The 59,192-nt window shown below is 34.8% G+C and overlaps 5 protein-coding genes, 1 long non-coding RNA gene and 1 other non-coding gene across 7 annotated transcripts; 3 read left to right on the top strand and 4 right to left on the bottom strand.

The window, feature by feature from the left end:
• Positions 1-5,671: 5,671 nt before the first annotated feature.
• LOC138127169 (uncharacterized) lies at positions 5,672-6,153 on the bottom strand. Its single transcript, XR_011158133.1, has 2 exons — positions 5,853-6,153; positions 5,672-5,800 (listed from the first exon to the last, which is right to left on the bottom strand). It is a non-coding gene; the product is annotated as an uncharacterized lncRNA (long non-coding RNA).
• Positions 6,154-14,620: 8,467 nt separating this feature from the next.
• LOC138125494 (pancreatic triacylglycerol lipase-like) lies at positions 14,621-26,132 on the top strand. Its single transcript, XM_069040837.1, has 9 exons — positions 14,621-14,953; positions 15,390-15,658; positions 24,129-24,369; positions 24,419-24,531; positions 24,830-24,950; positions 25,203-25,496; positions 25,549-25,663; positions 25,716-25,913; positions 25,992-26,132. Exons 1-9 carry the CDS (start codon positions 14,767-14,769, stop codon positions 26,083-26,085), a joined length of 1,632 nt encoding a protein of 543 aa, XP_068896938.1. The 5' UTR covers positions 14,621-14,766; the 3' UTR covers positions 26,086-26,132.
• TRNAD-GUC (transfer RNA aspartic acid (anticodon GUC)) lies at positions 25,026-25,097 on the bottom strand. Its single transcript has one exon. It is a non-coding gene; the product is annotated as a tRNA-Asp (tRNA).
• Positions 26,133-26,153: 21 nt separating the features above from the next.
• Positions 26,154-27,382, top strand: LOC138125496 (serine/threonine-protein kinase Nek8-like). The gene is made up of 5 exons (XM_069040840.1): positions 26,154-26,288; positions 26,337-26,595; positions 26,674-26,834; positions 26,885-27,035; positions 27,088-27,382. The coding sequence occupies exons 1-5, from the start codon at positions 26,242-26,244 to the stop codon at positions 27,316-27,318; spliced, it is 849 nt and encodes a 282-aa protein (XP_068896941.1). The 5' UTR covers positions 26,154-26,241; the 3' UTR covers positions 27,319-27,382.
• A 68-nt stretch (positions 27,383-27,450) lies between these two features.
• Positions 27,451-28,650, bottom strand: U2A (small nuclear ribonucleoprotein polypeptide A'-like U2A). Its single transcript, XM_069040841.1, has 5 exons — positions 28,454-28,650; positions 28,258-28,405; positions 27,844-28,196; positions 27,666-27,791; positions 27,451-27,617 (listed from the first exon to the last, which is right to left on the bottom strand). The coding sequence occupies exons 1-5, from the start codon at positions 28,533-28,535 to the stop codon at positions 27,583-27,585; spliced, it is 744 nt and encodes a 247-aa protein (XP_068896942.1). The 5' UTR covers positions 28,536-28,650; the 3' UTR covers positions 27,451-27,582.
• Positions 28,651-45,192: 16,542 nt separating this feature from the next.
• LOC138126257 (uncharacterized) lies at positions 45,193-47,553 on the top strand. Its single transcript, XM_069041976.1, has 2 exons — positions 45,193-45,420; positions 45,661-47,553. Exon 2 carries the CDS (start codon positions 45,669-45,671, stop codon positions 47,496-47,498), a length of 1,830 nt encoding a protein of 609 aa, XP_068898077.1. The 5' UTR covers positions 45,193-45,420; positions 45,661-45,668; the 3' UTR covers positions 47,499-47,553.
• A 4,733-nt stretch (positions 47,554-52,286) lies between these two features.
• Positions 52,287-53,111, bottom strand: LOC138126580 (uncharacterized). The gene has a single exon (XM_069042372.1). The coding sequence runs from the start codon at positions 53,109-53,111 to the stop codon at positions 52,287-52,289; it is 825 nt and encodes a 274-aa protein (XP_068898473.1).
• Between the last annotated feature and the right edge of the window lie 6,081 nt (positions 53,112-59,192).

Raw genomic sequence — 59,192 nt, 5'->3', positions numbered from 1 at the left:
ACACAATTGCTGCAGGGTACTTTTTCCATTCAACATTAACAATGGCACAATTTTCACAGATTATGGTTTCATTGTTCTTTAGCTTGTTACTGACAATCATGCATCAAATATAGCTTAATTTAAAAAAAATTGCAGCGAAACGTTAAAAAATCATATTGACCTTTTTTTCCACTATTTCTAAGTTTTGATTAGGTACCTACTAGGTGCGTTCGGATACTACCTCGGAGATGCAAGCACAAATTTAATATACAGGGTTATTCTAAATGATTGTAGTCGAAGTAGGCCATGCCCATGTTATTACATTTTTGCCGCTTTCATGTGAACTGTCAGTTTTGTCGCTGTCACTGTCATTTTTTAGGTGAAAAGTCCGGTGATGAGATTTTTATTTATTTTTGTTAAATTAACGATTGAATCCAGAAATATTGAGTTGTTTTGCACCCAATTTAACTCCCGTGTGCACTCACTTATTCACATCATTTTGATGTTTTTTTATGTGGAGCGGCAACCATAAATTTTACATTGAGTTTTCACGCCTACTTCGACTACAATCATTTAGAATAACCCTGTACTTGAACAGCTGATTGGGGATCAATCTGAAATAAACGAACGAAAATAGGGTAGATAATTGTTCACTTTAGCTCCCGGTCGAATTTTCGCGTTTTTTCTGGCCAGATACCTTTAGGGCGTCCTCCTACATCGTTTCCCACCACTCAAACCTTGTGCAAATGCCCTTGTTTTTCTCTCTTGTTCCACATACCACATAAACATAACCTGATAATAACCCTACTATTGTGACAGGCGCCAAAATCTCAACATCCTCGGTCGAAATACTCCTAGCAAATCGAGCTTCCTCTAATGACTCTGACGTCTAATATCCGTAAATTAGCATAAAAATGATATAAACGAACGCAGCTACTGTCAATACTGTCATTGTGACGAATTTCGTTTTCAAATCAGTTCCTAATGTTAATTTAGGGGGCGTCACTGTACGTACGCTCCAGGGCCTACTCGACGGGAACACTTTTTCAAACGAAGTGGGACGGCCGTAATAAGCGCCTAGCGTTTTGATACAGTTGGCCATGCTGGGCACAAAGCGTTACAGCCATCTCTTATCCTGGTGACGGTGCAAAATCATAGCCTACTGGATGCGTTTACCTTTCCTTTGATTTTTTATCATTGCAAATTTTCACAACAAATTAAAACGCCAACAATAGGTACTTTCGATATTTTATTTTCAACTGTCTTTGATACAGTTCTGCTTTATTTTTATAAATATTATTCCTAAATGCTATCGTTCTCGTATCCTAACATTTAAAATTAAATTTTACCCCTTAATGTAAATGTGGTTAAATGAATTACTTTATCAATAATTTCATCTTCAATTTTATTTTTAAGTGAATGAAAATTAACATTAGGTACTGTTACATTATATATTTTTTATCCTGCCCAATGGCCGAATAAAATAACGATTAAGGCGTGATTAAGTTGTTAGCGTCGTGACCAGGAATTTGTCCGAAGACGGCACCGCTGGAACGCAAACAGAAGGAGAGGGTGAATGATACCAATCTTACCCCAGACCTCGCTATAATGACATTAAAATTTTTAAAGTTTACAAAAATAAAAATTATTAACAATAAAAAAATATTGACTTACAAACTAAAATGTAATCAAATCTTGAACAAACATTAAACAAAAATGTCGAAAGGCGGTAAAAGAACTTCGACTGATCGGTCTTATCGCGGGCCGAGACAAGACCGAGGAAAAAAATGGTTGGTTCTCTGTTGGCGAATGCTGTCCTTCTGGAGGCGGCGAGGACGACAGGACGGGGTTGCTCTAGAGTACGTCCTTTCGACTGAGAAACCTCCCTCGTACGGGTTCTGCTCTGACGATGAGGGAGGGCTTGAAACGGCAAGAGGACTACGTAGTTGGTTAATCGAGAGACTTCTGGCGACCTGGGGCCCGTTGCACAATATTTAAGAATTTACAAGTTACAAAATACAAGTTACAAGTTATTAGTTATTAGTACTAATAGATTGTGTTGCACAATTATTTTAGTTACAGTTGTAAATTCTGCTAAATTTTATTAGGAAAAAAAATGAAATTACTAGTGTAGTCGGCTTTGATTTATTTTTACTTGTCGCAATCTAATGTTGCGCCTGTCACGCTAAATTTTTGTAATTTAATTTGTTATTTCCAAAAATCACAAACCAAAATTCTAAATAGGTATGGGTAAACGCGATGAACAACGCAAGTTGTTATTATGCATTAAAAAAAAAATTCATCAGTTCTCGGGACAATTCCCCAATCACCCGATTTGGAAGACATTTTTTATATTTAGAAATAAAACTATATTATGTATAAATAAAATAATCTCGACAACCCCACATAGTGAAGAAAATTAGCAATTCAATAAAAATAAAAATTAAATTCAATAAAATAGAAAGCTCTCATAAAAATTTCTAATTTCCCCTTCAATATTTTCTGCCGCTGACACAACACATTAAATAAAGTTCTAGTCACTACATTTTAACAACATAATTTTTTTATAACACGACATAGGTACTGTTATTTTTTGATCCCATGCATATCAGAAATAGTGTGATATTGGCTACCATTCCAAACCAGTAGAGAGCTAAATATATGTAGGTACTACATAATTATTGTTTAGCAGTAGTAGCTAATAGCCCCACTTCTTCAGCTATTATGTAGAATCCTGTAACCTATTTGTTCTAACAATTTCATTTTTTCTGCGGGCAATCTAAACCGCTCCAAAAACTCTATTCTTGATTCAAATGAAAAATTAATTGGAGGACGAAAAATGTTACCCCTATGCTACCTTATTCGATTTGGAAATACTTCGTCTTCACTGCTTGATTCATAGAATAAGTCATGTAACATTTTGAAGAAAATTATTTCAACTTGTAAATTCAGATATCAATATTTATTAGCGACGTTTTGCTTGTAAAAATTTGACATTAAAAACTACAAAACTAATATATTAGTTGATTTGTGTCTGCCATTGTGCAACAGCTATTAGTAAAATCAATATAAAATACACTAATATTTTTCATTTTACAACTTGTAACTTGAAATTACTAGAGATGAGATTGTGCAACATAATTTTACTAGTTACAAGTTACAAGACTAATATTATTACTAATAAAATGATTGTGCAACGCGGCCCTGGTGGAGATTCGTCGTGGGGGTGGAGCTGCCACCGATCGTTTTCCATCGACCTGTACGCGTACACGTGTGTTTTAATCTGAGGTACCGCTTGCATCCGAAAGGGAAGAGAATGTTGAGCCAAATTTCTCACCAGGCCGAAAGGGGAGAGTGATTTCTATCCGCAGCGAGCGATTTGTCCCACAAGGGAACCTCCTGGCGGCGCGGTTTCTTAAATCCGTCCGTGACGAGCGGGGTGGTTCCTACCCGTGGAGGGAGAAAAGACTGGAGATGGCATTTCCTATGCTTCCCATGTTAAAAATCCGAACCCTCTAAAAGCACGTGCAACAACCTTTTATGACCCAGTCCACAATGCGCTAGATAAAGAAGCACAATGCGCCTGGAAGGAAGGCCAAGGAAGCTATTGGCCTAGCGTCTACGAGTATAGGCGATCGAAATTAAGGTCACTTAGATCAACACACTACGTGTTATCAGTTTCAGGGAATTTTGTTTGGCAGAATAACAGCAGTCTTTTAACGTCAAAAAAGTTAGGTTATGCGATATGCTGACATTTTTTAAATTAATTAGACATCTTCATAAGATGTATCGAAATATAGGAACGATTGTTAATGGACCTTTACAAATAAGGATGATCTTTGTCGCACAGTGACGTCACTGCGTAAAGTAATTCTGCGTCCTGTGAGAAAACAAACATGTTGACCGTTAGGTAAAGTAACTTCGACGAGTTAAACCAATGGAAATAAGTGTAGCGGTCAACTGTTCTCTCACAATGCGCAGATCTCACGCGCACATTTTCCATCTCTTATAAATGTAAAGGTCCATTGCCTGAACCCAAAAAGAAAACTACAATATTATAGGTACTGTAGTGCCCAGATTCAAAATTCCACTTCACGGCTACCAAGTAGGCCTTGGTTTGTTTACCAAAGATGGAATCCAGTAGGCCATGGTCAAGAAGTGACTTAAGGAATGGTGGGAGGAGAAAGCTTCTTATTTCCACCCTCGCCGGAGGCAAGACGTGTTTGGTGCGTGCAGAGTGTTTTGTTTAAAAATCTCGTGTTTTTTTTGCTAATTCCCACTGCCATCCGCTGTTGAATTAAACGTTTTTCATTCGCGAATTAACAGACGGAGTGTTTTCCCGTGAGATTTGGTGCAAATCAGTGATATTGACGCTGTCCCATTTTGGCGCCACTTTTTCCCTTTGTCTCACGTGTTACACTAATCTTTGTTCGAGCCAGGACTGTGTTTTGTTGTTATAGGTATGTTTTGCAGGTAGAACAGCATTGTAAATATTAAATTCTGACATGCTAAATTCACAAATTTGTTAAAATCATAATTTGTTCGTATCGGAAGAAAAGTTTGTGTCATGTAATTGGGAGAGCAGTTTAGAGCGACATCAGCGTTCGTTTCGTCACGGGCTGTAATAAATGTCCCGCACTTCGATAGGCATTGATTTGATGATTGGGACTATATAGATCACTGCACGTAGTAGTTTCGTTCGCTCAGCGTAATTTCCTTTCCTTTTGTCCTCGTCCCCTCCGAACCTACGCGTGAGATTCACGTACACACATGGAAGTTGTGTGCCTCTTCCCCTCCGAACATACGCGTGAGATTCACGTACACACATGGAAGTTGTGTGCCTCGTCCCCTCCGAACCTACGCGTGAGATTCACGTCCACACATGGAAGTTGTGTGTCCCGTCATCTCCCTTCCGACCGGCATGCGGATGTAGAAATAGGGCGCGGGGGTGTCGCATGCGTTAGAGGTTGTAGTAATGTTCACACATGTACTCTGTAGTTGTTGTATCTCCATTTAAACGGCTCGTGACGAAATCGCGCGTCCCCGTAGCTCAACTGTACCGAAATGAAATATTTTATTGTAATTCGTGTTTAAGCAAAATTTGTTATGGAGTTTGAAAAGATTCCGCCTTTGGGATACCGTTTACGGGGGTTTTATCGGTCCCGTTTTGCAATAACCGCGTTTTATAATTTGTTTATTTTTGTGTTTTGTCGGGCAAATTCGTTCATTCACCTTAATTCAAAAATCTACTTTGTCGGTTCGTTTGGCGTATGCGAGTGCAACGTGAGATTTGGCATTGTGTCTAATTTCTTGTTTGTCTTTATTTCTTTAAAAATTCATCGTTTGCTATTTCGATTTTGGTAAATTATGTATTTTGTGTTGCATCGTTTAATGCTGTTTATTTGTGTACACCTTATATTTTGTTTTGTTGCCATCTTGCGTTGCTCGCTTCAAAAATTCATTGCGGATCAAATAATTAAATGAAATAAAAGTTGGCGTCCCTCACATGTGTGTTTTATTTGCGGCACTCTTCCAACTGGAACCCTCATCGTTTGCATTCCGAACCTTTTCCGCCAAAAGAAAATCACAACGTAGGGCTCCTCCGATTCGATGACGATCACGACCACATTTGTTACCGTTTGCGCAGGTTCAAATATTTGGCGGAAAAAGTAATGTCTTCAAATCATTACAGTACCAGTTGAAATATCTTTATTTTTGAAGAGTTGCCTGTTAGAATTGCAAGCTTGATCAGCACTTCTTGAGCGTAGTTACACCATTCAAAATAATAGCCACTGTTGTCTTCGCATAATATTCTTTGTCCCTAAAACCCAAACGTCAATCACGTTAAGACCATAAAAAATAAAATAACTTACCATTCGGAACATTAAACAATTTCGATCCACGGTTTGTTGAACTTGAACAACCCATAATACAACACTTATTACTGACCATAGTAATTTATTTAAAGAAACGTAATTGATTCCAAACGAAAAATACAACGAGAACAGAGAAAAACCAATTGAAACCATTTTTAAAACAAAGAGAATAGATGTTTAACGAGATAACTAGTGAATTGGGCCTTGAAAAGCAAGATACAATTATTGACAGTTAGTGACACTTCAAAGTTTTCAAACGTGACTCTGTTTTGTTTATCCCCAGATAGAGTTTATTGTGCGACAACGATAGATATATAAAATCACTAATGGCGCTACCTTAACACGTAGTGTGTTGATTTAGTGACCTTAATCGAAATGTTCTAAAGTGACCTCTGGCGGAACCTGGTTGAATTACTTGGTGAAGTATACCTCGTGGTTGTTACATGTGTATTTAAGCTTAGATTATAGTGACCGGAACGCTTCCGTATCCCGAACCGTGCCCTTCCCCGCAATCGCAACGTCCCCGCAAAAATGCGTTGCTATAGCTAGTGCGTTATCTCTTGACACGCGAGGTGCGCGGTGGGAGGAGTTTAGCAGGGAGAAGGAGAACAATCGGCAAAGATCGGTTCAGCAGCAATTCAACAACGGCGATTTTTTAGAACAGGTGGGAGCCATTCGGGACTAGTCCCCTGAATTTGGTCTTCTGCGCAACTTTTACTCGCGTGTCAAGAGATAACGCACCAGCTCTAGTTAGAGTGACCCGTAACGTTGCCGTACCCCTACCTAAGGTATTGACAGATTTCATGTTAAATATTGTAGGTTATGCTATTCCAATTCGTATTTTGTTGAGAAGCCAGAGAGATCCCAGAAGACATAAAGTAATATTAATAATAATTTATGTAATACCTATTTAATACCAGTAAATATTTGACAGATTTAGCAAAGCAAATAAAAATGTTGGGAAGTGAAAAACTTCCAGGAACGGATATAGAATTGCCGTATGTCATTGTTGCTGATGAGGCGTTCCCACTAAAATGTTATATTCAGTAGATAGGGTCCTTCCTATTTCGTCCCATGCCTGTTCTCGCATAAAGTCCATTCAAAAAACATTTGGACTGTCAAAATCAAAATTGCAGTTGTTAGGTTGGTTAAATCACTAGTTATTTTCATATTGCCCGGTTGATATCTATTATTTTTTTGATTTTTCAAACTATTCATTTGTTTAAATAGACATTGTCAATTGCAAAATTATTTAAGTGCATTTTGTAAAAAGTTTAAAATGGAAAGTTCAAACGAACTGTGGTGGTTCTATTGGCGCGAGAGAAAAGGGCCATAACAAATTATTATATTATAAAGCCATCCCTTCAACAAAAAACGTTTCTGATTTTAACCCAACTGTGGAGAAACAACATCTTTTCATTGTGGAAATGAAAACCTAATTAAAGCTGATTGGATCCCTAAATCCTAGGGAGTAATCCATTTTTGACACGAGAGTATGACAAATTCTAAATTAGGTACAAAATATAGTTTAGTTTAGTGATATAAGTGTTAAAAGTAAGATTTTATTTTGAGAGAAGGCAAGATTTCGGAACGAGCGCAACTAGATTAATCAATGTGCCCAGGTTTGGTTGTTCTATAAAAGTTAAAAAAAAACGTAAATAATATAAGATAATAGATTCTAACAATATTGCCACAATTTTACCACGACTCATGTTAAATTAAAGTAACCTGCTTTTTTAGTTATTTGTTATAGCCACAAATATACCTCGTGGCAATAAAATTATTTTTTGGTTCAACACTGTCAGAATTTGAGAATTTTCTCCTTTGTGAATGCATTTTGATAAATGTCACAACTTGTCAAAACGAAACGTCAAGCTAATTTTAAAGATTTTAAGCGATTTGGAGCTTTTAAGAGGCTCGTCGAACCAAAAAACGTTGTATTCAACTCGTTCGTGTGTAAATTGGGCCTTTTTTGGCACTCGTGGGCCTTTAAAACGCTCGTTACACTCGCGTTTTAAAATGGTCCACTCGTGCCAAAAAAGGCCCAATTTACGCGCAAACTCATTAAATAAACTACTAATTTTTGTTCGACACTCTCAGAATTTGAGAATTTTCTCCTGTGTGAACGGATTTTGATAAATTTGACAACTTGTCAAAACGAAACGTCAAGCTAATTTTAAAGATTTTTAGCGATATGGAACCTTTAAGGGGCTCGTCGAACAAAAAAACGTTGCATTAAACTCGTTCTTGTGTAATTTTGGCTTTTTATGGCACTCGTGGACCTTTAAAACTCTCGTTTCACTCGAGTTTTAAACTGGTCCACTCATGCCAAAAAAAGCCAAAATTACACACGAACTCGTTAAATAAATAACTAATAGGTTACTGGTTACTAGGTTAGAAATTTTGACGGGAATTTCCGATGTCAAACAGTTTACCCTTTGTTTCTTTAACAACTGTCGGGCTGTGGGCTGTGCTGTCGGCACCATAGGACAGATTACTCATTATATGCCATAGGCACTGCCACTCCACTCTCACATTCTGCATTCTGATTGGCTATTTGTTACAGCTCAAGGCCATTTTCGTAGGTACCCGTCCCATATAAGATAAATGTTGGCGAACTTTCATACGGTAACAATACGATGCGGCACGGTCTGCGGCCACTATAATAGCTTTCATTGCCTGGCACAGAGTTTAACTTTACGGTACGGAAAGCGGATGCGGCTACGGTTCTGTTGCGTTCAAAAAGTTGGCGAAATTTCGTACGGTAACAATACGATGCGGCACGGTCTGCGGTCACTATAATAGCTTTCATTGCCTGGCACAGAGTTTAACTTTACGGTACGGAAAGCGGATCCGGCTACGGTTCTGTTATGTTCACTATAATCCAGGCTTTACTATTTACTAAAGTTAATTCAAGTTGCAAAAAACCACTTTGCCTTTGCAACAGCACTTTTATGGCATTAGTAATTTGAAATTACTTTAAAACTGTACTTATATGGAAAATATTCAATCCAAACTATGATTTTCTGGTCCCTTTGTGCCTTTATTTGGTTCAAAATAGTTACTTATTCTTATCTGACCCAAAACACATTTGCCCGCAAAAACTTATTGAAATAAAACTATAAGTACTGGGTGTTTACCTTTCTTTGTCACGTAGTATGTGACAGGACCTGACTGCAATCTAACAAAAAAATATCTTGGCCTGCTACGTATTTAAAACAATCGTCAACGGCTAATTACTAACAAGTAAATCTATAACCTCAAAAGTTCATTCAATATGAATGTTTAATCTTCCTTAGTTTTTCATTAAATTGGTACCTACATTTTAACAGATTTGGATTAAAAGAAAAAGTTGATAGACATAAAGCATGGATGCTTAAGTTTTCAGGCACAGAGCAAATAAAACCACCCTGGTTACACTTTTTAAGACTCTCTGCCCTTTCCCAACACACTGAGATGAGGGTACTGTCTCCAAATAAGAAAAAACATCCTCAAAACTAAGGTACACCATCGTACACAATAACAAAAACAGAAACGAAATAACGTAATGTACTTCTTACGACGGCCATATTTGTCACGATTGCAGCGCCACCATCGGTCATTTGTTTCGCCTATATTCAGAAACCTTTTATGACTCTGTAGTTTTCTCGGGCCGGTACACTTATTTGAATTAGTGCCATCTCCAGTCTTTTCTCCCTCCACGTTCCTACCTGACTGGAACTGCTCCGGAAACGACACCCCTATTTGACCGCACCAACCTTCACCCTCTTTACTCACGGCTGGCTAGACGAAACCTCTTTAATCCGGCAAAAAAATTTCCTTTTCGAACGCGCGAGCGCTTTCCGCAAAGAGTTGTCGGGGGAAATGCTTGGGTTTGCGCGGACTATTCAATTTGGTGTGATCAGGAATTTTTTAAAACGTAACAGTACTTATGTTTGAATTACTGTTGAAATTTTGCTTTTAATATTATCGGCTGAAGTTATGTTACTCAATATGATCGTATCCCACCTCCAACCGGCGGCACGGCAATTTTGCCGGAGTACATACACTATTACGGATATTACTATCAAGTAATAGTGCAGTGCTTATCAACATAATTACCGGCGTCTCGCCTCCGCATTTTGACTTTGTTGTGTATTATGTTCTGTGTCAATGTTAAGGAACTTCCTCACGATGTGACATGAGTATAATAATATACCTACCAATGTGTTATCTAAATCCAGAATTTTTAAATTTTTAAAAAGAGATTGCGGTACTATTTCCGTTGCTGAAATTACAAGTGGTAAAATCGAAATTTTTTCTAAACACCAAAAATTTCTCATAGCAACGGACAACTCTAAATATTTATTAATTTTTGTGTTATATGTCTGTGTTATATTATGTGAATTTGGAACAGCTATATCTAAAAGATATGCTTGCTTTTGTTGTTTATTTAAAATTATAATGTCTGGTCTGTTATGCTTAATATGAATGTTATGCTTAATATGAATTGTTCTATCAAAATATAACTTGTAACTGTCATTTTCCAAACAACTTTCTGGTGTATAACTATAATGTGGTTGTGTATTCTTTAATAAATTGAATTTAACAGCTAAATTCATGTGTATAATTTTAGCGAATATATCGTGACGTTTTTTATATTCGCTTTGAGCCAAAACGGTGCAAGAAGAAATGATGTGTTCAATTGTTTCCCCTTCAGTTCCGCAAATCCTACATTTATCAATTATCGATTGTAAACCGCATATGTGTTTTTTATAATTTCTTGTATTTATAACACGATCTTGTATTGCAAATATAAAACCCTCCGTCTCAGGGTGAATATTTGATTTCTTAAGCCATGCATGAGAGGCCTGAATATTAATTTCTGGTTGTTCCAGTTCTTTAAAGTATCTCCCATGTAAAGACTTCTGTTTTATATTTGCTATTGTGTCAGGTATATTTGGCTTAACAATGTCTGAAATTATATTATCACTTAAATTTAAAGGTGTGTAGCCTTTATCGGCTGAAACCAAAGCATTGAAAAAGGTGTTATCACGAGCTCTATTGAGGAAATAAAAAAAATTTGTTACACAGTCTAGGACTGGTTTACAAATCTATGAAGGGCATGATGACCAACTCAATAGACCGGGACCAATGGCTTAACGTGACTTCCGAATCACGAGACAGAATATAGCCTTTTTTTTAATTTTTTTTTTAAATTTCGCTCTGGGTCGGAATCGAACCCGCGACCCTCGCGTCCCTGAGCCGAAACGGACAGACATTTATCGAATGCGACAGGCCGGATAAGAGACGAGTCTCTTATTAATCTAGGAGGCCGTGATACAAACGTAAGAAATTTGGCATGTCCCAGTTTTTTTTGCCCACCAACCGTACAAAAAAGAACAGTCAAATGATTGTCAAAAATGCCAGGAGTGTCCAGATTTCATAGTAAATAAAGGTACATATCAAGTTATAACTGGATAACGTATTACTGGCTGCATTTAAATTTCATTAGGGTTGGAAGGTCATGTGAAGTAGTCTGTATAAATTTACTGTAAAATACTAAATACAGATTCCATCTGTACTGAATACTGTATTAATAATTATCAAAAACAGGTTACACTTTATCGAACAACCTGCAAAATGACTGTTAAGATGTTTGTTTACCTCAGCTCCTGCAATTCCCGGAGGATCTCAACAAACCGTAATCGGTCCCTCTCCCTTTCTTCTACGTTTTCATTTATAAATTCGATGGTCCACTGTTGGAGTGGGTTTCGAAGGTAGATAGATATAATAATGCTACTGTCGGGACCATCTCTATCAAATGTCTCAATGCACCTTAAGTGCACGTACCGTTTCCGTACCAATTCTCATGGCAGAGTTTTATACTAGTTGCGCAAATGATATAATGTTCTGTATTTACATTAGCCATCACTTCGACAATATCTGTATCGTCAATTTGGATTGTAAGCTTGTTAAAAGTGTTCATATTGACTATCTTTTTTTTGATAATTTTTTACGGCATAACTGTTGGAATTGTTGAAAGTCGCTTATAATTTTTTGAATGTCCATTTTACCTATCCTTAATTGAAAAACCAGTCTCACGAAAAACAGAGAGAGAAAAGTGTTAAACAATTTTTTGGTTTTTACACAGGCAAATATGAAAAATCACAGTAAAAACGTTCCGAATCTGAATTTCGTCTTCGAACTTGCTCATTTCGGATTAAAAAGGAGCAACAATTACAAAAATCGATGTTTTAAGTCGCCAACTTTCTAACGAAATCCCAATATTTTTGAAACTCAGGATGCTATGGAATGGCCCACTAAGAAATTTGGCAACACAGCCAGTGTCCTGGCCTGTTAAAATAGAGACCGCCTTGATTATATGTCACCATAAGAGAAAGTAGGCTCGATCCTGGTTCCTAGGGGAGTTTTTGAGAGTTAAATTTGAGTTGGCAGCCTGGTTGCCACAGATTTTGTGAAGTAAATGCAAGCAAAGGAGAACGCACACTTTATATGTAATTCTAAAGACCACTCAAATGGGGATATTTTGATATCAATCGACGCGTCTTGAAATGACAAATATTTGATACCATTGCGCCAAAACGCTAACTCTATAAATAAAGCCGCAATCTATAATTGAAAATCAAAAACTTCCATTTACTTTGTATGAGTGTGAAAGAGAGCGGTAGATACCCTTTTCGGGTTAGTTTTGGGGACTCCATAAATAAAGATAGTTATTTACGGGGGCAATTGACTTCTTAAGAGGGTTCACAGTAGGATGTAGAGTGCCAACACTTTAAGGAGAACACACCAATAAAGTTGCGCGGCAGACGCAACTACGTTGGTCGAGTCCATTTTTCGATTTCTAGGGTGGGAAGAACCGGCCATGCGGCGTCAGAGGCGTGATCTGCTTTGCCAGTGTTCGTTTCGTTGTTTCGTGATTTTAGGGTTGTTTTCTATTGCATTAAAATCAGTTCTTTTCAATACTTAATAATTTTTATTTCGTTATTTGACCGAGGTTATTACTGATAAAAGCGGTATCACAATCATTCAAATAAAAACGTATGCCCCCATTTCTGAACGCAAGTGATACGCCACTGGACAAAACTTCACGGACAGATTTGGATGACTCCAACGTGTTCTCCTTAAAGTGTGCGGGCTCTATAATTGCAAAGATGCCACTGAACCAGTACAATGCCTTTAAAAGGGAATAGCCGAATCCGTAATCCTCCATAAACTACAAATGACAGTTTTATGAAGTGTTCTGACAGAAATCAGTTGGAAAATATTTCAAGTTTTATCGATTTTGTCGCTTTATTAATCGAGTTACACATTTGGCGCAATGATATCAAATATTCGTCATTTCAAGACTCGTCGATTGATATCAAAATATCCCCATTTGAGTGGTCTTTAGAATTACATATAAAGTGTGCGTTCTCCTTTAAATAGTTTGTAATGTAAACCCCAGTATCGCTAGTTCCGTGCAAATTCAAATATTTGAAAAATGAAATAAAACCCGCGAAAATGGCAAAGTCGTGATCGTCATAAAAACGGTAAAAACCCTAGGAAACTCCTACGTTGTGTGTTTTATATGTACAAAGAAGACTAGCTTCTCAAATGGCTAGAGTCGGCAGTGCCACCTTTACTTTAGTTTAGTAAAGTAAAGGTGGCACTGCTAGAGTGCTAGACCTTCCTAATATGTAAGTATGTACTTACTTACTACAAAATAACGAATAAATAAATCATTCAGTGGAGCAATATTCCGTTTATTAAACCCCAACATATTCTAAATATTCTCTGTTTATTTCATCATATTATTTTATGGCACCCACATATACTTACTTTCCTAAAATATACATACATACCACCGTTCACACACATTGTTTTATTTTTCACACTACTTTCGCAATCGCCACGTGCGGATTTTGTAAATTTCAGACAATAACAGAACAAACAGAAAATATAAAATATTATGCAGCAATAAACCACATTTTTCCTGAGAAACGAAAGTTGGTATATTTTCAGTAGCTAATTAAATTTAGCAATTAACTGTGTTAACACTTCCTGCAGGAACTGTCTGGTTAATGGATTCAGGAGCGCTTTCATCTTCACTAAGTTAATTTGAATTTAATGAAATTAAATGTCAACAAGGCTTTCAGTGTTAAAGAACACAACAAAAACATTACCGGATTGAAATGTAAACAAAAAAGAGGTGTCAGGATAGCACTGAAGTAAATGAAAGCTGACTGGTTGTATTCAAAGATACCTACGACTAAAATACAGAATTTACATCGATAAATAAATCATAGCGATATGAATCTCAGTTAAATTAAATTTGCATAATATGTGTAAACTGGAGTAAAACTAATAGTAAGAATTGCCGCAGTGGCGCAAATGTTATACATAAACATTTTTTCTAAGGTTAAGGTTAATTTATTTCAGCGTAACTTATATTCATTAAACTTGGATGGTTTCGGAAGGATATGTATGTAGCAACGTGGTCAATTAAAGTCACTGTAGCGGAACTAAAAAAGAAAAAGTACTTGTAGCATCTAAAGAACATTATATTTTCACTGTTGAATATATTAAATAATTTAAATGGTTTTTTCCTGACAATCTAGAAGGATGGCGACACATTTATGGTCTAGATGTGAACCATGAGGGTGAGGGAACTACGAAATATTTTTTACGAATTTCACTTTTAGAAATCCACCTGCATAAAACACTCGATGATTGATACTTGCAGAATAACAAGATTAAACCAGTCCTCAATATTGCTTTCCAAGTGAAAGTGGAAGGAGTAATTTTTAAACCGGCGTCAACATTAAATCGTTTCAAGCGTTTCAGTTGATCTTCGTGGTTGCTGCGAGTTATCCAAAGTCGAGAAATTGAAATATGTGCGTTTCGTGAATGATAAAGAATAAAAACGATGTTTGTGTCGAAGTATTTAGTGTTAATAACAATAGCTGTAAGTCATTTCTGTTGCAATGGACAACAATTCCTGCAGAGGACAAGATTCCGAAGACTCAATAAACCATCCGGATTTAAATTGAAGCAGCGCTTGCAGGAAAAGCTCAATCAGTACAAACAGAGAACAATGCAGACCATTTGTTACGGTGAGATTTGTTTGGAAAAATCTGTATTTTTTCGTTTAAACTGTTGTCACGTTAGAGTCAAGATTACAACACGTGCTAAAATTTCAACACAACGCAAACAACAAATGAATATGAGGAAACGACAAAGGTCAGCTTTGGTGTTTTTCAGGCTGTAACATTTTCGCGACAAGATACACAAGTCGTGACGCAACGTTTTTGTCTTTTGTTAAACTTCCTATTTGTTTGTTTTGAACTAGACCGTAGAGAAATGTTTCCTGTTTCGGTTCGTCTCACGAAGTATATTGAACCGGAATCATCTCGTACATAATTATGTAAGCGAAGAGCGAATTCGTGTTGTTGTTATAGGAACCGCTCATCACTGTAAAAACCTCCGCAATTTTCCATTTATAAATATTACATTTCCGGAAAAGGCACGTTGTGAAAGTGATTTTTACAGATATCGTTGGCTGCTTTGAGCTGCCTCATAAAAGGTCACCGTTACAGAAAGTACCCGAAAATCCGGATGTGCTGGGTACCAAGTTTTATTTGTTCAAGAGAAGTACAAATTTGTCACATCCGGAGATTCTCAATTACGACGACGAAGGGAAATCGCTTGCCAATTCGTCATTTAATTATACGCTGCCGATGAAGATGATTATCCACGGGTATATGGGGAAATGGAACGATATTGGAAATCTGATCGGAGCTAACACTTATCTGAAAATCGTGAGTATTTAATAATTATTATTGATTTGATTTCATTTCAAAATGAGAAATATTGGTGCCTTAATTTATAAAGGCAAGACATTCGGATTGTCTAGAAATTGCACATTTAAGATATGTATTCAGGTGCTTATTTTTTTGTGCGTAGTGCCTGTTAAGAACTGAATAAATTACGAACTGACTTGAAAACGTTAACATTTATCATTAACATAATTTACAAACATTATTTGTAAAATGACACTAATCTTTACTTCATAAAAACAACAATGATCCTACTTCTTTTGTGTTGCCGATCGGCGATCACTTTCTTTTAACGCCCTCGATGATTCGTAACCATTTAACCAAAGATGAAATACCAAATCATTTACCGCTAATTTGTCTACTTGAATGGACAAATGTCGTTCGTTATGTAACAAGAATTTTACTGATTAAATGCCTGTTACATCATTTTCATGGATTTCATTATGTTTTTCAATGGAATTTTACTTAAATGAATGATTCTTTTATCATCGAGAAAGCGAAACTAAACATTTTTTTTAAAGGTCATGTAGAAACAACATTTAATAAAGGTGTACTCTTCTTCTGGTTCAGGAACGTATTTAGAAGTGAATACAGAAATCGATAAGTACTTACATAATTTTCGTTTAATGCTTTAAACCGTAAACAAGATTGGTTTATCGAAAAGTAGCAGCTAAAAAAATCATTTTCATATTTATTTTTAAAGCAAAATGTCATTCGATTTTAAACTTATAGTTATTTACATAATTAATGGGATAAAAGCAATATTACAGTACTCGAGTGTGAAGAGTTCATCTGTACTCATACGAGTTTCCTGTAATATGCTTTAGCCCACGTGTTATGTACAATATTTTATCTAAGCTCGCGTAGAATTAAAAAAAGGTAAATCTTATTGATTTTCGCCAGTGGGATAATAGTTATTTACACAATTAGTGGGATAAAAGCAATATTACAGGATTCGAGTGTGAAGATTGCAGATGACGAGGGCGTTAGCCCGAGTTCATCTGTAATCACACGAGTTTTATCTAAGACCGCCCCGAATTAAAAAAAAAAGGTAAATCTTATTTATTTCCGCCAGTTTCATTACCCCACTCAGTGGAATAATAACTTACTTATCCCACTGAGTGGGGTAATGAAGCTCACTTATTCCACTGAGTGGAGTAATGAAAGACGTCCAGTAATGAAGTTCCTTATTCCACTCAAATGAGTGGGATAAGTGTCATTTATCCCACGGGATTAGATAAATGAGTTTAATTACCGCACTCATAGCCGATTGCACCGTCGTAGTTTAAAATTAAGAAGAGCTTAAAACCTTGGTTACAATTATTAAAAACGTAGCAACAATTGTTTTTAACCTTGGTTTAAAAATAAAGAACGTCGATACAACCGGGCATTAGTGGGATAAGAAATTACTTATCCCACTGAGTGAGGTAATGAGACTCATTTATCCCTCTGAGTGCGGTAATGAAACTCATTTATCCCACTGAGTGAGATAATGAAATGCGTGCGGTAATGAAGTTCTTATCCCACTAAAAATTAGTGGGATAAGTAATGGAAGTGAATAATGCATCTACATTTTAAAAATTAAAATTATTTAGGTTTATTAACATTAAGTGCGCGTAAATATTAAATGAAAATGCCATTTAAAAAAATATTCAGGTAGTATCTAATATGTAATATCAAGGTTTTACCGAAATTTTTTGCAAAATAATAATAGTAACATCCACCGAATTAAATAGACTAGAAACAATTGCTTGTTGTTTTGTCAATTGATGGTTACAGTGTGGTTGGAGTAATTGTTATCGTCAATTTTCTACAAACAGATGTTACATAGTACAATTACATTTATCATAGAAATTTTGAATCTATTAGTACTTTATTCAAAGTTTTTTCACAGAGAAACAACGCGTCGAACGGCACTTCAGTTTGTTTTTGCCAACTAAACACCAATACAATACATTTAAGTTTGAAAAGATTTCACTTACCGATAGATAAGTGAAAAAATTTAGTTCTTGTTTTTATTAAAGAAAACAGAAATTGCTCTTCGAAGAATAATAAAAGGTGATAACCGAATCACCTATGAAATTATGAGAAGTACCTTGGTCATTGAAATGGGTGCTTTTATGGTATAACGAGAATGGAAAATGATATCGTGCAAGTGAGAATCTTGACGCACGAGGCTCCAGCCGAGCAAACGATAGACACTTTCCAGCGAATATTGTACACTATTTTTCCTACGACACTGAAAAAAGTCATTTATTGCAAAAATATTTATTTTTTAGAATCAATAAAATTAATGGTCAGATTATTACATAATTTGACAGTTACTGAAAATGGGGTTTCTTAAAGAATTAGACTTGAGAGTATGTGTCAGTGTATGATGTCGATACTGAATCTTAGAATGTGAAGGCAAGGAATCGATTATTTCCGGTTCTGTTCTGTTGCATTTTATTGGTAACTGATTCATCAATATATACTTCGACAACAGCAGTAGATTTCCATCCATCGTGACGTTTTTAAGAGTTTAAGTTTAAGTGTCTCCACCTGCATCAACAAGAATGGTAGCCGAGGACCGGCGAAAACAATATCCTGTGTATAGTTCTGGATTTTTAAGGTTTAAATAAATGGCTATTTGTTTAGGGATGCTGCCAAGTTTGTTCACATCTACCGGTTGTCTAGCACATTTTTGGTTTTGATAATTTAAAAAGAAACGATGCTCATTTGTACACTTCTGTTCACGGAAAAAGCATACAAGTTTGAGAGAGATTTTTGCAATTTTTTGGCTGTGTAAGTTTACTTGATATTTGTTTCCATGTTTACCCATTTTAAGTTATCAGGTAAGAATTTACAAACAAATTTTCATTATACCAGACTTAAAAAAATCCACAATAAACCATGAAAATAAAAAATACATATAATGTTGATAACAATAACATTAGACAATAGAACACATTTTTTGATAACAGTAACATTAGACAACAGAACAAAATTCTACAAAATTTTACAATAAATAATTAAATATAAAAACAAGTTGTTAGTAATTAATTAGGGCTCCATTCTTTTCAATCAGTTTTTCTAATCTACTTGGCATTGAGTGAATTAAATTCCGACAAATGTTATCATTTAAATCAAGATCTTCCCATGCTGTTTCAATGGCTTCCCATAACTCTTCTTGATTTTTGGGACGAAAATTCCTTTTGTAATTTTTTTTTACCAACCACCCCCATACATTTTCAATGGGATTCATATCAGGACTAGGTATTCGCCGGCCATGGTAAACTCTAATATTGTTCCGTTCAAACCATTGTTGAATTGTGCGGGCGGTGTGGACAGAACAATTGTTCTGTTGGTAAATAAAATTGTTTTCGTCATAAATTTGATTTACCGATGGTAACATTATCAGAGTTAAACCTCGCACCAATTCTCCAACAAACGCCAGGCCACTAACATATTGCTCTTCAACTCTTGAATTTGGTGGTCTGTAAACAGGAATACGCCCGTCACTGCACTATTTGGATGTTTTTTCATCTGTGAATACAATTCGTTCCCAAAAATTCGGATCTCGATACACATACATAATTAAGCGCAAACACAACTCTCGACTGCTTACACTCATTTGAAAGCAATGCTTTCCTGGCACTTGCACAATTTTTTAAATCTGAAGTTTTAATTCCCCTACATGCCGTGGGACGAGATTCCGGACCCAACCTTTCGGCGCAAGGTCCCATCTGGTTCCCATCGTTTTTTCACTCTTGCTACAGTACTCGCATTAAGATCTAGATTCTAGATGAATCGCCAATCTTCTGATCGACCAGCCCTCTTCCAGTTTGGCAATAATGGCAACTTTTTGGATTTCAGTTAATTGGTTTGTCATTGTACTGTCGCGAGCAAAAAATTCTGGTCGTCAATGTCATTTCAAAATTTGGTTAGATTATCACAAATAATAGCTATTAACATACCTAGCGATGTTATGACTATCATAACTACCGCAGATGTCGGTTTGAAATCCGAGCTCGTAGAGCGAGGATTTTAAGACATCTAAGGTTGTTATGATTCATAACATCCGCGGTTTGTTCAATAGTTTACCGGTTTCAGAATAAGCCGAAGAGAATTTAAAACAATTAAATCCAAACACACAAATAGATTGAGTTGATCGCGTTTGCATGATATGTTCGAGTGTCATAGTTACATTTGCTTGTTTATACAAACAGACATTTCGCAAAATGAGTTTGAATGATAGTGTTTTACCGAAAAACGTCTTAAATGAAGAAGAACAAGCTTTAAATAGCTTAATACCGGAAAAATCGAAAGGCAGGAGGTACTTATCTGAAATCATAGAGACACTCAAACAAGGGCAGGATCTAAATAAGGTTACAAGTGTAAATGACAGTGATGTTGGCGTATTTTCATGAACTGGTAAGTGCTCATAGTGTTAGTTTCGTAGCGTATTTATCTTTTTGTTTATAGAGTCGAAAAACTATAGCCCCTCTGCCCCTCATCATTATGGACGTAGGTACTACCCGATGCCCCATGCTATGAAGTGCAGTTCACTTTTACTATGGCAGAGTTCCGTCTATTTAAGTAATTATTGTTGTTTTTAGTTCCGATTGTTTGAATTAATAATGAATAAAGTTAGATATTGTCTTCATTTGTTGATTGTTGTTGACATGTCACTATTGTCACTATGGCAATATTACCCTACAGCATAACTGTACTAGTACAGTTATGACTCACCTACCATCCAACTTTTGTGAATGTAAACCAACCCTTAACTATACTGAAACCGGTAAAGAAATTTTCCTGCCTGATTATGCCCACGTCAACAAAGTGTCAAAAAATTAATTAATCAATGTCAATTAATGTCGTACAACATGATGATTGGTTGTGATATTTAAGACGGTTTTACAATAGAGCATTTTCCATTGCGTCAAAGCATGATTTTGACGACCAGTTTTTTTTTACTCACGACAGTACATACACTTTTACTTCGACTGAAGTCGAATTCTTTGAATTATTTGCCACTGACAGTGACAGTGACATCAGGTGTTCGTAAATCTTGATTTACACAGCCAAAATCTAAGTGTATGCTTTTCAGTGATCAGAAATGTATTGTACTATGGCGGACAAAAAATTTTGAACGACTTGTTATTCCTTTGACATCTAAATGTAAAACTGGCTTTATGGTTAACTAACCTCATTTTTTATTTTTGCCTTTCTTGTCATGTCACCAGTGACAGAACAGAATAGTCAATCATAGGTTAACACAAAAATTTTGGTGTGCCTGTGTCAGCTCACGAATGGTGAACGTGGATGAATCTTAATCGTTTCGTCTTTGCCATCGAAATTGCGAAAGTCTCTGCAGCCCCTAGGCTATCGAGTAGTGTAGAATGGAGATACGTAAATACCTATCTAGTTCTTAGAGGTTTAGCATCAACACAAAATCAGGAATGTCTTCATCATAGATGAAACCAAATTTAGTTCTATTTACGTCAAGACAGAACGACCCAACAGGTTGTATTTTGGTACGCAAATATCAAAAAATTCAAAGTAGAGATCAATCCACAATACTAACAAATTATAACATTTATTTATTAAACTTAAAATTAAAAGTGTAAAATAAAAAAAACTTTACAAATAAAACTGAAGAAGTCAATATTTGATCATTGCTCCATTTTGTTGTACAACCAAGAGCAATCTATTCCTCATGGAGAGGCACAGATTTCGGTGATAGTTCGGGGGTGCCTCGTTCTGTTCCCGGAAGATACCCGGCTTCTTCCAGAACCTGGACGCCGAACCACCGTCCCAGTGTCTTCCCACTTCCGCATAATGGCATGGATAGTGCCCTTCGATAACCCTAAATTCGTCGAAATTTGCCCATACGACATACTTCTCTGGTGAAGGGTTACTATTTTGGCTTTAGTAAATTCAGATACGGCTGGCATTGTATCACTAAATTATTATTATAAACTTGATAGACGTTTACTTCAAACCGTCAATTTTTCAATTTATAATCGTCATAATAACAGTAAAGGGCAGCTTACAATGACATTTTTTGATATGCCAAAATTTGATCGTTCAAAATTTTTTGTCCGCCATAGTATATGGTAGTCTAAGCGCCGCATATTTTTTAAAAATTTTATAAAATTCACCGGTAATTGTGAAGGAACGTGGGTTCTTTCTTTCAGTGTCAAGTATTTTAACCAGAGCACTCAGAACAGCAGATCTTAGATCTTCAATTTCATTAATCTTCAGCTGGCTTAATTCTTGTTTGCGGCATGCGCCAGTTATACCAACAATCAATGCCACTTTGGTAAAAAAGTACTATTCCGGACACGGGATCTTGGCCACAACTGACATTTAACTGTGTGAATTGGCCTTCGTTGAATATAACCCAACTTTTGACTTGATATAGATATTTATGCATTAAGGGAGATATGAACATGATTTTTCCCTGAGGTTGACGTGGTTACACACCGAGGGCCTTTGGCCCGAGGATTATAAGTCAACCGCGAGGAAAAACATGAGTATCTCCCGTGGTGCATACAGTATTTTATTTTTTAGTGTTTGTATTTTTAAAAAACTTTTAACTTTCTTAAAAATATTTTGCAGGGAAGATTGCGTGAATACAGTATTAGTCAATTGTGGGGTATTTCTGAAATGGTCTTTGATGCAACCAAAAATACTAATTCCAGCATTCACTAGATCTGTAATTTAAAAAAAATTAAAACATTAATCCATGATTGCATTGCTTTGAGAATTGTCAACTTTGTCTTGACAGTTTTGCGGTAAGTGGAATTAGTATTTTGGGTTGCATCCAAAAAAAATTCAGAAATACCCCACAATTGATTCATACTGTATATGGTTGCTATATACGTTATCATATCCCAAAACTTGACTACAAAACTGGGTTGAATATTTTCATAAGGGCAAAAGTTAACAGGGGGTTGAAAAATTAGCATGTAAAACCCTATGTTCAGTGTTAAAAAAACTCATTGTATAAATAAATGTATTTCTTTCTTTAGTTGGGAACAGTTCTCAAAAATTACTTTGTGATAAACCCAGACGAAGGCGTGGGGGTGAAGCGGCGAAAGTGAGGGGATCTCCAACTCGAAAAAAACTTTTTTATTAATTCATTAATTAGTTCCTAGTAATGCAAGCTTTTCAGACATCTTTTGTGTTCGTACTTCGCAGCATCAAGTAATATGTCCATAATGATGAGGGGTTATGTTTCTTTGACTGCATAAACAAAAAGATAACTAACACTACGAACCAGTTACAGTCGTAACCTTATTTAGATTCTGTCATTGTTTGAATGCCTCGTATGATTTCAGATAGGTACCTGCCTTTTGATTTTTCCAGTATTAAGCTATTTAATACCTTGTTTTGCTTCATTTAAAACGTTTTGCGGTAAAATACTATCAGTCAAACTAACTTTTCAAAATGTTCATTTGTACGGGGTCATTATAAATGATTGTAAGTACCATCGTAGGTCACTTTGATTTTGCTTTCTTCGTATAACTGCCTTACGGCCTTTATTAGGTTGACTGATATTCGTTTTTTCTAGTGCTTCCCAAAGTTTTATTTGTGGGATAATACCATAGGCTTTCTTCAGGTCGATGTAAACCATATGCAGTTCTTGTTCATATGCTGTCTTCTTCTCAATTAGTTGTGTCACACTGAATAAGTGATCAATCGTAGATCTGCCTGCTCGAAAACCTGCCAGTTTTAGTGCTTCCATATTTGCATACTCTTTTTCTATTCTATTCTTGATTACTTTTCCGTTGTTACCGCTTGTTTTATTATAATTTTACTTAAAATATACTTTCACCCAATTGTCCTCGAATAGAGGTACTGAATTATTTATACAACTATATCATTTTCAACACTCAGCAAACAAGTATGGCTTTTACAAAGTAGAAATAGTAATAGGGTTATTTCCATATAGGTATTTTACCAATATTCGCATTTCGTAATGTATATCCAATTGAGTCCAAAATACTTACAGCGAAGGTTAACAACTTACTAGATACTAGCAAAAATCAACCTTTCGCTCACAAAACGTGCTACCAGAGATGATTTTTATACAATTAAGCAAAATCTAAATACTATTCCTTTTTACCGTATTTTATAGTAAGGATTGCGAAACACTCGAGAATAAAAATCGTGACTTTTTCCAGTATAGGTACCTACTGTTGAGCAATTATAAAATTTTCGCAACTGTGGTGACGATGTTCTATTGTAATCCGTACATTATTATGTATTTGTAAAGAAAGTTGGTAATAAAATTGCCCGCGTCCTTGAAATACAATCCATTCAGCACACAGAACCTAGGTCAGGCATGTTACCTAATTGATTCGTTTCAAACTGGCATCTAACCTGTTATTAATCGATTAATTATCAAAAATACTTCCACTTATATAAGCTTGTCAATTTACACATTTTCACCTTATTACAGTACGATTGCAACGTGATTTTGATGGATTGGAGTCTAGGCGCCAGGGGTCCTCAATACGCTATGGCGGCGGCTAACACGGAAGTAGTCGGCCGTCAATTAGGAATATTGCTACTAAAAATGATCGAAAACGGTCTGAAACCGGAAAATATACATTTACTTGGATTCTCGTTAGGCGCGCACGTTGCAGGAAGTTCTTCGGAAGTTCTGAAGAAAAAAGGACATTTAATTGAACGAATTACAGGTTTTATGCGAGATTCACAATGAACAATTAAAGAACATGATTCTTTTAGGACTGGATGCCGCAAGTCCTTTGTTTAGAACGAACCACCTGAAGGAAAAACACAAGAAGTTGGACAGGGAGGACGCGCGTCTTGTTGATGTCATTCACACAGACGCAAGCCCGGTACTCTTTTTTCCCTTGTCCAAGGGCGTAGCAATGATTTTTTGCTGGGGTGGGTCAGATTTTAAACCACAGACAAATGATAGATAGATATTGCAGATGTATCTTGTTTTTAATGTGTTTTACTTTTATTCTGGGGTGGGCCGGGCCCACCTGCCCCCCCCCCCTTTGCTACGCCCTTGCCCTTGTCCCTAAAACAAGAAAGATTGTCTTCGTAAACGTTTACAATCGTCGACAAAATTTTCTTGACAGAGCTTAGTACCTATCTCAAAATCTTTACTGACCGTTATCATTTTTTCAGACTGTGACTGATGGCTTTGGTTTGTGGGAACCTATTGGACATGTTGACTTTTTCCCAAATGGTGGGCAAGAACAACCTGGTTGTACCGACACCAAACAATCTGTGGTGGTAACTCATTTCGGTAAGTTATAAAAATTAAAATAATGTACTAATAATAAAATAAATGTACTTGTAATATAGAAAAATAAAAAAAAGTCTCCCCGGCGGGGAATCGAACCCCGGTCTCCCGCGTGACAGGCGGGGATACTGACCACTATACTACCGAGGACTACGTTTTGTAGAGCTCATTTATTCGTATTTATAGTTATAAATCATATTTTTGGAGTAAAATTTTTGTACTTTTAAATACATAATATAATTATTGACTTTTTAGATAAAACTTTATCCAGAGAGGTAGCGTGTAGCCATATAAGAGCTTGGCGCCTCTTCCAAGAAACCCTTCTCAATAAAGCTGCCGGTGGCCAAAACCGTTGCGACTTCACAGCGTTCAGCTGTCCTGGAGGATTAAAATCCTTCGAGAGAGGATTCTGTTTTCCCGACTTGCCGAAACCGAACACTTCCCTAGCTCTGGATTCAAGTTACAGAAATGACATAGGACGCTTCGGTGAGGACGTCAAAGGAGAAGGAGTCATGTTTTTCGCTACTAGAGCAACACCCCCCTATTGCGGTATTCTAAATTATATTTAATTAGCACAAATAATAATTAATGATCATCGTAGGAACACAAATTCAGGCCTCGATTCATATTTCTCCGAAAACTGGAGTCATTAAAGGAATTATCTTATTAAATTTACAATATCCTCATCACAGCGTCTCGTTTCACATCAATTGCGAGTACGCTAAAATACACTAAGGCATAACAGATAATTTAAAAAATTAATTGCAGTGCTGATGACCTCATTTTGACTGGAACTGTGATGAGTGGCTTGGCGGTCTCTGATTACGGCACGTTAAATGATAACGTTAAAAATATCACTGCCACATTAAATTTCGTTGATTTGGATCTTGAAGAAGAAAACAACAACACGTACATCCCTACTATCTACATAGATAAAGTGGTGATAAGGGACATGTACGGCAACAGGTACACAACTGATTCATTGAAATTAAACCACCACGGTTATTGCATACAAGTTTATAAAACCCTACTCAATTTTTTTAGATGGCAGTTTTGTCAAAAGGACACGGTTCTGAAGGACACCACTGGTTTGAATCATAACTTTTCCATAACACTGACGAAGAATGGCTGCCTTTAATCCATTAAAAAATAAATCGAATAGTAAAGAAAAATGTGATAGTACTTTTATGTTGTTTTTTTAATAAAAAAATTTGAAAAAAACACACGTTTTTCTTTTACCTGGGTTTGATTGCCACAAGCACAAAATATTTAGTGGGTGTCGCTGGTTTTTAAAATGGATCTATACAACGTTTTGAATTTGTTAGGACGAGGCACTTTTGGGTATGATTTTTTATCGAGTAAATTTTAAAAATTATGACACTGTTTCAGGACTGTTCATTTGTGCGAAAGAAAACACAATCAACAAAAAATTGTAATCAAACGCATCAATATCGATTTGAACGGAGAATGTGCTGAAACGGCGAAAAATGAAGTTGCCGTTCTAAAGTCCCTCAACAACCCTAATATAATACAATACTACGATAGCTTCGTCAAAGCTGGTACTTTGTACATAGTAATGGAATATGCAAACAAGGGAACATTATTTGAATTTATTGCCAAATCCAGACCTAAACGATTTTCACCACAAGTAATCACAAAACAACCGAAACCAAAAATATTAATAACATTTCTATGACGTTCCTGAGATTCATAATTTTATTTCCAGGTGGTTATGAACTTATTTTGCCAAATCCTGATGGGTCTAAATCATATACACTCCAAAAATGTCATCCACAGAGATCTGAAGTGCGAAAATATTTTCCTAACGGGTTTACAGAGTGATGTTATCAAAATTGGAGATTTCGGCATATCCAAAATATTGATGAAGTTGTAAATATCTGACGACAAAATATGTTGTTACAATTATTTAATTTCAGTAACAAAAATGCCAACACTCTCATCGGTACCTGCAACTATGTGGCTCCAGAGTTATGCGACGGTAAGCCGTACAACATCAAATCAGATATTTGGTCCCTTGGTTGCATTTTGTTTGAACTATGTGCAATGGAAAAAATGTTTGAGGGAACGGTAAGATTCAGGACAGTTTTTAGCAGTAGTAAAATATTGTATCCACTTTTAGCTTTCAAATGTGGTGTTATCGATAGCGGCTGGACGGAGAAAAATGATCGATACGCATTTCTACGGGTTTCAGATGCAAAAAATGATCGAATTGATGCTTCAGATCGACCCAAACGATCGTCCAGATACATTAAAATTGATGTGTCTCACCGACGTTTTCCCAAGTTTGCACGTTTTAGGCACAAATCTAGGATGTATCCCTCACACACACAAATTTACCTTTGATGAATAATTTTTATTTTTATTTAATGGATGTTTTGGTATTGGATTTTAAATAAATAAATTGTGATAATTGATGTAATTTTATTAAGAAAAATAATTATTAAAGGAAAATTTCCGCTTCTCAACCTTGACAGTATTGCTGTACATTTCACAAATCTTTATTAACTGGTGTAGTACAATGTTCTTATCAACCATTTATAAATAAACAATAATACACTTAAAATTGAAACTAAATATAAATTGAAATATTTTTAGAAAATTACCTTTGAAAAGCTCATTCATAATCCATACCTTGTCCATTTTGGTAACCTAAAACTCATAATGAACATGCAGCAAAAATAAAAATCAACAACTTACCATTCATGCTCTCTTGACCAGGAATCTGACCAGACTGTAAAATTTTTTGAAGCCTTTCAACTTCATCCAAAGAACTTGCCTTATTGATGGCATCTCTAATTTTAGCAATTTCATCATCTGTAAGGCCTGAAAATGTGTCTCATTGTTAACTGCAACTTCCTTTAACTACTCTCTCTACCTTTGCTTTTGGCGATATTGTTGGTAGCACCTCCAGGTACAAATGTTTTAGCTCTTTTTCCAATTTCTTTGCGGATCTCCTTGCCCTTTTTGCTCTTGAACAAAGTTTTAGCTTCTTCACGTTCTTTCATAGATACTTTACGAAAATCAAGTAGTCTTAGTTGTGGTAATTTGTAAATTAAATACAATCTGTAATGCTGTTTGGAAGTTATAGGGTTATGTAAGAGACTAAGACATGTAAGCTTCTCTAATGTGTTCAATGGTTCAATATCGCCCAACTCTTCCAGATGATTCCCAGTTAAAACAAGACTTTCTAAATTGGGTATGTATTCTTCCAAGTGTTCGCCAATGCGTCTGTAACATGGAATACGCCATCATTTCCCACTTGCATGATTTGTTACAATCAAAAACTTACACTATACGATTATTGTTAAAAAGTAGGCATTTTAGCCGTTTTAGGTATGGGAATCCATCCAGTTTTCGTACATCATTATCTGAAAAATCTATAGTATCAAACTGATCACCGGTTGCGCCTAAATTTTCAACTTCGGGAATTCGATAACCTAAAAAACATACAACATAACCTCATTTATTGCATTACTTAATTTTACCTCGAAGATCCAGTTCACGGTCTTTGACTGGATTTATGTATTGCATAGAATTCTGAATTATTTCAGCTGTTAGTTTCACCATGATTCAATATTTTCACCGCCAAATAACAAGAAAAGTTATTTTGCCATACAAACGTAAAACGTTCTTCGTTATTTTGTGCTGTGATTTGTGTGTTTTGTGTTGTGTTCACTGTGTCGGTATTGCAGATGTCTAGAACTCATTTAGGTAACATTTCCATAGAGGACACCAACATCACTTTTTAATTTGTTTTGAATCTTTGCTTTTAGATAAAAATCTATTTATTTAAAATTTTAAGTAAAATACCTAAAATACACTATTTGCGGACGAATCGTTGCTGTTTCCGGACGAGGCGATACCCGAGTCTATAGCAGATGCGTCCGCAAAAACTTTTTAGGTACGTGTTACAAACAACATTTTTTTGTTAAAGCTCCCAAAAACACATTCAAACCTCTTATTATGTATAATTATGATTAATGACAATGTGATCAGAGCAAATATTTCTCGAAAAGAGTGAACTTTTAATTACCATGCCAACTTTTAATTTTAGTTAGGTACTATGCCACCACAGTAACCAGATTGTTGTATTGAACCATTATGTTTTATTTACCTAAATAATCCGGAAAAGTTGTTTTGGCAACTTTTTGGGATTGAATCCGAAAAAGACTCATTTTAGGGACTCAAATGAGTAGGTACGTAAAAAAGCAATTTTTGGGAGCGTATACAAAAAACAATTTTTCTATTCTAATTTCAAATTTGATTGATGTTTTAAGATGTAAAAAAATGTAAAAAGTCACTGGGAAAACAAAACCAGTGCCCTATTTGTACCTATGCGAATAGAGGTTTACTGGACATTACTTAGTTGTTTTAAACAGTGCAACAACAAAAGAGTAAATAAAAATTTCCATCCTTGCTTGTTACTTTGGATATTCCAGATTCGTCATGTTCAATCTTGTGAGTGTCTAATTTAAAAATTAAACATACAAAAGAAGATTATCTGTTTTGTTTCCTGAAGAAATATGCAAAAAATGTATTGACGTCAGCACTTCGTTTCTTGTTGTCTTCTTTCCTGTTCAACTCAAACCGGTACAAAATAATCAAAATTTTCCACTACAGGCAGTTTCCAATCAAATAGCCGCATCACTTAGGCCCGGTTTATTCACCTTCAAGTAAATTTATCTGGCCAGTAAGTAGTTGCTATGATTTAGAATCTGCTATTGGTAGATCCATGGTAATTACCGTTCGAATAAAGTTACTTGAAGGTGAATAAACAGGGCCTTATATGATGTTTTTGTACTTAATGACAGCGAAAGTATGACCACCTATTTCACAGATTTTTATTGTTGTTTACATCCACACGTCATTATTAAGATTCATTACTTTATTACCTCATTAATCAATAAAAAAGTAATAAAACCAAACAACTGCAAAAAAGTGTTTTGTGGTACTTGGTAAAGACAAACTTTTGGTGTAATTTCCGTAATTAATGTCAAGTTGCCACAATTCAACAAGTTGTTAAATGAAATCGCTGATCAGCAACGTTTGTCTGCCATTGTCTGATGAAAACTGCACATAATTATATAATACCACCCACATATAAGAATGCAACAATTGTTGTTTGTTGTGGTTACCTTGTTTACTTATGCAAATCCAACTATAAGTGCGAGTAGTATATTCACAGAATAGAACAGTACTGTAAATTGCCTAATTTAGCTCTGCTCATTTAATCAGATCACCTTGTGCATATACAGTGTTGTTTAATTTTTACAATGCACACCACCTTTCGTCGCATAAAATGTCACTTTCGAAAACCGGAAATAATGTATGCGTATCACTTTTGCTCTATTAGAATCGGCACATTCTAATTATTATTATTAGACAGTACCTAATCGGTTTAGCACATCATTGTAAATGAAACAAGATCTCATGAAATGTGGTGGAATTCGTACGTTTGATTTCTACCATTGTGTGTTGGAGTTGTCCAAAACTCAGAATTTAAGGTCAAGTTTAAAACATAAATTGACTGCAAGATTAATTATGCTAATTGTGTAATATCACTAACATATCTAGAATCAAGTCCTACGGATCTGTTACAGAAAGTGTTTAAGAAGGCTGCAATGTCGATTTCCGGTCTGACATATCCTTACCCAAGCAAGGACTTCCTTTGAGTTAAATTCCATGTTTATAGAAAGGTGAATCATAATTAGGTAGTGTCTACACTATTGCGACGTCGTCAACTTTCAAATTAACCTGAACGGTAATTTTTTGAATGCTGCCAGCGGTAATGCATAAGGTCAATTAAGATAAATCAAATATTAAAATAATAATTTGACAAAGTGGGTTCTAAAAATGTTTTCTTCATCTTCACTCGACCTAAATTTAAATAGGTGGATAAGTAATATGTGTGCAATAAAGCTATTGCAGAATGTACACTCCAGAGATGAGGAAACATGAGACTTTACTTCTTATTTTTCAATTATTATTACTCTAAGTCTGACTTCATTTGTATCCACCAGGCAGCTACACGCCCCACCTGATGAATGAACAAAACTACAAACATTCCAGTTTGTTTTGAAGAAGACTATGATTTAACATGCCACAGTAGTGGCAAAAAATATTCTGATTCAATAAATTCGTTTTTTTGGAACCAGAGCGGTTTCACGGAAACATTATCCAGTGTCAGTGTCTCACACTTACCGTCCTTCATTTACTTTCCTGTTTTATTTTTTTTAGTTTATCGATTTTTATCCAGATCCGTGTCTACAGTCTATCGGTGAATTGTCGCGTCTGCTACGCACAAACTATTTTTTTTAATCGTCAGCGTTCCACAACTTACCAATCATGTCACTAATTACAATTAATGTTTAATTAATGACTAAGTCAACTGAACGATTTTCTTGATAATTATTTAACATTTAGCACGTGATAATTTGTAGCTATTTTCAAATATTCCTATCTCAAATGGGCAAATGGGAAGATTTTGTTACACCAGCTCCACTTACATAATTAGGCACATATTTAAAATTTTCCAACAATTAAAACACAGGTAATTACATCCCTAATTACATTTACCTAATAGTGATGTCCGCAGTTCAGTGATATTGTGTAAATTTTCCACATTTTTTGGTGTCGTAATACACAAAAACTAATTTAGTTTTATTTCCTCAATAATTAATACATTTTTGATCACTTTGAAGTTCCGTCGAAAGGTCAAGCACCACAAGAGAGCCTTGACGATACAAAAATGTCCACCAACTTTGCATTAATAAGGGTCTAAATCCTCACTGATCCTTCAAAACAATAAATTATCCCAGAAACGCTTTTTTAATTTTCTTATGAACGTCATCCTTTTAATCGAATGAAGTCAAGATATATTGATCTGATAAATACAGTTTTAACAGGACACAACGGTGACAACGACCTCAACATCTGTTTAGAACATTTGTGTGAACCCTTGGACTTAGTTTCTAGTAACGCTTTCTTGAGGAAAATTTTCCTTACTTCAGGGAGTTCAGGGTAATAAATCAATGCAAAATAATGGTATGCACTGTGTACTAAATATCTGCCACAACATAATTAATAAATACTGCGAGAGAAGGCTGTCTCCGACAGTCCATTGGCCTGTTAAGGTTATCAAAGGATTTCAGATACGAAGAACATTTCCGAAATTTACGAATAACTTAGACAAGGCTTCGAACGCAACAATAAATAAAGGAAGTTAGATTAAATTAACGGACCTGTTTTCCATCGAATTGAGAACAAGCAATTAACCTAAAGGCTATCTTCGACAAAATCTATAACTCTTTTTGGATTGTGTTAAATTAAAAAAAAGCTATTTTAGCACAATACAAATTATACGTTGGTACCAAAAGAATTCCTTTATTTTTTACGGCCTGGTAATTGTAGTTGACGTCAAACTGATTTAAGAATAATCAACAAGAAAATCTTATTGTTTATATTTGAATGATGTGAGCACTTTACGTCAACAAACTTTTGTGCTGAGGTTCTTTAGCGATTATCTAATTCTTCAATCAGTTTTCGGGTCAGAAGTTTAATAAGTCTTGCGTAAGAGACGCAATTATTATCCTTGTAGGTAATAAATTAGAATAATTTATTAAGTGGCCTAAAATGGTAGCTCGAAGCTATGTGTCGTGTGCAGAATGCAATTTTTCTTTTCACATTTTGCAACATATTCAAGTTCGAAAAAGTCTACAGTACTTTGAAGATGCCCCTTGAATATTCATAAATCTTCATGGAAAATTGTTTCATTGTGGACAGTTTATAAACCCATAATAAAATAAACCACAAAATTGCGTCACGAAAAAATCAGCTCGGAAAATTATATTCGCAGAAATCCTGTAGGAAAAGTTACAGCTCTCAGATGGATTAATTAGAGAAGAAGTTGTTGAAGACGAGAAAGATTCTTTTTTTGTTACTTGTTGGCTTTAAATAAGATTGAGTAAGATTGTTAAGTAATCATTGAAAGGAGATATTTATAAGTAAGAATATTTGCTGCTAATTAATTATGGGCTTGTCCAATAGTCAGTGTGTTTACTCATTGTCAAAGGCGAAGCTTCTTCCGTTTTCGTTTCTGAAGTTATCTTCGAGAACTCGTTCTCGGTTTGATGGAACCCCATTAAATCTACATTGACAATGGAAATATTTGACCACCAATGATTGACCAATGCGACACAGTGGCCTCTAATGATTTCATAATTTCGTAATTTTAAATGGCTAATTATTGCTAAATTCGATAAGGTCAGTGGCTAGAGTTTATAACATAAATTTGTGACCGTGATCTTGAACTGAAATTCATAATGTTAAGGAAGTTACGGGGCCACGTAACTATCCGATTTCCGATTGTTACATAATGAACTCACAACTTCCACTCTACATTAATTTCCAATTAAGATGGTTGTGTTGTCAACAGAAAAAATATTTCAGGTCATTTGTAGCAAATCAAATCAAGGGAGTCCAGTTCTTGCCCAACAGCAAATCGCCAGTGGAGGTAACGAAATTACCGTCAAAAATTCTTAATATGTTACAAATACCTCATGAGAAAATCTCGAGGTTAATTGTGACACCTGCACGCACGTTTATCGTCAAAATCAGATGGAGACAGCCAGTTCTGAGAATTTGGCGACAATCATTCATTGTAACCATCAATGACAAAATATTTAGATGACTCATTTATAAATTTCGGAAGTTTTGTTAATACTGGTCCAGAATGGCCTCGAACAATGTTTTGCGTTGATCAAGGAGATTTTATTTCCGAGATTGTAGTTAGTTGTAAATTTACCATCAGTTTAAGAGGTTTCTGTACTTTAAGAGAAGTAAGAATTGTCTGACCATTAATTATCTCGTTTCGAAAGTGTTGAGATTCCGTTAGGTGACAGAGCGTGTAAGTATAGCAATTTTTTAAAATTCTTGTAATTAAACTGAATCTTTTTTTTTAAATTTGTTTGTGAAGGAAAATCCCGAAGACATATTGTTATAACAGACATTGTTTGTTCTTATACGTACGCAACGTTGTTGCAAATGAAATATGTAAAGAAAAATAAAAAACAATAAATTGACTTGTTTTAAGTGACTGAGGATGTCTACGCATATTAATTTACTTCTTTTGAAGAGCGATTCGAACTGGTAAAGCAAGTATCCAATCTCTTTCTTTTTGAATTATCTGACAAGTTGATCACAAGTTTGGAAAAATTTCCTGCAAGTGGCATAAAATCTTAACAGAAGTCGTTGACCAAAAAATAAAAATAACATAATTATATACAAGTTACGATAAGCTTCTCTACCTGAAGGGTTTAGAATGTGTTTTTCTTTGTTATTGATGATTCAGATATCATTTTTCTGAAATTTCCTGAAATTTGTAATCGAGATGACATAAATTTTGTGATGATTCTAGTGCTAAATATGTACCACAGACGAACATAATTACAAAATTCAAATGTAATTTTAATGAGAAGATGTAACGAAAATGGTAAGGGGCTTACTCTTAGTTTGATTTTTCCTTTCTTACGGTGCCTGGCAAATTAAACATTTTATTTATAATATTGATATTTTCTGGTTTCACATGAAATTTTCAAATATTGTTGGGTGAATACATTTTTACCATTTTAAATACTTAAAATTGGATACTATATTTATGTAAGTAATCTAATTTTAAGTAATTGTATTTAGAATGGGTATGAGTTGTACCTACTGTTGTAATTGGACCTGTTTAAAAAGAACTGATACCAGTGCTACATATGATGACTTGAGATAATTGAACGCAGTGTATGCCAAAAAGTCATTTTTGCGTGATTGTACTCTATTAGCTTGTTTACCATGTCTGTTGTCAAGACGGTAAGTTGTGTTTACTCGTTGCTAACGATAAACTCGACAGTAAGTAATTTTTGATGTTCTAGAACGGTAAGTGAGTTTATCCAAAATTAATCAATTATTGTAACAATTTTTATGTAGACAGAAGTTGAAGACAAGATGTTAGCACTTTCTGGAAACTCACACGGCTCTTGTACTCGATCTTCGTTGCCGCTGCAATGAAATAATATTAGCGAACTTGCCGCGACATTAGCATTTTCAAAATTTTCATATCCCGAATTTTCCTTGTCTTCTTGATTACACATTGAGGTCATCGGTTTCGAAAATTCTTTATTTGTGACGCCATGAGGAATTTTTCTTGCAAATTGAATCTTGTTTTCGACACAATCTTCGATGTAGCCTTCAGCTGTACTTGAAGACTTCCATCCTCCATGTCTTTTCAGTCTAAGAAGGTCCTCACCTTTATTACCTAACAATGTAGCTGAACTTCGAGGAAACGAGTGACTCCTAGTCCTAGCGTTCTCTGGATTTCTCAGAAATCAGGGCTGAACGCACCCCACATTACAAGTTTCTTCTACAACATCCACTTCATTTGCTTAATCACTAAGACCACTCATTTTACTGCTTCTTTTTCAGCACGACTGACGATATTTGCACACAAAAACTGACAGTAACTGTTTGGAGATTGCCTTAGTAACGCGATACAAAAATCGACATTATGGCAACACGATGTCAAGGGTAACATGTATCACATTGCGTCTATTCTAGATATGAATGTTTTGTAATAAATATTCAGTCGCGCAAAAAATCACATAAGCATCACGAACGTTAAGGACAATGTACAAATCTCAGACAATATTTGGAGTCGTCGCTGCGCTCCTCCTCCAAACAATTGTCTTCGATTGGTACTTTGTCCTTACCGTTCTTTATACTTAATATATCTACTGGTAAGACGCTAAATATATTTAAAAAAAACATGCAGTTTATACCAATTTTAAAAACAATATAGGTGATCAACATCAAGCTAATTGGGAAAGTTACGAGTGCAGAATTCAGGTAGTAAATTTATTAAAATTTGAATATAATTATTACCTTGGAAAAATTGATATGTGTTGAAGTAACCGCAAAAGAACATGGTAGACACTTATACAGTAAAAGGATAAAAGCAATGAAGTAAAAATGTATCAACGAGATATGGAATGTCATAATTTTAATAAATTTTTTGTTGTCAGTATAAATGAAACTGTCCAAAGTACCTATCAATAACCAGATAAATTAAAAATTAATACAATGATCCCGATACCAAAAATGCCAAATACTGAGTTAGCTCATGAGCTTAGGCCTATAAATACGTCACCAATATTACAGTGTGGAATAAAATGATTTACATCTAGTTACCTTTGCATTACCCTTGTAAAAATACGAAATGCCGCTCTACAAAAAAAAAAAGAAAGCCTAACCTCAAAATATTCCAAAATTCCAAATGTGATTTATTGCGAAGGGATGATAGCAAAGTAGAGATTGAAATTAAAAAGGAGCTAACAAAAGCAAGTCACAGCTAGTGTTGAAAGTGGCCACCAACGTTTGTTAATTCAATTTAGTAAATTGTAACAATTGTCAATTCGATTGATGACATTTATTGACAGAACTAATAGTTCGGCACTTCAAAAAAGAAAGTAGAGCGGTACAGTAAAATTTACATGTGCAAAAATTCAAAAGGTAACTAGATGTAAATCATTTTATTCCACACTGTAGAAGAAGTGATTGAATCTGTAGTACGAGTATATCAACTATTGTTATTTTAATAGAAACAGTTTAATCTTTGCAAATTACTCGGGATTTCAGGGAAGACATTCACGTTGAGGTTAGTAACCAACAAATGTAAAAAATTTGTCGATAATGGCAAGTTTATAGTATTTTCCTTGATTTGAAGAGTGTAGTCAAAACCACAGATAGAAATATACTTATTAAACAGTTAAAACGCTATGAAATGGATTGTAAACTATAAATTGGTTTGTTAGTTACTTAGAGTAGAAAATGGGGGACAAACTGCACGAGTACACGACGAGTACATAATTGTACTTCGAAACACTTCAAATTGAGACTCAATATGGCGTGTTCCAAGATAGTAGTAGTAGTATGTATATTAGTAGCATAAATGCAGCGGTTAAAAATTAATTTTTGGATGATACATTATCAATATGCACTGACATGAATTTAAATGAATCTATTAGGAAAAATGAATAATATTTTAATAAAACTTATCGAGTTCCTACAGATAATAATAATAATAATAGTTCTTTATGCAAAATTAAAATAAATAAAATTTTATAAAATGCAAAATTGAGAAAAAAAAATGTTTTCTAGAATTGGGTGTTCAATCTGCTATAGATATAATACATTAATTCCTGCCAAATCTAAAAAGCGTTACGAGATAGTGTACAAATATTTTGAAGAATGGATGGAAGTCAAGAAAATTCGTGAAGTGTCTGAAAAAGTAGTCCTTGCCTATTTTGCGGAACAATCAGAGAAGCTAAAACCTAATGGTGCCGTCTGAAGTTAATGAGGCCTATTCTGTAAGTAATATGTTAATTTTAAACATGATGTTATAAAATAACCGCCATTAAAATCGCAAATCGTATTCTGTAAAACGATGTTATGTTAAAAAATTGACAGACCCTGTTAATATGTCCTGTTATTGTTAAAATGTTAACGACTTCTCCTTATGTGCCTTTAAAATTTAACATCATGCTATAAATTATTATCTCCTCGAATAAAAGGAAGATTTAGATGTCTTCTGAAAGCCAGAACTTTACATTACTTTTTACATTACATTAAGCAGCCAAAATCATTTACAGTTGCAACATCTGTCAACATTTTCGAATTCCTTGGCTTGATCCTGACATAAATGAAGAAGAAAATGGTGGAATCTATAACTTCGCAAACCATTATGGTAAATAATGCTCAAATATATTTTTCCTTCAAGAACAAAGGAAAAGAGATGCGTTTATAGATACATAGTTTAATTGGAAAGAAGAAAAAAACAAATACACATTATTAATAGGTCCAGGTCCACGAAGAAAAATCAGTTAACATTGATTTACAATTTGTCGGCGGCATATTTTATAGCTTCGACCAAGTCACTGATGTTTTCAGCTAAACTTTTCGTAAATAAAGCCAATGTTTCTTGGCTTTTTATAAGATCAATTGGATTAAAATTGTCTTGCAGCGATACTTGAGGCAATTTTCGTTTTCTTTGTCTCTCTGGTACCTGTTGTGTCATATTAGGTGCATCCATTGTTACTGGCTTTGGTTCTGTTATTTAGATAATTTAATAATACGTTTGAACATCTTCATTATCACTTCTTTCTGCTTCTATGTCTCCCACAAGGTTTATTATGTTAAGTCCAGGTTCAGAAACGTTTGGTGCATCGTCAATTACAACAATACTATGTAGGTATGTACCTAGTAGGTATGTTTAAAATTGGTTCTTCCTTGACTGACTCACCACCATTTCTTCTTCTGCTTTTAGATCCCCAAAGACCTTAAAAGCATATTTTCTTCAAAACAAATAAGTAGTGAAATACACGTTTCCACTCTTCTACTGAGCGCTTTGAACCTTCAAGGTTATTATTTAATATTGCTTTTAAATTTATTCATTTACTTTCTACTATCCCAGCTTAATTTTGTAACAGCTTTCTGTTTTCCGCCATATTCTCCTTATTGTTCTCCAAGAAGGCAACAAGAGCTTCTAGTTGCCGTGTTGTAATGCGTAGTCTTGAACGCACGCTCATTTTCTGAATATTTTAATGATGAAAATGAAAAATATGATGACAGACGTCACAATTAAATATCAGAACAAGGAGAGATACTATGATATGATATGAGATAGTAAAGGAGAAACGTATTTGTACGATATGACAACATTGTCAGTGTTAACATGCGTGTTAAAAAAATTAACTATAACAGTTGCTTTAAAAATTACCTTACAGAATACACATCCATGTTAAAATTTCAACATTTCTGTTATAATTAAACTTTTAACATCCCTGTCAATTTTAACATAAAAGTTACAGAATAGGCCTCAATATTGAAAATGTAGAAACTGTGTAATTTATAGAAATAGTGTGTAGATGAACAGAACAATTTATAAAAAATCGTTTTTTTCTTTCACGATGTTTGGCAATCAGTAGATAGTGTGCGTTCAGATTGTAGATTTTGACGTTGATAAAATAAACTCACTGCAAAATAGGAATGAGAATAATATTAAATAAAGGTGTTTTTTTTAAATTTTAAAAGCGTAAGATTTAAACAGCTGATCCGCGATCCGTAACCTGTATAGTGCATTCACAATCGACAGTTCAACGCCTACTTCGACGCCAAATTTAAAAAATCACCCGTTACATTTCAATTAAAGTAATGCTAGATGGTTTAAAATGGTCATCTGTGCCCCAGAGATTATATGTAATGACTGATTATAATGTTGCATAAAATAACAAATTTTCATCATATTTCTAACTGTAATGAATCTGTATTAATCTTAGAGCCCGATTTCAAGTCAGGGTGACAAATAGGTAGTGCAGCGCAAATGTGTAGCTATCTTTGTCCTACACATTAATTACTAATATGCGTCATCTTTCTCAAACTTGCAATTTTGTGCAGTTACCATGACAATACAAGTTGCAACTCAACTTGAAATCGGCCTCTAAGAGATGTTTGTTGTCATCAGACTATATACTCTGGTTATTACGGTGTAAAAAGAAAAAATGAAAAGAGAAATATGAATTGCTTATTTGTAAAGAATTAGTGAAATATAAAAAAGTACCCAAGGCAATAAGAATATTGTTCCTCCATTACAATATTCAAAATCTTTAATACTATAATGCCAATAGGTGTCCGTTTCGTGTCACAATATGGCAGTACCCACGAAACTGTGTTGCTATGACACGTCCTTTTTGACAGTAAAACCTGTCATTTTATAAGAAAAATATTACAATAATGGATAATTTAGACGAACTTGAGCGACAAAGAGTAGAAAATAGAGAACGACAAAGACGTAGGCGGGAACACAGAAGCCAAGAAGAAAGCGATATCGAAAATGAACGTAGAATTTTAATATTTTATTGATTTTAGTGCGTAAGCACGGGCCGTTCCACTGGTTATATTAATATATAGAATGTGTACTATGGCGGCCAAAAAATTTTGGCCGTCACTTTCTAGACATTCAAGTAAAGTGTAAATAAACCTTTAGGAATCGTAACCCCACTTTGGATTCTTGTCATTTTGACAATCAATTTAAACTGTTTGAAGCTCAGATATTCCAAAAATCCGACATGAATAAACAAAATTAGAGCAATCGTACATAGATAACCTGAGGTAAACGTTCTGTGTAGTAGAAATGACAAAATAATTTTGAGTTTTGAAATTGACCACCCAAAAAATAACGTTCATAATCAAGACGGTAATCATGATGACAATTAAGTACGGATTACAATTGACAGACAATGACGGCCAAAATTTTTTGGCCGGCATAGTACCTATACTGTAGTTTCAATTTGGTTGTAGGTCGTAAAATTTTATTGGATATTATGAGCGATTAACGAGCACAATGGTTGGGTTTAAAAAGGTTGGAAAGCGGCGCGTGCCGTTTGCTGTACAATGCAAATATACCAAATGTACAATACAACCCTGCTTAAAATATTACCTGCTAGTGGTAAACTAGGATTTATAAGCCCCGCAAGATCTTTAACTTAAAGGACCATAAAATTTTACGACCTACAACCAAATTGAAACTACAATACTTGGGCCAACCAACAGATATAGTAATAAAACCGCCCCCTAGTGCCCGCGTATTTTAAATAGCAGCTTCCAATTGGCTTATTCAAAACGTGCGCAGATTTTCGAAAGCCTGATGTACATCCACAAAAATTACTTGACGACATCCGGCATCTCATTCGTTTTAACCTCGCTTCGGGAGTTTGACCACGTGTTTATTTTTGTTTGTTTTTCTTGGCATTTTTCGATTTGTATTACAAAATAGTTTTTTTTCAAGACTTATAAGAATGACAAATGGCAAAGAGCCTGCTTCATTGTTAAACAGGCTTCGGCGTATATCGTTCTACGCAACTAGGCCACATCCCTTCTACCTACTTCTACCTTCTTCTTTTCAATAACTGTAGCAGTACGTTTTAGCGGCTGGCCTGTGGTTTTTCTTCGGTAAACGTCTCCAGTTTCACGAAACAACTTTACACACCTGCTCAGGTTGTCTTCGAAGATTTTCCGGTCAACAATAACATTGAGAAATTCGGCGATAAACTCTTCTAAGCAGTTTTGTAAGGAGTAGATCCATGAACCATTCACTTTCAAATCATTACGAAAATAATTTTCAATCAAAAACGTTTTCTGCTTTAACGTGAACACCAGCAAACAATAAACCTCTCTGAACGCAAATGTCAAAATTGAAAATATGGCAGTTCTACTCTAATTTTACTAACCGGAAGTTCAAACGACGACATGCCTTAACAAAAACAAAATATTTTCATAGGTAATGCTACCAAAATATTAAATGAACACCCGATATGTTACTACTATAAATTGAAAAATATTCCTCTGTATAAAACTTTTGTATTTCAAAGTAAAAATTATTTTTGTCAAATCCGAAAGTTACAATAATTTTCCAAGATTGTCAGAATAAGTCAGCTCGCATTTGTATCGAGTGATCAAATTAATTTGTAATCGAGTATAGATTTGAGTCCGCATGTCTTTTGCGATTGATATGCTTAATTGTGGGATCTAAAGTTATGTAATTTTGTTGTTAATCTTAATTTTTCGTGAGATCCTAATCCTGGGTAGGTATACTGGTATAATTAAATTCGTTATTAGTTATAACTTTAACCACCGTTACAATAGTTTACGCGAAACTATGAAAACCTAATCCGTGTTTTGCGCTGTGTTTCTTGATGAGTTCAAGTAACGACATACGTTTTCGGATTCACTGATAACACCATTGATCGGGTGATCATTTAAATTTATCATCAAAGTAAGCGTTGAAGAGTCGACTGTGATTGCACTGCGAGTTACAGATCACGGATCGACTGTTTAAATGTAACATCACTTTTTGCGTTGTTTGTGTTTTTACTCTGCAGACTGACGAGTGGTGCGTTCACAATTGAGTCTTCAACGCCAACTTTGACGATAAATTTAAATAAACACGCGATATAATTTAAGTTTATTCAGCATACAGCAAGGCAGCGACAAGAAGCAAATATATAATATTTTTACTGTGACAGAGAGTAAAATTCTTCATTTTTGCTTCAGTTTCATTTTGAATTCTGCTTTCCCAATTCCTTCTTTCTTTTTAATATTCACGTTACTTTCCTTTCCATCGCTTACACTATCACTTTTTTACCTCATTGTTCTCTTTCTTAACATCTATGTCTTTTTATGCTAATACTATGACACTTGACCTACATTTTGACTTTTCACAACTACGAACTACACAACTAAACAACTACATTAATTCAAAAAGTACATTATTAAATTTCTTTTTCTTTGTTCCTCTACTCACAGTGAATATTCTAAATGAAAATATTCTTCAATTCCAACAAATATTATCAGAGGCATTCATATATCTTGTTTTTTTTTTTATATAAATATTGATCAGATAGAGGACGATAAGAAAATAAGATAAAAAGTAAAACACACGTTTTACCTGTTTATTTATCTACGAGTAGGTATAGTATAACTTGTCAAATATTAAATATTAATAAATTAATAATGTTGTTTTACCCTTCCCTAAAAGAGGACTTAAATATTCGTCATCAAACATAAATTTTGAAAAGAATAATTAAAAATGTTTAAATGGTCAACAAATAGAAAAAAATCTTTTTATTTTTTTTAACGAATAAAACGATTCGTCGAATTAGGGTCACAGCACTATGCACTATGATGTAACAAAGGCGATATGGAAGGTTCCCATAATGATTGACTCGAAATCACCTAAGTGTGGCGCCCGCTTAATCAAAATGATTAAGTAGTCTGTCAGCTAAGAACATGGAAATTTTGCAGTTAACATCAACAAAATGCGTTTTAAAAATATTTGAATTTTATCAATTTTTGATACCATAAAACATAATTCCAAATACACATTAACACTTTTTCGTCTCTGTCGAACTATTTTTGTTGGTGGTATATCTAACACTTATTGAAGTCAAAGGTAATCTAACGCTATTGCTATAATTTATTGTGCAATAAATAGTTAATTAACGTTGGGTTTAAACAATGCATAGTGGTAATATTGCCTTGTTGAAGCAATCAGCGTTAATGCAATGTAATTGTACAATAGAAAAATTTATAAAAAGGAAGATTAGTGGTGTTACTTTCCAACAGAAGGTTTCCAGATTTGATTTATCACGATCCTGAACCTGTTTCTATTGATAATTTCTTTGACGCATTTCCATCTTTTCTAGCAGGTAGGTACAAACAGTTTTTTCAACAAGATTGCGTCATTTGCCGGATAAAATAAGATAATGAAATTATTTACTTCAATAGGCATTATATAAGTCGGAAGAGTTTAACAACTATTTAAACTTTGAATTTGAATTTTTTCGTAGCGAGCAAGGAAAGTACCCTGTTGTTAATGGTACTAAATGGTTTAACCACAAACTAGTAAGGTTCCAAAAATATCCGTGGTCTTAGTACCATAACGTACAACCCATTTAGGGTCACGTTATATAAACAAATTAAGGTGGGAAAAACTGATGCTATTTACCATTTAAAATTTAGAATTTATATAATACACAAATAAGTTACATTTGACCATTCATTAACTTAAATGAAGCCTAGAATAAATAATAAAAAAATACTCTTCGTCAATTGTTTAAGAGTAAAAACCAATTTATTCGTTGTGTCAAAATATATGCGAATTAAATAAAAAGACCTCACACGATGCTTAATACAGGCCACTGCATTTTAAACTACCAAGGCTGAAGATTTTTTAAACAATTGCAGACTATAGTCTAGCACAAAAACTGTCTGAAGGATGCGATGCAAAGTAAAAGTTGAATTTTTCGTGAAAAATTTCATCCCAGCAAATTAATCAGCTGCCAAGGACTCTTATGGAGCACAAAGAAACAAGACAAGTGTACCAAAAACGACGTAAACTTACCATTTTTGTAGTTATTAATTAAAGTGTTGTTTGGCATTCATACGGAATGCAATAAAATTGAGGTTTGATGCGACAACGTTTCACTGCAATTATAATACTCGTAATATAATTAATTACATATTCCAATATTTAAAAAAAATTAGAAAAAACAATAAAGTGAAATATCGAGCAATTACAGAATACGAAAGAAGTTTCATACATTTTTGAATACTTGATCGAATCCCACACAAGTATGTTGCCATATTAAGTGGTTTATTCGTCCTCGAAGGCGGTTAAGACACTTTTATTCATTCCAACCAAGCGATTACTGCATTGTACGTGTCTTTACATTGACAATGCAGGTTTTTTTAACTTATTATTCAGTTAAATATCCAAATATCCCAGAAATCATTTAATATACATACATACAGGTGTTCATTTTTAGGGTATTCACCGTGAGAATGCCAGAAGAAGCCTTGATAAATTTAAATAAATAAACTAATCTCGTGTAAAGATCAACACGCCTTTCACATGTCAAATGAAAACTTCGTAAAAAATCCGCATTTTTAAATTTTTGTACACCTAAAATGCATTCACGTTATTTTGGCATAATGGGAGGCTGTGGAAATTTTGCGTTTAATTTAGTAGTAAAGCTGTCTGTTGAATTAGGTTATGTTTTTCTAAGTTTGAGGTTATAAATAGCGTCAATGTCTAGTGCATTGTTGTCAGTTTTACTAGTTTGTAATATGTAGAAGAAATAGGGAAATTCAGCAACATGTATGTTCATTTTGATACGTCCGCACCTTAGTGGTGGAAATCAAACAGTCCAACGTTTAAAAAATAAATCATGGCCTTCCATTATGCCAAAACAACATAAACGGTGTTTACAATAAAACAACAAGTTCAAAATAATATTAATAATAATATACTTAATAAAAAGGTGGATCATGTGATATGTTTGAAAGTGTCGACATTGAAAGATATATAGGAATAATTTTTTAAATTACTTAAATGGATCTGCATATATATATGTAATCGTTTTTAAGTTCACACTGTAGCCCAAATAGAAACGAAAGTGAAACCACTTGATAGTAAAACCGAAATTATCTTTGTAAATTGTCATTTGTTACACACATTTTCAATAGAAATAGAATGGGATTCTAAAATGTTTATAATTCTTCAGCATCATTAGACAATTATTTTAGACCATAATTTAATTTATTTAGTACAATTAATTTCAAAATTATAGAGTAGGGGAGAGAGGGGTAAAATGATCCTATCAGGTGAAATGATCCCTCTCAATGACGACAGAATGGTTAGCGCAATCTAGCGGAAATTGATTACAACATCACTTACAGATGCAGTTGCAGTCAGGGCACCCAGTATTGTTCCAAAGCTAGCACGCATAGCGTCAGCAGAGTGAAGTATTTATTTTTTGTGACATTGATATAAGGCCAACCGGCTTTTGTTACCATTGTAAGTACACTTACTGCGACGTAGTTGTAAAATTGCATTCATTTGTGATTAGAGCATTTTGTAAACTTTCGATATACTGCAATATCATCACATTTTTTCGCAAATTTAACCTAAAAAAAAATAAGTAAATGTGAGACATGCGGTGTGGGGTAAAATGATCCTGCATAGTAGGGTGTAAAATGATCCCGGGGATCATTTTACCCTCCTCAACGATTTCTAAGTAAATAAGTTTTGTTTCAGTCTACACAATGCCTCGTACGTATATACGAAAGACCACAAGGCAAAATTGGTCAGAGCGGAGCATGGAAAGTGCAATTAACGCAGTCAAGAACCAAGGAATGCCAATAAAAACCGCTAGCAGAAATTTTGGAGTTCCTGTAATGTCCTTAAAACGTCGAGTGAGGAGTAGGAATGTTATTACTAACACTCACAAAAAAATATTGGGCAGCAGAAAGACAGTCTTCTCTGCTGAACAGGAAGAAGAATTGGTAAATTACATTTTGGACATGGAAGTGAGAATGTATGGTTTAACTACCCATGATGTTCGAAGTTTAGCATATCAACTTGCTGAACGAAATGGTATTGCTAATCACCCATTTTCACTTGAAAATAAAATTGCTGGTCGAGACTGGTTATTTGGTTTCCAAAAGAGACATCCTGGATTATCACTGCGTGTCCCAGAAGCAACATCGGTTGCTCGAGCAAAAGCTTTTAATAAACCGGTTGTTTCAAAATTCTTTGATTTATTAAAAGCTGAATACCAAAAGCACAACTATCCAGCTCATAGAATATACAATGTGGACGAAACTTCATTGTCCACCGTTCCCGGACGCAATTCGAAAACTTTTGCAAAAAAAGGTCGCAAGCAAGTTGGCCGTGTTACTTCCGCAGAACGTGGACAATCATCAACTGCAGTGATATGTATGTCAGCTGGTGGCATGTTTCTTCCACCAATGATTATTTTTAGTAGAAAGAGAATGAAACCTGAATTAAAAGATGGAGCTCCTCCAGGTACCATCTTTGCATGCAATGAATCTGGCTGGATGAAAGAAGAAGTGTTTTCCTTATGGTTTGAACATTTTTTGTCTTTTGCAAAACCTTCGCCAGAAGATCCAGTTCTTCTAATTTTAGATGGGCATCTGTCCCATACAAAAAATTTAAATGTCATCGTTAAAGCAAAGGACAATTTTGTTTCTATCTTATGTTTACCTCCACACTGTACGCACAAGCTCCAGCCACTAGATGTAGGAATTATGTTTCCACTTAGTACAGCTGTAGATCATGCACTTGAAAGATGGCTAAACAACAACCCTGGCAGGACTATAACAACCTTTCAAATAAGTAAAATTTTTTGTGAGGGATATCTAAAGGCTTGCACTCCAGCCAATGCGATTAATGCATTTAAAAAAACAGGGATTGTGCCTTACAACAGTGGTATTTTTAATGATTTAGATTTTATAGCGGCTGAAACCACGGATGAAAAAGAAACAACTGAGATTGAGTTATCTGAAAATGTTGAAGCAAATGCCACTGATTTAGGTGAAGCCAGTACAAGTAACACTAGTCCAAATAAGACTGAGGATGTTGAAATTGATAAGACTCACGATACGTCGTTTACCAAAGCCGGTCCTATCACACTTAGGCCCTTACCTAAAATAAGTGGACCCCGAGCACAGAGGAAAAGGAAATCTGTAGGTACCGTATTGTTAACCAGTACGCCTTACAAAGATAATTTAACAGAAGAAAAAAAACAAAAAGCTGCTAAGGAAGAAACAAGAAAAAACAAGAAAGGAAAATGCAACCCAAAAAAATCAAAAAAAGGGCCTCCCAAAAAGCTTGCAGAAAGTAGCAGCGAAGAATCAGAACAGGAAAATGGTGCACTCTGTATTTATTGTTCTGAACCCTATGGAAATTCTATCGAAGGCGAAGGGTGGATACAATGCTCACGGTGTCGTCAATGGGCTCATGACGCTTGTGCAGGAATAGATGAAAACGCCTGGGATGACTTCATCTGCGACCTTTGTCTAACAAATTCATCTCATAATGCTAATTCATCCAAACGCCTATTAAAATTTTGAAGATTTGGTATTTTTTTAACTTTTGTTCATCCAATATAACTTTTTTGTGCATTTATTAGTGTGGGATCATTTTACCCAAACCTGTGTACAAAATGATCCTTTTGCAACTACCCAATTATTTATACATATATATAAATTCAGAAGCTTGAAGGCGCCAATAAAAATATTTTTGAGTAGCTAAATGATGGATAAAAGCGATGTATATAGTTACGCACAAATTCACTCAACACGTTAAGAAAAATCAATTTTTCTTTCTTAGAGGGATTATTTTACCCCTCTCTCCCCTACACTTCAAAAATCAAGGAGTCGGTTTATTACAGTTTTTTCCACATGTAAAGATGCCTTTTTAAAATTGTACGTCATATTTTTTATATAGGTTAGGTAAGTTTGACAAAAAAAACGTCGCTGATATTTTAGAGCACTATAACATTATCTGTTTTATCCTCTGCACGGTGCTCTTCTCGATTTTATAATACTGGGCTCCCTCCGGATCTCCCACCCTTCCTCTAATTTGGAAAGAGTGAACACTTTTGTGTTTTCGGTTAGATTAGGCATTTTGTTTTGCCAAAATTGACATACAGTAGAAAATTAGGTGTACTCTATAATTTTGAAATTAACTGTACTTATAGTCTTTGCCAAAACCAAATACTCGTAACCACCAACACTGCATTCTACCTAGAAAATCAACCGACAACGTTGGGTACTTAGATTTGATTGGTCTAGCACTCTAGTATCCTAGTAATATTATTATTATTATTATTATTATTATTATTCAAAGAACCCAACAGAAGAATTCCAATTATAGGGTTCTGTTAAAATTTAATGACATCAAGAGAATAGAAAAGTATCTGTATTGCCTGATCAAAATATCAAAATTGTCATTATACACTTAGGGCCAGTTTACAGAAGCGAAATTAAGTTAATCGTAATCCAATGCGAGATTAACTGAACACGTGACCAGATGAACCAATCAAAGTTGCAGATTCATGGGTTAATCGCGTACATATTAAAATTTTAAATATTTAATTCTCTTTCTATAAACTGCGGTCAGCGATCAGAAGCCCAATAATCCGACACCTGAATTGCGGTCAAAGAATTTTAACTTACCTGGTCGTCTCTAATCTTATCTTAAACTGCGGTCAAGAAAATTTATTAGGCAATCAATTGGGACCGAGTTGGCAGTATTTCGGTGATAACTAAAAGGTATGTAACCTGTTGGCTTCCCCCACCATGCCATGAATTGCAATTAAACTTTATTATATTTAATTCAAAACTTTGGAAACAAACATTTATTTTCAAAACAGTATTATAAAACTTGTGAGACACGCATTTAACATAATCATACTAATGTTTTGGTATTAAGGTGTTCAATCTTAGAGTTAAAATAAGATTCTGTTTTCGCGATAGTCAAATGTTCCATCAACAAAGAATATTTGTTGATTACACATAAATTGCCTGTTACTTTCAGAAGAAAATATTATGTGAGATTCTGTGCTGTTAACTGATAAAAAAATTTCACCTCTCCAGGTCTTGACTGCAGTTCGAGAGGAGATTAGTAAGAAGGATTATGACCCTTTTTACCTGTCCGTACTTGGACCGCAGTTCGAGTGCGCCCAAACTGGCCCTTAGTGTAATTTTGTTTTCACCAACTTAATTCAACAGGTGGTGGTTATTTGGGTTTGGCACGGCCTATATTTACCATTACAGATACAAAATAATTTCATTATATTTTTTAGCTAGAAGTGTCTTTAAAAACAGTAACCATTGATTTTAAATCGCAATATCATTGTAGAAAAAACATTTTTAATGAATACCTCATAAGTCATAACAAACCGGTTTGACCTTTGAATAATTATTTTTTAAATAGAAAACTTAACAACTAGAACATCAATTTATGTTTTTTTTTTAAGTTTATCAGGTTTTTTTCCTTAAACAAAGTGGGGAATGGAGCAAATATATACAATTATTTATTTCCAATGGTTCAGGAGTTATAAATTTTTTAATGAAGCCCTGCAACCTAGCTTTTATATGACATAAGTCAAAAACGATTACAGAAAGAACGTTTAAACTCAAAATTTAACGTAAAATTCAAATTTGGAATCAAATGGGGCCTCTCCATTAAAAAAAACAAAGATGGCGTCGATTTCCGGTGTTTCCGGAAGTGCAGCCATTTTTAAAATATTTTATTTGAACTTGGAGCAGTCGATTACAGTCGACTACCAATTTTCATATTAATGCGACTTTGGGAAATCAGAAAGTTTCTAACGAACGGGCTATAAATACGTGAATCAGCCTGTATATCCTGCTCACATATGGGTAAAAATCACCAAGGTGGCAAATTACAAGTTTGGTTTTATGATGAAAAAACTTGGAAGCTATGATTATGAAAATTAGCTTAAATCGTTACTAAACTTGTGTATAAATAATATTTAAATTGGGCAAGCACAAAACACATTAATTTTTTTCTAATTTGTTTTTCAAAAAAGCCATCGCTAAAAATCGTCATTTCGAGAACTTTCTTTTTCTAGCATTAGCTTTTTTTCTTCGGCGCAAATTAGCGCAAATAAGACGAACTATCTTTTTTTAGTAACTTTTTCGGCCTTTTTTTGGTATTTTCAGCCTCGTGGTGACGTTTTCAACTGAACGCTGTTTTTTTTTTGACGGCAGCCATTTTCGACGCGGTCTGACATGGTTAATGTAAAATATATATTTGAGGATATTGTTTTAATGTTGTAATCTAAAAGGTATTTTTTCAATATTCCAAACTTATAAACGCATTCCCGGAATGATGACCTATTGATGTACGCTCTGTAAATAGTGAATTGAAAGGTACTTATCACTAAATTATAATTAATTTGGCGAAAAACACTTATGACAGCCGGTTATAATATCATCTCCTATATTTTTATACCACAAATTGCGGCTAGCACCTAAAGGCTGTGTTCATTATAAATTCTTTTCAGCTAGTTACAACTGCGTTCACTGAAATGATGCATACTTTGTCGGACAAAATATTTAAGCATATTTCTATTTAAATTAATTAGATTTTTTGAATAATAGTTAAAAAAATTAGGTGGTAAATAAAATTGGCCGCTGATAAGTAGTGGAAACTGTTAAATATGGTTTATTTTATGGGAATTCCCGGTGTATGTTTCTAAGGATCGATCCTTGGGACGCGTTCCCGAAATGATTTTCCATACATATATCTTCAAATAATATTAAATATTATTTACTTTTGAAGTATATTATATGATGTACAGGTAAAACAAATTAATTATAGTATTTACTAATGTTCACTTGTGCAATAAAATGGTAATTTTTGTAATTTATTTGCTGGCGAAGCAAATTTGCCACCTTGGTGATTTTGAGCCATATCCGAATTCTGCCAACACTGGAATCTACATCGAAAATACACGTGGCAAGGTTGTTGAATTTTGATCCGGGGAAAATGAAAAGTTACGATAAATTTTTTAAATCTTCCGCACACCGTGTTTAGGTAGTTTTTAATTTTTTGTTAAGCAAATTTCCTTCTTTTCACGACATTATATTGAAAGTAAATTTTTCTGAAGCATATGCATCAATATGACCGTCGAATGAGGATCTTCTAAATCTAAATCAATGATTTGACAAAATTAAACTATCGTTCTAGTTGTAGAAACTTGTGTCACCTTCAGTTATTATATTGGATATTCTTGGGATATTTATTGTTTAATCAACATAAATCAACAGGTAATGCATTTTTGATAAGTATATGAACGGGTTATAGGGATCAAATTAAAATTACATTTTTATATTATACTAGGTGATTATAAAAAATTGACGTTATTTTTGTTTGGTTCATAATACTTCCGAAATATTGCGTCAGCAAAGATGATGAAGATACTGGTGTACACAATAGTAGATTGTATCATTAAGAGTAGAAGTCAGTATTTTTCTGCTAAGCCCAGAGATTGAAGACCGAGACGAAGTCGACGTCGGTAACTGGGCGAAGCACAAAAAGACGCTCTACTCTGAATAATATACCGGGTGTATTATGAAAAACCGGGCATGGGTCACTTGCGCGCCGCTGTCAGAAGAATCTACGGGTGGGCTTAATCCTACAGGACAGTTGCGCGCCAAGTAGTAATAGGCTTTTGGTCAGTAGCGCGCGGCGGTCAGTTTACCTGCGAATCGCACCTAGGTAACAGATTTATATAAAACACTGAAATGTTAGGGGAAATATTTATATTATTTCTTGCTATATTGGTAACAAACACTTTTTACAAAATCACATCGGTAGATAGCATTATTCTTACATGTAGAACTTAATTAAATTGGTTACATATTTGTAACGCTTCCTATACATATTTCGAATTTTATTTATTGTTGTTCTCTTGTGTCGAAGGACCAAAATTGATAGTCGTGTATTGGGTAACTAACAATCTATTGAATAATATACAGTACAAAGAAATAAGTGTAGAGACGAGTCTTGTCTCGAGAGTTAAGTCGATCTTTAGTCGTTCTTGAGTCGTTCTTGAGTCTTCTGGACGTCCCCACCCCTTCGACAGAGGGGGTGTTGCAAAAGTGGTTGGACGAATTTCCAACATCCTCCGCCCCTGAAAATGAGTTAATCTTCCAAGTTGGGCTCCAGTGGCGCCGTCAGGGGGGCCCCGATCAGAAAATGACCGGGTGTGAGTGCCTCCAGATCATGTGGGTCGTTACTCATAGGGGTAATTGGTCGGGAATTCAAACAGGATTCGATGAGCGTTAACAGTGTGTACAGCTCCTCGTATCGTAATAAAGCGTTTCCTACGATGCGTTTAAAATGATGTTTACAGGATTTGACCCCAGCCTCCCAGATTCCTCCCATTCCCCCTTTGTTTGCGTATCGAATTTAGACGCGATTAAGTATATGATCATTGCGTCCCACTTTTCTACTTCTAAATTCTGCGATTTGAGCGATTCCAAATGTGCGTTCAATTTGTCTGTTAAATCGCGTAACGAACTCGGAGAAGGTTTTGTTATTTGGGGTAGATTGAAAAGCCCGTGAATGTGATGCTGCACAATTAAACGTTTATTTTGATAGCGCTCTTTGAGAAGACGCCACGCGGTATCGTAACTGTCGGCGGAGACCGCGAGAGTGTCTATTGTCCGTCTAGCTTCTGCCCCCAGGCACGATCTGAGGTAATGCAGTTTTTGGATTTTTTCAAGATTGTTGTTTTCGTGAATTAGCGAACGAAAGCTTTCATAGAATGGGGTCCAGTCAGTATAGCTACCGTTAAAATTCGGCAAGTTAATCGTCGGCAACTTAATGTCGGTGGCATTACTGCTAGATTGCATAGTTCCGCGCTCGAGGATTTCTTCGGCGCGTGCTATCGCGTCATAGTATTCCGATTCAAACGCGTCCCGTAGAGCTTCGTCCTCTTCATTACTCTTTAGATCAATCTCGAATTGTACTTTATTGAATTTATCGAGCACGGGTCGGAAATCGGCCAGTCTTGTACTCAAATTTCTGATGTTATTTGTATTATTGAAATTTTTTACAAATTTAATGAAGCGACTAGCTGAAGATTGAATCAATTGGCGCTCTTTGATCAAATCGTCGATCACCTGTTGGTGTTCTGATTCTGGCATTTTGAAAACAAATCAAACACCGTAACGGGGATTACATGTAGGATGGCGGAAAATTTGAGTAACTACCCACTAACCTGTTGTGGTTGATGCCTGGCTCTGGGGATGACTTCTGTTGTCGGCTGGGAGCTTTTCACCGTCGTCGCTGCTGGGCTCTGGTGATGGCTTTGATTGAGGGCTGGGAGCTTTTCACCGTCGTCGCGCTGCTGGGCTCTGGTGATGTCTTCAATTGTGTGAATTTTGACCGTCGTCGCGCTGTTGGCTCGGGTGCTGGATTATTGTGGAAATTTTGACCGTCGTCGCGCTGTTGGCTCTGGTGCTGGATTTTTCCTTTTGCTGGTGTCGATCCGGCTCGAATGGACCAATGTTCTCTTGTGTCGAAGGACCAAAATTGATAGTCGTGTATTGGGTAACTAACAATTTATTGAATAATATACAGTAGGTACAAAGAAATAAGTGTAGAGACGAGTCTTGTCTCGAGAGTTAAGTCGATCTTTAGTCGTTCTTGAGTCTTCTGGACGTCCCCACCCCTTCGACAGAGGGGGTGTTGCAAAAGTGGTTGGACGAAGTTCCAACAATTGTATTTATCCACCCCCTGAAGATTTTCTCAAATTTCAGAATTCCACAAAACAACCCGACTTTACCTACAGATTTTACTAAGAATAGCAAAATGAAAAGAAACATGTGCAGTGCAAAGGGCAATAAGTAGTCCTACCTGTTTAACGGTATAGCTGTATTTTATTATCTTAATCTCTCATTTGCGCGCAAGTGTCCTGTACCTTTTGGGGCCGTCAAACTTCTAGCAAAGGGTAAACTGACCGCGGCGCGCTACTGACCAACACCCGAAAAACCGTTGGTGCTATAACTTCCTTTATAGAAACACTATAGCCCGACATGCTATATATTTTTTTTTACATTATATTTCTTGACAGATCGCAGCTAACTTTTTTTTTTAAGTTGCACTGTATATTTTTTTATCTTTATTCTGATAGATGTTTATCTTCTGAATACGCAAACATTAAAATAAAAAATCAAAAATTTGTTTTTAATAAAAAAAATTGAATTTCCAAAACTCAAGTAACCATAACTTTACTATAGCAAATATTCGAAATTACCTCCATTCTCTCTATGCATGAACATGGTTGTTTACATTTTCATATTGTAAATAAAAGTCTCTATAAAACTGAGCAAAAAAAGTTAATAGTGCAATTTGAAAACAAAATGTTGACTATCATTTGTCAAAAACAGAAATCAAGAACAAATATTGGATCAATTGAAATTGTAGCCCATCTAAACCAATTTGTTTGGCATATCAATTACTAAAATCGTATGAAAAATAAGGAAGTTACAGCACCAAAGATTTTTCATGATACACCCGGTATACTATTTTCTCTTCAAGCGGGTCACAAAAAAAATCGGACATGAACTCATTTATTTATTTTATTTTCCTGCAGTTGCATTAAAATTACAATTTTCAAATTTTAAGGTACTAATGATTCCTACTTCCCTTGTAATTATTATTGGTACTTGAAGTTTCGATAATATTAGTAAAGTTTACAACGCTATTTAAATTATCCGATGTATTTTCTGCAAATTAACAGGTAAAACTTTCCCAAAATGGAGAATGATCGTGATTTGTAATTTTTAGTATCCTGAACTTTTACTAAGATACCAGAGCCCAAATCTTCGACATCTCCCATTGTCAAATTGGTGATTCCACCGCATCGACATAATAATTAATAATTCTTCCTCTAGGGAACTCAGAAATTTTACCTTTGTAGCCAGATACTTTCATCAGGAGCACTATGTAGAAATCATACACTTTTCGGGACTTTTTTGGGATTAGATCTTGTATAGAGTTTGCCGCGATCTGTCTCAATTCTGGAGGCGTGCAATACATTTCATTTTCAATTGCATCGGACATACTTCAGTTATTCGTCAAATATAACAAAAATGATCAAAATGTGAATAGCAAATTATTACAACTTACAACTGTTTACTTTTTAACACTGAACGGCAATCTTGCTATTTTTGATTTTGACATCTGACATCCATGCAGATGGGCGACTCGTGTTACACCACAGTGGACCCGGTTAAATATTTGGTAATAATTTCGTTATTTCGCTTTTTTAGGGGCTTTTTTTAATAGGGATAATTTAATTATTAAATATTTCGTGTAACTGATAAAATTGTAATTGATAAATAAATTGTAACAAATGCTCCAATGATCTTACATTTGACTCGGTCGAGCCGCCTGTGGCCACTTCTACTCCTAGGACTTGAAGTATTTCTAGTCCGTTTACAAAAAAAAAACACTTCAACCGTTTCTATAGAGATACACAAAGGCGCGATTCTTGACCGCTTCAAGATAAAGTATTTTATTTTTCTCTATAAAAAACTGCTCACATTAGATACATAATAAACAACTAGTTTTTGTAATGGTAGTACAAATATATGTTTTACAATCAATTAAGATTGAATTCATTAACAAACTACTTGAAGGTCGCATATATACGCACATATAATTTATTTTAGTTCAATTATGAAATTAGGCCGACATTGTGGAGTAATGTCTTCTTTTCATTAGGTAGGTATAATGTTGAAAAGGCGAAATTTTGGTAAATTTATATTCAATGAACAAAAAATCAAAATATCAAGACTCGCATAATCCACTTTTATTTTGACAATTATAATATCCGTATCAGTCAATGTACGAGTCAAGTTTTGTTTTTTATAATCAATTATTAACCTTCAAGATTTTAAAAATCTTTTGGCATTATTTCCTGGTGTAACTCAATATTTACTGGTTTTGTTCAGGTGGGATTTTCACTGTAACTTTTCAGATGAATTTGGATTATTTTTTATCCAAGCTGGTACGGTCCGGTTAGTAAAGAGCGATCAAATAATCTCTAATCGAGTTATCCATGAAACCGAAATCGTATGTCGTTACTTGATCTAAGAAACACAGGTTAGATCTCGAGATATCAATCGCAAAAGACATACGGATTCAAATCCAAGGATGACTCGATTACAAATTCATTTGATCGCTCGATACTAAATTCGACACATTTGTCCTATTAAAGTTTACATAATTGAGAGATCCAGGTAAGTTTGTTAGATTATTGTCGGGTTACAATTTTCTCTCTCTGCTATTCGAATCTCAAAACCGTTTCAAAATTGGAAAATTTTGTTTCGACCAAAATAGAACACGCATTTCACGCAACCGTATAATAATTATTGTGTCATTCCTATTAAAAATGATTGGGTACTTCACAATTATTTCATTATTTATACACCGTAATTAGGTATCGAATCGACGATGGTAATATTTTTTAATCGTAATTTCCGTAATCTGCTTGTCGAAAGGAAATTTTCTTTGTTTACAAAAATCAGCGTGTTCATTTCATAATAATGCGAATAGGATGTGGTTGGAATTAAATTAAAAGTAAATTTTCCCGATAAAAAATACTCTGACGTCAAATACTCGTACATCTTGTTGTTTCCTTCATCTTGGAATGTTTCTCATGTGCTTTGACTGGTGGAACTATGTGAGAAACGTTGTAAATTTACATTACAATCTAAATTAAATATGAGACCAAAGTCAAGTGTTTTATTAAATAATGAGCTTCTTTACAATACATCTGCAAAGTCATGACGATCACGGATCAATATTGACTAGAAGTTTTATGATGCTACCTTAGTGGATATTATTTACATCGTGCTGGTATTTTTTTTAAACAGTGCAAAAATTTTACTTACACAAAATTCACTGCGAACGAATCTGAAAACACGCGAAATTAATTTGCATATAAAGTACGACGATTGCATTAAACAATGCGACTGATGTGAAGGATGTTGCAAGTTATACTCGAAGTTTTAATTAATGTCTTAAGTATTTAAAAACAATAAAATTCAAATTATTTCCTATTTAGAAAATGTTTTGCAAATGAGATCAGTAATAGTATACAGGGGTATTCACGAGTATTAATGGGCCTAACAACGTTCTGACGGAACCAAATAAACATGTTTCTTAAACGAGTAGATACCAATTGATCTTTTTATTTTTTTAATGAATCCAAGACTGCTTTATTGACAATTTTCAGTTGTCATTACGTGACATCTATCATATATTTGTATTAACCTACAAAATTTACATTCATTTAGATGTCAAATTAAAAAAAAAAAAAAAAACCAACCATGATTTTTTTTCTTTTAATAAATGTAAATGATCCACGAAGGCGATGAAAATGTATAACTGGTTGCATTTTCAATATTTGTAAGGCCCATTATTACTCGTGCATTATTACTTCGTGCTCCAATAATCACAGCGCGAAAGACAGGTTAGATCTCGATATATCAATCGTAAAAGACATACGGAATCAAATTCATGGATGACTCGATTACAAATTAATTTGATCGCTCGATATTACGTGCGTGAAGAGAGTGTTTTTTGTGCATGAAAAGGTCTTTTAAGCCGAGACGCAGGTCGAGGCAGTAAAAGCCTTTTTACGATTGATATGTCGAGATCTAACCTGTCTTTCGCGCTATGATTTATTGGAGCATGCAGTTCAAGAAACGACATACGATTTCGGATTCATGGATAACTCAATTTTTTCTATAATTGCTTTCAAAACTAAATTTTAAAATTCAATGACCATGTTGCTAGGTAACTAATAAAAAACAGTGCGTGAAGGCCGTGAAGTGAAAAACAGAAAAAGTTATGTATGTACGTGAAATCGCATTTCACACACTGTTATGTATTGTTTCTACTACTACTAAATGTAAAAAAAAATACACGTAAGAAAATGACCCACTTCACGCATGGATATCATGCGTGAATATAATTTTTTTGAATCAATTATAGAAAAAAACTTTTTTTGCACACTTTACCACTTAATAACGACAAAACATAATGAGCGTTCAACAAATTTGTGGTCAAGCGTGTCGTCGTTTTCTCTCTCTTTTACAAACGTGGGAGGTAGCCTTTATAGTTAGTACGCTTTGATATATCCTTGTGATATATGACCATCATGTAACACTAAGTAAACCAGAAAGCTTTCCTTGATTTTTTTTAAAGAGATCTGTTTTATGCGAAAGAAATAATTCACACCACTGTTTGTTCGCTGAATTTGAGAAGCGCAAGAAGCTCTGATTATGCGTTAACATTAATTTCCTCCAAACATTTTAATAACTTAAGTGAATAAGGCCCGGTTTCTGGAACGGTCCGATAACTTAACGGCCGGTTAAATCCAGCGTTGCTATAGAAACGCTAGAAAGTGACCAATCACATTACATGATTTTGTATTTATCGGTGAGTTAACTAACTGGCAAATAAAATGTTTCCAGAAACCGGGCCTTAATCTTTTCTGATTTTTATTCCGGTAGAAACTACCGAACCTCAACGTTTTTACAGTTTTTATGGGACGTTCTGCAACCTGCAACGAATGCAGTGTGCAACCAAACTGCATAATTTTCCACGTTCTTGCTGAATTTGCAATTCTTCCGTTGGTTAATCCGATTTTAAGGAATGCACTGCTCAAACGCGCTTTCACTTTATGCCAGTTTCTGATGATTTTATTTTGCTTTGTAAAAAACGGTAAATAAATTCCAAAACAAACTGCTAAAAAGATTTTAGTATAGTGTTTGCGGGTCTGAAAATTTTCCGCCACACCCATGGCAGGTCCCAGATGAGTGGGAGACGTTAGAAGAAATTTATGTCCTCAACTACGCTACAGTCAACGCTAAAGTTTTATAGTTCATATAAATCATAAAATTAATGTAACGTAATTTAAAGTGGTACTGACTCTAGATAGCTTTTAATTAATAAAATTAAGGATAAGAGGCAGTATCCATAATTATTATTATTTCATTTTGTATGTTGACAGATAAATTCGTCTATGGTGAAAGTGAGAGAAATATTTTAATATCGGCATGTTCCCAATTAATGATGATTGGAGGCCACAATAAACCGTTCACGATTTTTTTGGGAGCGAGTTGACTGTGGAAGGAGAAGTCAAAATTGCCAAAATAATTTTGTTACAACAAAACATTCCATTAAAATTCTACTTCCAATTTCACTTCAGA

This window comes from Tenebrio molitor, chromosome 3, assembly GCF_963966145.1.
Source record: "Tenebrio molitor chromosome 3, icTenMoli1.1, whole genome shotgun sequence".
NCBI classification, from domain to species: domain Eukaryota; kingdom Metazoa; phylum Arthropoda; class Insecta; order Coleoptera; family Tenebrionidae; genus Tenebrio; species Tenebrio molitor.
The sequence above is the reverse complement of the archived record's forward strand: the minus strand, read 5'-3'. Positions and strand labels throughout refer to the sequence as shown.

Coding starts and splice junctions, on each gene's coding strand:
- LOC138126580 (XM_069042372.1), bottom strand. CDS start 53,111: ATGCCAGAATCAGAACACCAACAGGTGATCGACGATTTGATCAAAGAG.
- LOC138125496 (XM_069040840.1), top strand. CDS start 26,242: ATGGATCTATACAACGTTTTGAATTTGTTAGGACGAGGCACTTTTGG. Junction 26,289..26,336: donor TTAGGACGAGGCACTTTTGG/GTATGATTTTTT, acceptor ACACTGTTTCAG/GACTGTTCATTTGTGCGAAA. Junction 26,596..26,673: donor CTAAACGATTTTCACCACAA/GTAATCACAAAA, acceptor TTTTATTTCCAG/GTGGTTATGAACTTATTTTG.
- LOC138126257 (XM_069041976.1), top strand. CDS start 45,669: ATGCCTCGTACGTATATACGAAAGACCACAAGGCAAAATTGGTCAGAG.
- LOC138125494 (XM_069040837.1), top strand. CDS start 14,767: ATGTTTGTGTCGAAGTATTTAGTGTTAATAACAATAGCTGTAAGTCAT. Junction 24,951..25,202: donor TGTGGTGGTAACTCATTTCG/GTAAGTTATAAA, acceptor TTGACTTTTTAG/ATAAAACTTTATCCAGAGAG. Junction 25,664..25,715: donor TCGTTTCACATCAATTGCGA/GTACGCTAAAAT, acceptor AATTAATTGCAG/TGCTGATGACCTCATTTTGA.
- U2A (XM_069040841.1), bottom strand. CDS start 28,535: ATGGTGAAACTAACAGCTGAAATAATTCAGAATTCTATGCAATACATA. Junction 28,406..28,453: donor CCGTGAACTGGATCTTCGAG/GTAAAATTAAGT, acceptor TATGTTTTTTAG/GTTATCGAATTCCCGAAGTT. Junction 28,197..28,257: donor TTTAACAATAATCGTATAGT/GTAAGTTTTTGA, acceptor TCCATGTTACAG/ACGCATTGGCGAACACTTGG.